The sequence below is a fragment of the Amphibalanus amphitrite genome, unplaced genomic scaffold (assembly GCF_019059575.1).
Source record: "Amphibalanus amphitrite isolate SeventyFive unplaced genomic scaffold, NRLGWU_Aamphi_draft 002104F_arrow, whole genome shotgun sequence".
NCBI lineage: Eukaryota > Metazoa > Arthropoda > Thecostraca > Balanomorpha > Balanidae > Amphibalanus > Amphibalanus amphitrite.
The window spans coordinates 1-65,560 of record NW_024883597.1 but is presented as its reverse complement, the minus strand read 5'-3'; the positions used below and the strand labels follow the sequence as shown (position 1 = coordinate 65,560).

Genomic DNA, 65,560 nt, shown 5'->3' with positions numbered 1-65,560 from the left:
GAGAGAGAGAGAGAGAGAGAGAGAGAGAGAGAGAGAGAGAGAGAGAGAGAGAGGGATGATTCTGATCCTCTCCACTTTCCTCACTCTATCTCTGGTGAATATCTCTCTTCTCTCATTCTCTCCTCTGTCTCTTAATTCTCTTCTCTGTTTCAGTTTCTCCTCCCTCTTGCTACCTTTGTCCATAAACAAGCTCTTGCTCTTTCTGTGTAGGTAGAGTGTAGACTCTTGCCATCAGCTTTCTCCATCCCTCTTGGTACCCATTCTCTATCCACTCTTGCCATCTCCATCCATATTCCATCCCTCTTGATATCATTCTCCATCCCCTCTTGGTCTTGCTCTTGCCCTCTTTCTCTCCATATCCTGACCCTCTCTGTTTCTCCCTTCAATCTCCTCCAGGCATTAATGCCTCATTTCTGACTTGCGGATCAGAATAAAGCCCAGATGACTCGTAACTGGGTTTCCCTAGTCTTCAGAGGGTAGAACTGTACCCACAAGCCAGATTGTAATGATATTCAGCTAATAGTACCGAAATGCTAATGGATATGAATTACCCATTTGCTCAAAAGACACACCTTGTCACCTATGTGATGCTTCAGCTAGTGCATGCAAGAGAAAGATTGACCATGTGTGACAAGCAATTGCAATGGCCTTGTCAGCTCAGTGAATGGTACATTGTTGAAAATCTTCCTTTCGCAACAAGGAAAATGTATGAAATGATAACAGACAAGGCCATCCTCTACTCTCTAGATCAGTAGTAGCCATTGATCTTAATGTTTTGTCCATCCATCCATGTTGAAGTAATACCAGTCCAATACTGCAACCAACTCAGTAGGCGGAACTATGGTCAAGCGTACCCATTTTCGGGAACGCATTTTCGTTCCCATGTTTGGGAACGATAAACCCAAATATGGGAACGCCATGTAGGCATTATTTAAAACAAGAAAAAGAACCGTTAAATGACGTCCAAAAAATATAAAACGATCGTGAACCGCCTGATATTTGTCTCAATATTGTTGGGAAAGAGTTTGATATTGTAAGGCCCATCGTAGTTTCAAATCGTTCCCCCATTTCTAAAGCAGTCCATCATCCGGGCCGCGAGCCCAAATTTGGGAACGCTCTCATACACTGGCGCTGCAAGCGTTCCTTATTATGGGAACGGCGTACCCAAAATTGGGAACGATTTCACCGACGCCTTTCAGGGGCTCTTTTCATTAACAAGCATCACGTCCAACGCCGCAAATTATTGTTAACGCAACAATCATCAGATGACCTTTCCGGCAAGACCGTTGCATGTTTCGCCCGGTCTTCTGCGCTTTTATTCCCGTCGATCTCGCAGCGGGCACGCCCCCCTCTGCAGGATTACGTAATTCACACGCTCAGCGATGTTCAACAAGGTCTTCCATACCTATATCCACCGTCCGCGCCGAGGGTGGAGACATGTCAAGCACCTGTCTGTTTATCACCGATAGTTGACGAGCACAAGGAAGTATCCAAAAATGGGAACGCTGAATATGTTCCACCCTCAAAACACCTAGTCCCAATGAAAATCTAGTTTTTTCCTTTCTTGATGAGTGTAAGTGGCAAAAGGCCTGGTAGGATGGGCACGAGGAATGATCGAAATCAGCATAAAAATTATAAATAAGCCACACAGAGCGACCTATATAAGAGAATAGGGAACTCGAAGTTCTGTGATAGTGCTGGTACTCATGTAATCTTAAAGCTAGACACAATGTCAAATGTGTTATGCTCAACGCACAGAGCATACGCTCGAAATTTGACGAATTTAAATGTTACTTAGCTGTAAACACGCCAGATATTGTTTGCGTTACAGAAACTTGGGTAAGTGAAAGCTTTAATGGCGACAGACTCACGGATTTTGAAGTGCAGGGATACAATATGTTTTCTTGCTGTAGGGAAGCCAAACAGGGGGGAGGGATCCTTATTTACGTTAATAGTCTGTATAGTGCTCTTAAAGTGGATGATGCATTGAAGGCAAAGCAGGTAGAGTCAATATGGAATGATGTGAGACTGGGGAAAGATATCCATGACGATGTAAGACTTGGGGTTTTCTATAGGCCCGGTAATATTATGGAAATCCCACAGCTGGAGGTAGATGGCATGATATGTGAGGAAATTCGTCGAAACTTCAAAACAAATTGTCTTATAATGGGAGATTTTAACCTTAAAGAATACGAAGAAAGAACAGGGGACACAAAGGCATGCAAAATGTATAGAAATCTCTTAGAGGAGGAACTCTTCATGAATCAATTTGTTAGCGAGCCAACTAGAAGGGGTTCTATTTTGGATTTGGTATTTTCTGACAACATGGAGATGGTAAAAGAACTTAAGGTTGGTGAAGGGTTGGGCAAGAGTGACCATAATATCGTTAACTTTCTTATTCCGTCAAAGGTCAAACCCAAGGATAACCTAGCCAATGTTCCAAACTTTAATAAGGCGAACTTTAGAATGATGCGAAATGAGCTATCGAAGGTTAATTGGCATCAGAGGCTTTTAGATTTAAGTGCTTCTCAAGCATGGAATGCCTTTAAAGCGGTATTGTTCGACATTCAGTCGAGATGTATACCAACGAAAACTAAACGATCTAGAAGGAAATTGAACCCTCCATGGCTTACTCCTGAGGTCAGAAATGCCATAAGATGTAAGAAGGCTGCTTTTAGGGCCATGAAGAAGGGTGCCTTTCTTGAATCAGATAGGATAAATTACAAGAAGTGTAGAAATTTGCTCAAAAAGAAGGTCAGAGCATCTAAACGAGCAAAGGAGTTAGATCTGGCAAGAAACTGTCAAGGAAACAGCAAACAATTCTTTAGCTTTTATAAATTAAATAATATCACACGAGGCGTTGGACCCCTGAAGTCGAACAACAATGTAGTATCTAGTGACAGAGAAATGACAGAATTACTAAGTACTCAGTTTCAATCGGTGTTTACCGTTGAGGACACGGATGGTATTGAGTCACTTCTACCACAGATGGTTACTGATGCAATGGTTGGAAACTTAGGCGAGATAGGTTGTGGCCTGGTTCAACAGTATATTGAGAGACTAAAGTCAAATAAATCTGAAGGGCCTGATGAAATATATGCAAAGGTATTAAAGGAATGTAAACAAGAGTTATCAATTCCATTATCTATAATATTTACGAGATCCCTTAACGATGCAGACATTCCTACTGATTGGAAAAAAGCAAATATAGTCCCAATATTTAAGAAAGGTGATAAAAGTTGTGCTGAAAACTACCGACCTGTCAGTCTTACCTCCTTGGTATGTAAACTACTTGAATCGATTATTAAGGATAACATAGTTTGTTTTCTGAAGGAGAATGATATTATAAAAGAATCTCAACACGGATTTATGAAAGGGCGCTCATGCCTCACTAACCTTTTGAAATTTCTTGATGAGGCGACAGAGACTTTTGATCAGGGTAAGCAGCTAGATGTCTCTTTCCTTGATTTCAGTAAAGCCTTCGATACGGTCCCCCATAAAAGGCTCTGCTTACAACTCAAATGTCATGGAATAGATGGTCAAATCTTAAGCTGGATTGAGAATTGGTTATCTGATCGACAACAGCGGGTAGTGCTAAATGGCACTAAATCAAAATGGAGAAATGTGCTAAGTGGGGTTCCACAGGGATCCGTCCTGGGACCATTGCTTTTCTTAATTTTTGTCAACTCTATCGAAACTGTTGTGAATAGTGATGCGCTGAAATTTGCTGACGATCTTAAAATATTTAGGGTTATAGGGGACGATAAGGATCATAATGAGCTCCAATCAGATCTTGATAGGCTCGTAAAATGGTCAGAGCAGTGGCAAATGAAGTTTAATTTTAAAAAGTGCAAGGTCATGCATATTGGTAGAGAACATTATGACACTTCATACACAATGGGGGGACAAACATTATGTAATATAGACAGTGAAAAGGACTTGGGCGTGATTATTAATAAGAAGCTTTCTTCAACTGAACAAGTACAAGCAGCCAGAAAAAAGGCCCTTCGGATGCTTGGAGCAATAAACAGGAATGTTTCGTACAAAAGTGCAGAGGTTTTGCTTACGCTTTATCGTGCATACGTTAGGCCTCATTTGGAATATTGCGTTCAGTCATGGTCTCCAATGCATGAAAAAGATAGCTTGCTTTTGGAAAGAGTGCAAAAAAGGGCGACAAAGATGGTAAATGGTATGAAAGATCTGCATTATGAGGATAGATTAAAATCGCTTAAGCTATTTTCTCTCAAATACAGAAGGCTTAGGGGAGACTTGATCGAGGTGTTTAAATTCGCAAATGGCCAAGCCACAGGATACCTTAAGGATATGTTTGATTTCAATTTGGAGGGCAGAAGCAGGGGCCATCAATATAAGCTTGCCATTAAACGTAGCAGGACAAAGTTAAGGCAGTCGTTTTTCAGTAGAAGAGTGGTAGGTCATTGGAACAGTTTACCAACTAGCGTAATAAGTGCAACCTCCCTCGAAACATTTAAACATAGCCTCGACAAATACTTTACAGAGCGGGATATAGTATACAGATATAGGTGGGACTAGCCAACTGATGTGTGCATGTGATCAATGTAAGATGTGCGTGAATTCATAGCAAAAATTATGCCTGGTATTAGGTTGCAATATGTCTGCAGAATGTTGTTGCGGGTGTTTGATGCTGTTCCGTTGAGCTTACATGCGAATTGTTTGGAGATGCCTTGCATGGCAGTGGACTTGTGAGACATTTGGCGATGATAGTGCGTGGCCGGGGGGGGGGGGGGGCAGGGAAGAGTTGTGACGAAATGATTGATGAAGTGATGAAGTGGCAAAATGTTGTGTAATGTGACGTAGGTATGCTTTATGCCTGCAATGTGTCGCTGTTTTGTGCCGACTTCACACACATACGTTAGGGAGAAAAGCGGAAAGGTGGCACGCATTTTGACAGACTGTGCAAATGTGCAACCAAGTATGGGCCCCAGTGGCTCTTTGTTGTACTGCAAATTTATGTCTTTATTTATGAGAAATTCCCCAAAAACGATCACGCTTAGAAACACGGAAGACAAAAACCACGCTCATGACGCTCCTTATAAAACAACTCTAAACAGCTATCATCCAAATTAAATATGTCTTTCTGGGATGATAAAATACAGCTGAATAATTTTAAACCACTGAAACTGAGTTTACAACAGTAGTTCGGTAAAATCACTGACGTTCCATGCGGTCGTGTGCCCCGACACCAAATGTCACCAATATTACCCCCGGACTGTCCGCGTGTTCGCTTGCATATGTCAGCATCTGGTGTCGCTAGTATGAAACTTCATAACCATGCGAAAATTATTATACTTGACCTCAAAATGTAAAAAACGCTTCATTTTCCTTAAAATTGCAAGTTAAATGTAGTATAACCCATGTTTTCACCATTCAGTCACTTCAAAAAATCATTAAAAATTTCATTCGACGGTCAATTTCCTTATGCAACGGTCAGATTAAAGATAATTTTATAGAGACTTAGTAGATACTTAAATTAGCGTGCACTTTTTTGAAACGTGATGCACTAATGAGTTTTAGTGGGCGGACGGCCAAAAAGTTACCTTCAGTTCCCATAAATGGGAACGCCCGTTCCCATATTTGGGAACTCCGTTCCCAAAAATGGGAACGTTCCTATATTTGGGTACTCATGACCATAGCGCTGTTCGGCAGCCGGCTATTTTGTGTGCAGGGTATGACGTATTCCGCGAGCTGACGTCACAGGCGATGACGTCGGCTCGCGCGCGAGCGAACGCGGCAATTATGTGCGTCGTTTTTGAAATGGTGGATTGTTAATGCGTTGTTTCGGTTTGTTGTTGGGTGTTGATATTGCTTGTGATATACGTGAATAATTCAAGGGTTTTTCCGTCATTGCTTGCCGTTTTTCTTCGCTGAGCAGGTGGGATTATTTATGAATTATAAGTTAAGGTACATATGTGCAAGATAGGTATCAGCAGCACCTAGGTACCTACGTACCTATATGTTTTATTTTAAAAGGAGCGACTTCAACTATAAATGGCTGAGAGATATTCAAAATTTCATTTTACTTTCAGCCAATGGCTAATGACATAAGCAGTTTTCCCAAAGCTTGCATGATTATTTTGTTAGTTTTAGGCTGGGCCTCGAGTGCAAAACAATTCAGTGCTCGAATGCTCGAGTGCTAAACAATTGAGTTGTTTTAAACAATTCAACGTTATTTGTGAAAATAACGTTGAGAAGCCTGTCCAACTGAATTACTGACGTCCTCTCTGTTTCCATGAACACTTGACAAGTCACTGGAACCGTGATGGAGGGTGGAGAAGAAGACCCTGCTCAACATGTCCGAGAAGCTGTTGCTGCCATCCGTTCCACCTACTGAACTGCAACCAAGAATGCAACAATGCTAACGCGATCTTTTAAAAGGGTGTCACCGGGCAAACTCACTAGTTATGTTGTGAAGCTGAATAAATTAAAATATTTGGAATATGCAATCTGCAACAGGCCTTTCTTGAAATAAACAATAACAAACAAGGCAAACAAGTCCACACTTCTTTTCGTTCAAGGAAATACTATAAGCTTATCCCTGTTTTCAAAACACGCCCGGGAGTATTATGACGTCACGAGTACCCGCGAACGATTCCAGGACAAAAAGTCAAAAGACAAAATGTCAAAAGACAAAAAGTCAAATGCAAAAAGTCAAAATGGATAAAAGTCAAATGGAAAAAAGTCAAATGGATAAAAGTCAAAACGGATAAAAGTCAAAAGACAAAAAGTCAAATGGCAAAAAGTCAAAACGTCCAAAAGTCAAAAATGCAAAAAGTCAAATGGCAAAAAGTCAAAATGGCGAAAAGTCAAAAACGCAAAAAGTCAAAAGCAAAAAGTCAAATGGCGAAAAGTCAAAATGGCAAAAAGTCAAAAACGCAAAAAGTCAAAAGCAAAAAGTCAAATGGCAAAAAGTCAAAATGGCGAAAAGTCAAAAACGAAAAAAGTCAAAAGCAAAAAAGTCAAATGGCAAAAAGTCAAAATGGCGAAAAGTCAAAAACGCAAAAAGTCAAAAGCAAAAAGTCAAATGGCAAAAAGTCAAAAAACGCGAAAAGTCAAAAGACAAAAAGTGAAAAAACGACAACTAATATTGATCCGCAACCTAATATCGGAAGCTCACGTCAGCCGGCGTCGGGGTCGGTTCGATTTTAGTGACTCCGACTCCGGCCAAAAGTACTGACTCCGACTCCGCAACCCTGCCCAGGGGTTAGCAGAATTTCGTAAATTCTCCGCGGGTATATGTATGTATATGTTTCGGGTGCAGTTCCTGCCGTCGTGAAACAAGTAGCTGCATCATCATAATGTATTGTCAGTAATCTCACCAACACCATGCGCATCGGACATTCCCGGCTGACAGCTGACACGCCGGCGGTGGCCACTACGTAATATCTGTAAGAATCTTGGCCACTACAGCGTGAAGTTATGCGCCACTGCTCGCAGGTAGTCGGCCATGGCCACCTCTCCGTTGCGTCGCCGCTCCGCCAGCGCCTGCAGGCGGTCACTGATCACCTGCCAGCGCGGCCGCCGATGGCGTGTAGCGGGTGCAACAGCGCTCCGTTGCTAGCGACGGCGCCGTAGCGTGTGCAACCCAGCGGCGGCGTCGCAAACTAGTAAATCCTTTTGATGCACGCAGATGTCAGTGATTGATTGACACATATGTCTTGTGATTGTTTTCTGCCTTATATGTTATCTCTTGTAACCGTAGCTGTTGTATTGTCACGCCTTAACCCGCGCACCGACGGGGGGGGGCGGATATCCGCCCCCCCCTGAGGTTTTTCGCGAATAGCGGGAAAACCGCGGCGCGTAGCGCCGCGAAATTTGGTATGACTATTCCCTTATCAATTTTACACATGGTGTGCAAGTTTGAACCTCCTACCTTTCAAGGTCAGGTCACCAGGTCACTTTGAATGACCCAACCTCAAGTCACTTTTTTGCAACTTTGTCACCGTGCCAGAGCTACAGTAGATGTCGGAGGCCTTTGAAAGTCGCAGGATGTTATTAGGTCATTAGTAGCTACAATTTGTATATCTCGGAATTTTGATATCGGTGACCTAAGGTCAGGTCAATTTCGCGACCTCCCCATTATAAGTCAATGGGGGAAAAATCAACTCCCTGTTTTTACCACTAAAACGGGTCGGAATGGCCCCATATACCATACATGACTTTATATACGATCAACCTTCACTACCTTGAGGTCTGTTTTGCTGTTGGGCAGCTGTGAGGTCATGTGACGTCATCAAAGGTCACCAAAGGTTTTTGGCCAATAACTCCGTACAGGAACAAGATACAGACGCGTGGATGGTCTCATTGTGTTCAGCTCGTCAAGACGCATCGAATGATATACATGATGACCTCGAGGTCACGTGACCTGAGGTCAACCTTTGACCTTGACCTTTCGAGGTCAACATATATATCATTCGATGCGGATTGACGAGAGGATCACGATGATGCCCTTAGTTTGTTCCTATCTTGACTAATTCGAAAGTTATTCGAGAAAAACTCTCTCCATATTCAGCGCCGCCATTTTGACTTTTTCGACCCCTGTGACGTCATCTTTGACCTGACCTGAAAATGACCTTAGTAAAAATTGTAGATCTTGACCGTGCGTATCCGATGCCGTTTACCGCTTGTCGCTATCTTGCTTCGTTCTCGAGATCTCAGGGGGGGGGCGGTCATCCGCCCCCCCCCCGTCGGTACTAAGTTGGCGCAGACCCCCGTCGGTGCGCGGGTTAAGAGGGTAATCTAGGAGCGCAGGTGTGGAGTAATTTTTCTTTGTCCAACTGTCACTGTAATTTGTAATATTACCATTTAGACGCTGAAACTACCTATACAAGGTAGCCTTGCTAGAAATATAGTGTGCCAATTTTTGTTCAATAAATCAGTACGATCCACGATCGGTAACTCGTTCATGCTAGTCAAGCTCAGAGCTACCGACACGGGCCCACATCGGGAGTCTCCTCCTCCCTTGGAGTTGTGTGGTGCCGACGGTGGCGGATGGTAGTCTCTGCCTTGACAATCCTTTCACTCCCTCTCACAACGAGAGGTGAACTACTAGCGGTATACACTGCTAGCGGTTCAAGTGGCGAACGGCTACTCTCAGCCGTGCCACAGGCGCTCGTCGCCTCGAATAAATTTCTATAAACCCAGCGCGTTGGATGCTGGACCAGTCAGCGATGACCGTACAGAGACCAGAGAGCGTGAGTGGACGGAGGGGACCGCGTCCAGTCTATCGGGCACGTTTAAACTTTCAGATAAAACTTTGCCATAGCACTGGAATTGCACGATGTCGATGGGGCAGTGGTGACCCGGGAACGTTTGAAAAGTTGATGGGGTAGGTTGAAAGTTGAGGGGACAAAAATTGCAACTCAAAATTTTGAAATTATCTCGTCTTTTGTATTTTTTACTTTAAGTTCATTGACGTCATTTAACCCGCGAGTTGCTGGGGGGGGGGGGGCGTTAAACGCCCCCACTTTTTTCGCTGGGCCATAGCATAAAAACGGCGCGCCGCAGGCGCGCCAAATTTTGGGTACCTGTAGGGAATTGATTGAAGTTTATTGTGACAAAGTTTCAAAAAAATCGGTCGAAAATTTTTTTGAGATATCGAGGTTTTAGTGACGTCATGATTTCTGAGTTTTCGACCAAAAACGGCATATGTTCAAAAAATCATATAAAATCACAGAATAAACATACAGACATGCCGTAAACGCCATTAGACTGCCAATACCATGATCAATCAAACGGCTATCTTCGATTATTGATTATCGTTCCGCATTTTCCATAATCTTGAACTGAATCTTGGCAATTTTTCGTGACTACTTCACGACCATGATACATGAATTTCTTAAATTGAACTTTTTGAGCCAAACACGTACACATATGATAAAATGAATGTCACCATCGTGTTCTACGCCCCAAATTACCTATAAAACATGTGTCACAGGCTGCGAATATCAGTTTTGATTTTCGGGGATATGTGCCTACTCGGTTGACCTGACCTTGACCCTGACCTATGCTTGACTGACCCCTACATGGAGCTGACACTCTTGTAGGCCTTATAAGATGGATTGTGCACCGTTGTGACAGAGTTTATGGCGAGAGGCGCCCATTGCGAAGTCCTGAAGTCCATGCTACTGAAAGCCCGATTTCAGGTGTTTGACCTGACCTTGACCCGACCTGTGACCTCAAAATTCAACTTTAAAGTACTCATCTGAAGCGTCTCGTCGCGCTCTTTCGTTTGCCGCCTCGTGCGTTTCGCTGCGCCTATTGGTTCTCGAGTTATCGGCTGGGGGCGTTTAACGCCCCCCCCCCCCCAGCAAACGGTGGGTGGCGAAATACCCCAGCAACTGCCGGGTTAAGCGTTAATCACATGGTATTTTTTTTATTTTGAGGTTTTGGCTTTTCACCAGGGCCTCCTCTCAGGGGCGACACTTTCCGAAAATTATTGGTAGGGCTCTAATGTAAATTTTTGCCAATTCAAAGCGATTCTTTCCACGCAACGCCATAGGCATAATATTAAATTTCCAAAATTATTGGTAGGGCTCGGGCCCTACCATGCCTATACAAAACGACACTCCTGCCTCCTCTAACATGTTAACTGCGGGAGCTGCAGCCCCCGCCCCAGCAAACATGCCCACATGGGTCCCATATGGGGTGAACATGGGCCAGATGGGCCCACGTGGGACATGGGCTACAGATGGGCTACCCATATGGGCCCCATATGGGATAAAAATGGGCCAGATGGGCCAAACGCATGTGGGCTGGAGATGGGCATCCCATGTGGGTCCCATATGGGGTGAACATGGACCAGATGGGCCGACGTGGGACATGGGCTACAGATGGGCTACCCATATGGGTCCCATGTGGGCGCCGCGTGGGTCCCATATGGGGCCTACGTGGGCTGGCCCATATGGGTCCCACGTGTCACCCACTGCCATTCCCATGTGGGACCCATATGGAAGAGGTGGGGGGCCCATGTGGGCCCCATATGGGAACCATGTGGGCATGTTTGCTGGGGCAGTCATCCTCCAAACTGGTCACTGAGGGGTACCTGAGTCATTTTTTAGTCTTAGACGTTTTTGGTAGGGGTTACCTTAGCCATTGCCCGTGATCGGGCCCCCCAGTCAAAACTGCTTAGAGGATGCACTGCTTTTCACCCTCTTCCATGGGGGAGGGGCTGCCGCCGCCCGGTGCTCCGCGCACCACGGACGCCACGCGAGCGTTGCTGGCGCGGCGGCGCGCACTGCTCGGCCCGCGCGCCGAGTATACATACGGTGGTGAACCGGCAGTGTCGAGCGGCCATCAGACGTGACCACGCGGCATACTATGCTGACCAGCTGCGTGAGGCAGGACCGGCGAGGATGTGGACAGTGCTGCGGCCGGTGATCGGGGCGGGGAAGAGTGCCACTGCTGCTGCGCCAGCGTGCACGCCGGAAGCGCTCAACGCGTATTATGTGAGCGTGGGCCCCACCACCGCAGCCAGCGTCCCTGCCCCGCTGCTGCGGACCCCGGTACCTGTCAGAATCCCTCGCGTACTCACATGTTCCTTACAACTTCAGTGGGTAGGGTACGTTGCGCTGTATAATATTTTTCAAAAGATGAAAAGATCGATGCTTCGACCTTTATCCTTTTGACTTTTTATTTCAGACTTTGACTTCGACTTTTCTATTTTATACTTTTTTCATTTTTTGACTTTTTGTCTTTTGACTTTTACCCGTTTTGACTTTTTGCTTTTGACTTTTTGTCTTTTGACTTTATTCCGTTTTGACTTTTTTGTCTTTTGACTTTTACTCGTTTTGACTTTTTGTCTTTTGACTTTTTTCCGTTTTGACTTTTATCCTTTTGACTTTTTGCATTTTTGACTTTTTGTCTTTTGACTTTTACACGTTTTGACTTTTTGCTTTTGACTTTTTGTCTTTTGACTTTTTTCCGTTTTGACTTTTTTCCGTTTTGACTTTTTCATTTTTGACTTTTTGCATTTTTGACTTTTTGTCATTTGACTTTTTGCGTTTTTGACTTTTGCACATTTTGACTTTTTGCTTTTGACTTTTTGTCTTTTGACTTTTATCCGTTTTGACTTTTATCTTTTTGACTTTTATCCCGTTTGACTTTTTGCATTTGACTTTTTGTCTTTTGACTATTTGTCTTTTGACTTTATTCCTTTTGACTTTTTGTCCGGTTACCCCCGCGAACAGACCACTGATGGACGCGGCAGGACAAAGCTTATATCATTATCAGCAAATTCTTCACATTATCATGTGGGTGCTGGGTTTACCCATAAACATTAGAGTACCAAGGACATAAAAGACGATTGCAACTAAAGAGATCAAATGTACCTCATATTACAGATAAAGTACCTAAGTAATAATGCTCTCAGCGCTTTTCTTCTGACCAGAAATGCTTTCAAGAGAGTGGCGCCAGTGTGCCTCATGCTTGGTTCTTAAGGAAACAGTTCACTTTTGACATGTTTTTTTTTTACACTAGAAAACATCATGGATCAGTGTAGACTTTGTTCCGCCCTTTATTTCTATCATTCTATGGTTCCGCCAATACTTCCTCACAAATGTTATTCACGATAAGCTTTCACACGTGTACCTTGAGTGCGCAATCGTTTTGCCTTTGGACATGGACTGCCAGCACATGAATTTGGTGACGATAGACGTTGGGATCGATGTATTTTCCGATTGGGCGATGACACACGATTCAACACGCACCTTCATGAACAGCGGCTACACTGAAATCCACATCTACAAAATATATTGAAGCATATTCACAAAAATAATGTCACAAAGCACAGCCTAGCGTCACCCGTCAGTATGACGCCACGTCCAGTGACGTCATTCGGACATTAGCAGTGACGTCATCTCTCCCCACTGCACGGCGGTTGCCGGCTACCCTGACACGACCACTGACACAAGGAAGGGAGGGTCAATAATGTACCACCCACGCGAACGGGCCTGGATTGAAAGCTCGGGACGCTTTCGCGCTAGCTGACTGCCAAGACTGGTCGATCGGGACAGTCTATCGCCTCCACGGCTGGTAAATATTCTATCACTGACGAACACATCAGGAATAAACATGGCACCAAACACGTCCACGACCTCACTGGGCGGCGATCTCAGTGGTGCCTGCGATAGTTACGTCTCCTGAAGTCGCTCCGCTTTAGCCTGCTGAAGTTGTCCTTGGTGTTGCCGTTGGTGAGCGGCGCCTCCCTGCGGCCGGCCGGTGACTGCGGGGACGGCGGCGAGCGGACCGGTGACTCCTCGCCCTCCGAGTCGCCGCCGCCCAGCGCGCTGAGCAGCTTCCCGAGCCGGCGGTGGTGCGGCGGACGCTCGTCGCTCGACTCGGACGAGCTCTCGGACGAGGCGGAGGACAGGGGCCGGCTGGGCCGCCGCGGACCGCCAGAGGACGACGCCGAGCTCTGCAGACCCGAGCCGGACGGCTGGCCGTCAGCAGCGGCGGCGGCGGCCAGTCGCGGCGGCCGGCGGAGCGGCGCGGGCTCGGCCTCCGCCGGCGGACCCTCCGAGCCCGGCTCTGACGGCTCCGAGGGCTCCGAGGGCTCGGAGTCGAGCACTGCGAGCGGCGGCGCGCGAGCTGTGTACCGGGTGGTGACCTGGCGACCGCCCATCGGCAGCCACACGTACCTGCGCGCAAACACACAGACATTAAATACTCATACAGATAACGAAGGGTGACAAGATACGTGGGACCGGACGCGTCAAGAAGGGTTACCCAGAGCTCTGACAAAGTGACCCCTGTCTGTAAGTTGTGTCAGAGCTACGATACGGAACAGCAGCTGCAGTTCACAGTGCCAATAATCGGGTACCACGACAAACAACACTATGGCTGAAAACAAGTTAACGGTCTAATGATTTGAAGCACAAACTCCAGCGTATATAGTGATTCACAACTTTCCACCGCACCCTGTCCCTGCCACCGTCGCTCACCTGGCCTTATGCAGCACGCGGCGGCGGCGCTCCTCGGGCTGCGGTGACGGGTCGCCGTCGGAGCCGGAGCTGTCTCCCGCGCCGCCCTGCGCCCGTCTGCGGCGCAGCCGCGCGGCGCGCATCAACTGAGCGCGCTTCAGCTCGATCATCCGGGAGAGGATGTTGTCACAGCCCCGGCTGGCCTCTGTGGTATGAGGAAAGAGGAATGTTAAAACGGCTCTACATTCACTTCAAGCTGGCAGAGACAATAGGTAACTTCCATTGCACAACACACAAAGTAATTGTCTAGTCTGTGATAAAAATTAATACGCATTGCACTTAGCCGTTCAGTAAACATCAGTGTTACAAGGACACTGCACATTTGCTGAAAATAAAGCGACACTATGCTTTAGTTAGGTAGATAATCCGTCGATGATATTCAAATGTGCCTATCATACTTACCCGAGTCAGAAGTAGCAGCGAAATAGCTATGGTGCTCATGAGTGGCCTCGTCTGAAAAGAAACGTCTCAGTAAAACGGTGACTTTCATAGCCTAGCCAATACCCACAATTATTCACAGTCATAGAATATGTATCTTGATCGCAACCGCAAACCAGTACGCATGCTTACAAACGCCAAGCCACTAGGATGAAACTATAACACGTCCACAGCTGCAGCGCCCTGTGCACATTATCACAAGTCAGCCGCCAGACGGGACACGGTATTGACGACTAGCTAAAGACCACCAGCACATGTGGCACTCCTTCCCTACTGCCCCGAGCCCATACTGACCGGAGCTGGGCTGGCGGCCGCCGCGGCCCACGCCGTCCTCCTCACTGCTCGTGCTCGTCTCCGTGGTCTGAGCCTCAATGTCGCGCTGTACCAGCGAGTCGAAAAAGGCCAGCATGCGCGGGTCCTCCTCCGATGTCTGCGCGTGCATGTCCGGCCCCAACGCCTGGTGGGGGGTGGGCGGAAGGTCAAACACACCTAATGGGAAAACAGAAGGCCAAACACAGCTGTGGCGAGGGCAGGTGGATGCTGCTTGGACACATGTCACACATGTTTTAGATCAACAGCACGAGAGAAAAATAATCGACATACAGTAAATCAAACATCAATGGACCAACTACCCGCCATTGGGATCATATCCAAGCAGTCCAAGGAACCCAATCGTGGTGCATAGAGCTCCCAGTTGTCACAACTGTCTGGCGAATGATCGCGAGACTCTCCCACACCCCGGTGGCAGGACGCTGACGATGCCGTAACTCACATCCTCTGCAGCGCTGAGCACCAGGTCGATGTACTCGCCCTGGCGCGGGGTGCGTCGCTGGCGGCCGTCACGCTCGGAGTCGAACGACAGGCCGCCCTGGCTGTCCGGCAGGCGCAGCGGGCTCCAGAGCTGACGGGAGGCGGGAGCATAGTGCCAGTGACAGGGGATGAAACAATACATAAGGAGATCCGTCAGTGACCGTTAGGACAGAACATTAAAGGAAATAGTTCACTTTCACGAAATTATATTTTTTGCAATGGATTTATGATTTTTTATGTTCAAAATGATCAGCAAAGAAAATAAAACCTTTTTATAACAAAATATTATTTTCTATATTTTTGATATAGGAAGAACTTTTCAGTTTCTGTAAGGCACACGCGATCCAGTATGAAAAGAGCATGGGTCCCGAAAATTCTTCAGAAGCTAGAGAAATTATCGCGGCCACCGGCATTTGGGCGATCTGCTCATGCTTTTGTTACTGGAGCGCCTCTGAAGAATTTTCTGAATAATTTTCTTTTGTTACTGGAGCGTTTCTGAAGAATTTTCGGGACCCATGCTCGTTTCATACTGGATGCAAATATATGCAAGGCACACAACCTCAACGCAAGGCACCTTTTTCGGGACGAGAAATAGAATATCTTTGCCTAGGGTGATCGTTGGGCTGTAAAAGCTCCTGATTTATGCTCGTCTCAGCCCAAGCTACGGAACTGCTATTCCAGTTAAAAACCCATGTTAAAATGTGAACTATCTATATTACCTATTATAAATCCTAAATAATCCGCCGTGTGCGACGTAGTCACTTTGTAGCGCTTATTGCGGCGGCGTCTGTTGACCTACGGCCGTGAAATTTTACAGCGATGTGGGCCACCTTTACACGTAGGTCGTATTAACTTTTGGACATGATGCGGCCGGGGGTGCGCCCGCGGCGCGTGCTCGCGCGCCCATAGGGTTAACATTAAAAACGGCAGAAACAGGCTATTGCTCGGGAACGGTAAGAGCTACGGGGGTGAAATTTTCACTGCAAGTCGGACGCGTGCACTCATTTGTCGTATTAAATTTTCGAGGGGGTGGGTTCAGCGGTGTGCACGAGGTGGGGCCGCGACCGGCGCCGAGCAGAGGGCACGTGCTTTAGGCTCAGTTGTTCGCTTAAAAAACTGAGTGGGCCGGCAGGTCATTGACCTTTGACAACGAAGGCCGACACAAGGCACCGCTCGCCAAGAGGATTCGCCAGTGAATACAATTAATTTGTTTTTGCAATATCTCAGCCGTTTCTGGGCCGATTTAGCTGAAACTTGGACTATCGGTGGTGGTGTAGTGTAGGGTAGGGCAGGGTAGGGTAGGGTAGGGTAGGGGTAGGGGTAGGGGTAGGGGTAGGGGTAGGGGTAGGGGTAGGGTAGGAGTAGGGGTAGTGTAGGAGTAGGGTAGAGTAGGAGTAGGGTAGAGTAGGGGTAGGGAAGAGTAGGAGTAGGGTAGAGTAGGAGTAGGGTAGAGTAGGGTAGGCGGGCGTGCGTGCGTTGCGGGCGTTTTTTTTTGCGGCGGTATTTGCGTTTTTTTTGCGGTGTTTGTTTGGCGGCGGGCGGGCGGGCGTTGCGGGTGTTTTTGCGGTGTCTGCGTTTGGCGGCGGACGGCCGTTTTTTTGCGGCGGTTTGCGGCGGGCGGCCGTTTTTTGCGGTTTGCCGCGGGCGGCCGTTTTTTTTTTGCGGCGTTTTGCGGTTGCCGGCGGCCGGCCGTTATTTGCGGTGCTGCGGTTTGCGGCGGGCGGCCGTTTTTTGCGGCGTTTCGCGGTTGGCGGCGGGCGATGCGGGCTTTTTTTGCGGCGGCGGTGTTTGCGTTTTTTGCGGTGTTTGCGTTTTGCGGCGGACGGGCGTTTTTTACGGCTTTTTTGCGTTTTTTTCTGCGGTTTTCGACGGGCGGGCGATTGTTTCTTTTTTGCGAAGTTTGCGTTGGCGTTTTGCGCGTTTTGCGGTGTTTGCGTTTTGCGGCGGGCGGGCGGTTTTTCACAATTTAAGTCCCAACCTTCGGATCCGCAGTGCTGTTCGACAAGCGCTGCCCGGGCCCGCCCAGTTGAATTAAAAACAGCTACCCAAATCTACCCAAATAATACAGCTAAAAATACAAGTCAATCACCCAAACTAATGCACCCGTAACATAACATAAATCAAAACATACAGTTATCGCGTAAATCTGTACCTCTAGTCTATATTATAAATCCTAAAAAGTACCCCGCCGCCGCCCACGCCGTGTGCGACGTAGTCACTTTGTAGCGCTTATTGCGGCGGCGTCTGTTGACCTACGGCCGTGAAATTTTACAGCGATGTGGGCCACCTTTACACGTAGGTTGTATTAAATTTTGGACATGGTGCGGCCGGGGGTGCGCCCTTGGCGCGTGCTCGCGTGCCCATAGGGTTAACATTAGAATTGGGAAAAACACGTTATTGCTCGGGAACGGTGAGGACTACGGGGCTGAAATTTTCGCTGTAAGTCGGATGCGTGCACCCATTTGTCGTGTCAACTTTTCGAGCGGGTGCGTTCAGCGGTGTGCACGTGGTGGGGCCGCGACCGGCGCCGAGCAGAGGGCACGTGCTTTAGGCTCAGTTGTTCGCTTGCAAAACTGAGTGAAAATAATCAGAGCCGGCAGATTATTGACCTTTGGCAATGAATACCGGCGCAAGGCACCGCTCTCCAAGGGGATTCAGCAGTAAATACAATTAATTTGTTTTTGCAATATCTAAGCCGTTTCTCGGCCGATTTAGCTGAAACTTGGACTATCGGTGGTGGTGTAGTGTAGGGTAGGGTAGGGCAGGGTAGGGTAGGGTAGGGTAGGGTAGGGTAGGGGTAGGGGTAGGGGTAGGGGTAGGGGTAGGGGTAGGGGTAGTGTAGGAGTAGGGGTAGTGTAGGAGTAGGGTAGAGTAGGAGTAGGGTAGAGTAGGGGTAGGGAAGAGTAGGAGTAGGGTAGAGTAGGAGTAGGGTAGAGTAGGGTAGGCGGGCGGGCGTGCGTTGCGGGCGTTTTTTTGCGGCGGTATTTGCGTTTTTTTTGCGGTGTTTGTTTGGCGGCGGGCGGGCGGGCGTTGCGGATGTTTTTGCGGTGTCTGCGTTTGGCGGCGGACGGCCGTTTTTTTGCGGCGGTTTGCGGCGGGCGGCCGTTTTTTTTGCGGCGTTTTGCGGCTGCCGGCGGCCGGCCGTTATTTGCGGTGTTGCGGTTTGCGGCGGGCGGCCGTTTTTTGCGGCGTTTCGCGGTTGGCGGCGGGCGATGCGGGCTCTTTTTGCGGCGGCGGTGTTTGCGTTTTTTGCGGTGTTTGCGTTTTGCGGCGGACGGGCGTTTTTTGCGGCTTTTTTGCGTTTTTTTCTGCGGTTTTCGACGGGCGGGCGATTGTTTCTTTTTTTGCGAAGTTTGCGTTGGCGTTTTGCGCGTTTTGCGGTGTTTGCGTTTTGCGGCGGGCGGGCGGTTTTTCACAATTCAAGTCCCAACCTTCGGATCCGCAGTGCTGTTCGACAAGCGCTGCCCGGGCCCGCCTTACAGTTTAATTAAAAACAGCTACCCAAATCTACCCAAATAATACAGCTAAAAATACAAGTCAATCACCCAAACTAATGCACCCGTAACATAACATAAATCAAAACATACAGTTATCGCGTAAAGCTGTACCTCTAGTCTATATTATAAATCCTAAAAAGTACCCCGCCGCCGTGTGCGACGTAGTCACTTTGTAGCGCTTATTGCGGCGGCGTCCGTTGACCTACGGCCGTGAAATTTTACAGCAATGTGGGCCACCTTTACACGTAGGTCGTATTAAATTTTGGGCATGATGCGGCCGGGGGTGCGACCTTGGCGCGTGCTCGCGTGCCCATAGGGTTAACATTAGAATCGGCAAAAACACGCTATTGCTCGGGAACGGTAAGGGCTACGGGGGTGAAATTTTCGCTGCAAGTCGGACGCGTGCACTCATTTGACGTATTAAATTTTCGAGAGGGTGGGTTCAGCGGTGTGCACGTGGTGGGGCCGCGACCGGCGCCGAGCAGAGGGCACGTGCTTTAGGCTCAGTTGTTCGCTTAGAAAACTGAGTGAAAAGCATCAGAGCCAACGAAGGCCGACACAAGGCACCGCTCGCCAAGGGGATTCGCCAGTAAATACATTAATTTGTTTTTGCAATATCTCAGCCGTTTCTGGGCCGATTTAGCTGAAACTTGGACTGTCGGTGGAAGTGTAGTGTAGGGTAGGGTAGGGTAGGGTAGGGTAGGGTAGGGTAGGGTAGGGTAGTGTAGTGTAGTGTAGTGTAGTGTAGTGTAGGAGTAGGGTAGGGGTAGGGGTAGGGGTAGGGGTAGGGGTAGGGGTAGGGTAGGGTAGGGGTAGGGTTGAGTTAAAAAAGGGCCTAACATACAAAAGACTTGGACACTCCGCAACTATCGCTATTATATTAAAAACAGCTACCCAAATCTACCCAAATGATACAGCTAAAATACAAGCTACTCACCCAAACTAATGCATCCGTCACATATAATTAATCAAAACATACAGTTATCGCGCAAACCTGTACCTCTAGTTTCCTTTAAAAGACAGTTGTCAGGGACGTAGGAGATGCGAAAACGAGCACCAGATTCGGAAAAGACGTTGTAGGTAGCTAATGATGAATATCAAGTGTATTGGTACAATGCATCGCAAAGAACCTCCAGATATAAAACTACGGTTATCTCTAGTAGTAGTCTCTTTTTAATACACACCGTAGAACGTGACGTTCACTATGAATTCACTGGCATATGGCCGGTCCGTTCTGCCCGTCCCTACCACTGACCTTGATGACCTTTTCGACGCCGGAGGAGGCGAGCAGGCCGTTGTGGGGACAGTAGCGGACCTGGTTCACGATGGACCGGTGGCCGCGCAGCACCGAGTGTGCCCGACTCACGTGTCGTACCTCTAGAACACGGAACACACGGTAAAGGGCAGGTGTTACAGTACTTACATACAGCGCCCGACTCATGTGTCGTACGGCCCTCCAGGTATGAAGTGGTTGGTTGCCAACATCACAATAATCGATCCGCATTGATGAATACGTCTAATGGCTGTTGAAAACCACTGCCGAAATGTTTGCACGGACCCTCTTCTCATTTCTATTGAGTCATTTTACAGGAGTGTCTCTGCCATTGAAAGTTATTACACCAAAAGCACATAGGCTAACCAACCACTCTTTTGCTGGAGGGCCGTACCTCTGGAACATGGAACGGACGATGAACGGCTGTTACGTTCAGCGTAAGCACGGAAGGGGCTGGTGAAGGGCCGGGGAGACCGTGGTAGGGGGTAACCGTGAAATGCAGCATGGGTTACGTGCACAGACAAGCAGCTTTTTCCGAGGAAGTCCAGATTGGCAGCAGAGGATTGTTCCTGATTTCACAGGGTAAATGCGTAAAAAAGTGACTGTAGATAAATACATGCGGTGATCCCAATGAAAAAGTACATTATTCACGACAGCTTGTCCCCCAAGGTCACTCGCAGCATCTGATACCCAAAAAGACAAAATGTACGCTGATATCTAACAACATATTCAGGCAGTCCAGCACGAATGACTGCTCACTGTTTTCTCATGACTTCGCGCTCGTTAGTTACCTGGATCGTCTGGGACCTTCCACATGTAGAGGCTGAAGTCATCACTGCCAGAGAGCACGTACTGGTCACGGGAGCCGGCGAAACAGCAGCTCTTCATTGTGCACGAGTTGTAGTAGAGCGGGTTGTCGAACTGTAACGACACACGGAACCGGTCATACGGCTGGACAGCGGGCTGCGGCGGGCAACAGTGGGTGCTTCATGTTGTGGTTACTGGAACCGGCCAATTTATCTATCGGTGACAGTCGTTGGAGCGGGAAAAGAAGACGATATGCGCAATACAAGTTATAGAGAATCATACATAAATAGGCTGATACCATCTCAAAGTACCTAAAATAATTAATCACTCGGCTAGTTCACCCGCAGCTGTAGAACAAAATATCGCAGATCACAAGAAGTGTACCTGTCTGGGGCGTACCACTAACCTGGCAGAGCGGAGCCGAGGACGTCCTGAGGTCGTACAGCACGGGCGGCAGCCTGCGACGGAGAACGAACAGGCGGCGTCCGTCCGAGCTGTACCGCGCCGACATGGCGCCGTACCGCGAGCCGCCGTACCGCTGCAGTACTCTGTAGGTGCGCACACAGGTACACAGCGTCACACACAGATACAGAGAGTACTGCGGGCCGCCGTACCGCTGCAGTACCCTGGGTACACATTGCAATTTTTATTACAGTACAGCATGCATAGTGCTGCAATCGAGTCCGATGCTGACTTTTCTACTCAGATGAATTACTCGACCTTTGTTTTCGATGATGATGATGAATTGGGGGTTTTGGGCGCCCGGACTACAGTGGTCATCGGCGCCCATGTCACGACACTAGAAGATTACGTTATGATTATAAAAACGCAGGGGAACTAAGTAGCTCCCAAAGACCTTTGTTTTCGAAAAACAATTAATTTCTTCCGACAATGTTACAGAAAAAGAGTATCGAAATTCACTTACTTTCCGGGCATGGCCACATCATATACGGCTGCTCCGCTCTTGGAGTTGGCGGTGGCCACCAGTCTGGGTTCCATGGGACTGAACATGGCGGAGTAGTAGGCCGCCAGAGACTGACCCTCCTCCACTAGTGAGAGAGGGTCTGGGGGCACAGAGGAGGACCAGAGGCGTCAGTGCGGTGACCGGGTGCGGAATCTTTACAATACTGACGTAAAATTACTACGGCGAATTTCTGTATTGCAATTTTTTGTATCTTACATATAGGCGATAGCATTTATAGATAGGATCGTTATCATATGAGAGTTAAAACCCTAGTGTGTCCCATCACAGCTGCAAGCTGTATCACTACCTCCCGCATTTACCATGTGGCGTTCCAATTTCCCCTGTGACTTGCTAGCGTCGGCTGAGCCAGGGTCGCTTCACTCACGGCAGTTAACGACCATCCACTGTTTCCCAGCAATGGGAAATGCCACTGATAATGGTATTCTAAGCACAATATGCTCATTTCTACAATAGCCCAAGTTTTCCTTAAGAACACCCATGCACAAGTACAGGGTGTCCCATAAGTTCGTTCTCACATTATATTTGCATGTGAAACAGAGCACATTGCGTTTTGATATATTTGTGACCCCTCAATGTGCTCCCCATTTAATACGCAAACACATGAACACATGCTACGGCATGCCAACCGGCATGTTTGGCTGCATAGCAGGCTTAAAGTTAACCCAGGCTGACTTGACATGCGCCGTGAGCTCCTCGAAGCTGGAACAGCGCTACGCTTCGACGAACCTAATATTCTACATAACCAACAAATTTTTATAAAATTTTGATCCAATGAGGTGCCTGGCATGTGGTCTTGCCACAAACGCCTGTCACAGTCTCCTTGCACCGCTTTTAAGCTTTGCTTGGCCTGTGCACTAATGCACTGTCTTGCCTGAAGATGGGCCTACAACCTCTCGGATGCCTTCGAGTTCAGCTTGAGGGTTGAAACTCCTCCTAGATGTTCTTGGAAAAGCATTATGCTTCACAAAGCTGTTTCTGGGACACCAATCGCAACCTGGTCTGGTCAGCGTCTGGACGCCTATAACCCCACAATACCGTGACCTTGGCCTTTCGCATAGGAACATAACGGGACGAAACGGAGGCCTCCTCCTTCGCCCTTATGGGGTTGTTTTCGGGTTTGGACGGGTGTTTCATTTCGAACGTGGACTAGTTAGTCCAGATGACCTGGTTGATGTCCTCAGCCCTTTGGTTTTTTAGCCTCAGGCGTAACGAAACTCATGTTTGGCCATTTTAAGACGTTTTTGACTGTTTTGAGCCCTCCGGTAAGCAAAGCTTAAGTCACCTTGAGTTATGTACCCCGAAAGAACACTCTTAGACAGCTGGTAATCCATCCTGAAAAGTCTGCTTACCAACTTTCTAACCCTTTGACCTTTTTGATGGCCACTTTGGCGCCACACAGTTTTGGCCACATGGCTCACTCCTGAGAGCTGACAAAAAAAGAGGATAAACTTACAATGATTGACTCCCGACAAATCATCGGTGTCACTTGCTGACTGTGCGTCCAGTTAGCGATGGACATTGTCTACAGATTGGTAGGCCTCAATCACCCTCAATTGTCGCGAATGGTCACGTGCTGACTAAATACCGAGACGTACCGGTATTGGAGACCTCTATGTTGCGGCGTTAGCCGTCTGTGTAGGAAACGGGCTCTCTAGCAAAAACTACTTTGTCTACAGAAATTAGTTACTGTGGAGCATATTTCTACCAGCCATGGCAACCACGTAAGCTCAGTAACGAACCAATTTCAGCGTGCCTTTAAGCAATAGAGCCTAAAAACGTAAAATTTAGGTGAGAACGAACTTATGGGACACCCTGTACATTACAGAACAGCATTCCTTAATTTCCAGCAAGTGTTCTGATTATAATCAGCGGGATCACAGACCCCATAGCACTACCCGGCCCCTCAGCCCCCCCCCCCCCCCCACATCATTCCATTACCTGCGAGACTCATCCTGAGGTCGAACAGCAAGACGCGGCCGTTCTCACAGGACGCGACGAACACCTGTTCCTGCGAGGGGTTCACGTGCAGACCGTAGACGGCCTGCTGTTCGGTGAACACATCCACTGCGGCGCCCCTGTCCGTGGATAGAGAACAGCGGGTGAGCACGGACCACGTCACCAAACCTGTCCTCTGTCAGTCATCTGTGACATTTCTGGCCATCCAAGGCATTCCCTTCCTGTCACCTGAGTCGGCTCTATCAGCCACAAACAATAAAGAGCCAGGACGAACACAGAACATCAAGAGCTAATACCATGGGACTGGGAGCATATCCTAAGAAGGAAATCGGACACCCGCGACTGGGGATGTATCACACGATTCTTTAATCAGAAAACGAAACATAAAGACAACGGCATACAATACAACAGCCACAAGCATTTTGTGAAAAACGGTCACATTAAACCTGGCCACTTTCTTTGGCGATCATTGAAAAATATCGACCAAAAACCGTAGTAGGATTCGCAAGTCACCACTAAACCAAAACAGCGTGTCCCCCCCCCCCCCCACACACACACACACAGCCCGGTGACTCTAGGCCACTGCTGGCCGCTAGTCAGGCTGGCATCCGACTCACGTCGTTAGGTCGTGCACGATGATCTGTTTATCGTTCCCAGCTGAGAAGACGCGCCTCTCAGAGCCGTCAAACGCCAGGCAGAATATATTGGAGAGGTGCTGTGAGACGAGCGGCACGCAGGCCAGCGGTCCGCCGGACACGGTGCGGGATACGTCCCAGACCAGCACCCGGCGGTCGTCACCGCCTGGCCGGCACGGTGACAGGGCGGAGGTCAGAGGGGTCGGCGGACAGCGGGCGGTGGGAGCGGGTAGGGAGGGTGGGGGAATGGGTCAGCTGCGGGTAGCACAATGGTCAGCCAGGAAACACGGCGGGGAAGAGGTGTTCAGCCAGTGATCGAGATCGGGGTCGAGGCAGAGGCTAGAAGTTAGCGAGAAGTCTGGCAGTGAAAGAGCGGAAGTCAGAAGTTGATGTCAAGTTCTGAGGTCAAGGAGCGGAGACTGAGGCTCAGAGAACAGATGGCGTGAGGATTTGGTCAGCGTTAGCGAACGGCACAGAGGGTCGGAAATCTCATGGGATCAGGGCCAGAAATCAGCCGACAGAAATCGGTGCTCGGCAGTCAGCACCGCAGCACCAGCAGTCGGCATTATATGACGCGTCGAAATAAAAAGTTCAAGTCTCAGGATGAACAGGTAAGGTTCCAACACTAAAAGGCTACCATTATCCCGGCAGTTGCTGGGGTATTTCGCCACCCACCGTTTGCTGGGGGGGGGGCGTTAAACGCCCCCAGCCCATAACTCGAGAACCAATAGGCGCAGCGAAACGCACGAGGCGGCAAACGAAAGAGCGCGACGAGACGCTTCAGATGAGTACTTAAAAGTTGAATTTTGAGGTCACAGGTCGGGTCAAGGTCAGGCCAAACACCTGAAATCGGGCTTTCAGTAGCATGGACTTCAGGACTTCCCAATGGGCACCTCTCGTCATAAACTCTGTCAAAACGGTGCACAATCCATCATATAAGGCCTACAAGAGTGTCAGCTCCATGTAGGGGTCAGTCAAGCATAGGTCAGGGTCAAGGTCAGGTCAACCGGGCAGGCACATATACCCGAAAATAAAAACTGATATTCGCAGCCTGTGACACATGTTTTATAGGTAATTTGGGGCGTAGAACACGATGGTGACATTCATTTTATCATATGTGTACGTGTTTGGCTCAAAAAGTTCAATTTAAGAAATGCATGTATTATGGTCGTGGAGAAGTCACGAAAAATTGCCAAGATTCAGTTCAAGATTATGGAAAATGCGGAACGATAATCAATAATCGAAGATAGCCATTTGATTGATCATGGTATTGGCAGTCTAATAGCGTTTACGGCATGTCTGTATGTCTATTCTGTGATTTTATATGATTTTTGAACATATGCTGTTTTTGGCCGAAAACTCAGAAATCATGACGTCACTAAAACCTCGATATCTCAAAAATTTTCCGACCGATTTTTTGAAACTTTGTCACAATAAACGTCAATCAATTCCCTACAGGTACCCAAAATTTGGCGCGCCTGCGGCGCGCCGTTTTTATACTATGGCCCGGCGAAAAAAGTGGGGGCGTTTAACGCCCCCCCCCCCCCCAGCAACTCGCGGGTTATGAAAATACGGATAACAGAACACCAGAAGAGAATTCAAGCAGACAATATAGCTATGCCGACGGCGCAGTACCTAATATAAGTTTGGGCTCGATAACCGCAGGCCCAGAATAACATTCCGCTAACTATAATTCGTCAAACTCTGCAAATTTGCGAACAAATATGCTACGAGATATTCTGCCGGACAATGCAGAGAGAAACAACAAACTCAGATCTAATAACGCGCGGCGTTATGCACGACGGCATCGACCAGCCCAGTTGGCGTCGGTGGCACTGGAATTTCTCGGTAGAAGAGAAAGTAATCGGCATTGATGTTCAGATGATATGCAATACATCGGAAAGGTCACGAATTGATCGTTACACCGATTCTATATCATCACTTATAAGCTATATTTCCCAGCATACCCGAACCGCGATAACAAACAACTATTGACATCAAGTTTGTTTTCTCTCAGCACAATCCGCGCACCATCAGCAGCTTTTCACCACTCACCGGACACCAGCAGTGACCCCGATCCAGAGAACTCGATGGCATTGATGCAGCCGAAGTGTCCGCGCAGGTCACGGTTATACAGGTAGGAGGCCGACTCCAGACGCTGGTCCATCAGCCCTGTCAGGTGACTCCCGCCCAGGCCGAGAGCACGACGCTCCAGCATTGCCACTGGATTACCGGCCACCTGCATGGTGGACGCTGCAGGGGAAAAGGAGAGCTGTCAGACGACAAAATATACCCTCGAAGCAGAGTCAGAAATAACTATTTACCACCTATGAGCAACAGTACCTGTGATTAACAAGCCAGCGATTTTCTGTTTATCTGTGGTTCAATGGTAAAAACTCTGTAGTCTGTACTCGTATGAGTGGCCCAGCCCAAGCCCGTGACATATTTGACAACTTAATATCTTGGCTTGGCAACTGCTTGACTGCTTGCCAACTTTGAATGAATATTAATGATCAGTGTGGTACAGCCACACTTCAAATAAGTGGAGTCATTTCATTGTTTCCCACTGTTACAAAGTTACCTTACCTTACCTTACCTTACCAATACAGAATTTTGAGGCCTATAAGGCCTGTAGGGATCTGATCTCATCGAGTTCCTTACTAGAGACAGTCATGAATCTTGGACTGGGATGTCAAAGGATGCATCCCCCCAGTGAGAGTCGAGACGGGCTTTGAAGATATTGACAGACGTAGAGAGGACCACAGAGGCAGGAAGCGCATTCCAGTCGTTGATGGCGCGGACCGATAGAGTGTGTCTCCTGGGTCTTGAAGCAGCTTGAGGCTTCAGCAGCTTCAGAGCATGTCCTCTGGTGACAGATGAGACTGCCTGCTCGAAAAACTGGTCCGGCCGAATGTTGACTCCACCTGTCAAAATCTGGAAGATGGCGATTACGTCTCCTCTCCGTCTTCGGTGATACAGTGATGGGAGCTTGAGTCGCCGGAGGCGTTCCTGCTAGGGCAAGTGTCTTAGCTCACGGACCAGTTTGGTTGCTCTCCGCTGCACTCGTTCAATCAGCCTCTGATCAGCTCGGTTGAAGGGCCCCCAGATGAGGTTCCCATATTCTAGATGGGGTCGCACCAGCGTTTCGAAGAGAATCGGCAGGGTAGTCGCATCAATGCAAATGAACAATCTTTTTATCAGTGCGAGCATTTGGTTGCCCTTTGCAGCTGCAGACGCGGCCTGCTTACGAAACTTCAGGTCAGAATCCAGCTGAACCCCCAGGTCCTTCTCTACTTCAACCGTATTCAGCTGGAGACCATTCATGGTGTATGAGTGCCCAGGATTCCTAGGGCCGAGATGAAGGACCTTGCACTTTGATTCATTAAACGGCAGTTGCCACTTCTCCGACCACTTGGCCACTTCTTCAATGTCTCGCTGGATTGAGCTTGTTCCAGTGGACGATGGTGTTCCGAAGATTTTGGTATCATCTGCAAAGACCTTGATGGAGCTCTGCACGGATTCGGGTAAGTCATTGATAAATATGATGAACAGCATTGGCCCGAGGACTGACCCTTGAGGAACCCCACTGGTCACAGGCACCCAAGGCGAGCAGTGTCCTCTGATCACCACCTGTTGACGCCGGTCCGATAGGAAGGAGGCAATCCAGCCCTTTAACCTTCCTGTGATACCGTATCCCTCGAGTTTATTCAGGAGTCTCAGGTGTGGCACAGAGTCAAAAGCCTTTCTGAAGTCGAGATACACCGCATCAACTGGTTCGCCATTTTCTATGCACTTGGTCCACTCATCCAGGACTTCAAGAAGCTGGGTCATGCAGGATCGCTGTGGTCTGAAGCCGTGCTGGTGGTTCGATAGGAGGTTGGCTTCTTCCAGGTGAGTCATGAGATGATCTCGGATCAGGGATTCAAGTACCTACCTTGCAAGGAATTGCAGTCAAGCTCACTGGGCGATAATTGCCTGGGTCCAGCCTGTCCCCCTTCTTCAGAATAGGTACTGCGGTGCCAAGCTTCCAGTCGTCTGGAAGACAGCCAGACTGAATGGACTTGTTGTAGATGATGGAAAGTGGGACCGCCAGCTGAGCAGCCACCTCGATCAAGACCCTAGGGTGGATTCTGTCTGGCCCTGGGGAGCTAGAGCTCTTGAGTCGCCCTTTGAAAAGTTGTTCCCTTTTCAAAAGTTTTAAAGAGGCTTATACCTTGGCAGGTGCTAGTCTACACCAATTACCGAGTAACTAGTAATTTTTTGTGGGATAGCCTCATTGCTTTTATTGAGCATCAGACTACGCTTATCATATGGGGTGATCATAACTATGCATTTGCAAAATAAAGGTGTAATCAGGGGGTGTCACTACTTTGTTTCACCATAGGTCCAGTACTGATGTCATTGGTTTCGATCCTGGTGACATCAGTGCTGTGTACATCTGGGAACTTCCTGCATTTGTTTCTCATTAGAGGTGGCCATATTGCTTTGTCCTGTGACCAGGCATCAGTAAAATCCTTTTTGAAAGGATTGCATTCCCAATCCACATTCCTAGTGCCGAAGTGGATTGCATTCCTACCCGCAATCCCCTTTTTTCACTTGGATTGTGATCAAATCCGCAATCCTTTTTTGCAATCCTGTTGTATTATTATGTGCACTAGTGGATCTGGGGGAGGGAGGGGGGCATAGGGCCGCGGTGCCTCCATCCCCAAATCACCCATTTCTAGTACCTAGTCTTGCGAGTAATTCCTATCTAAGGCACAGGTATTTTATGGGAAATATTTTTTGCCTCAAACACCCCCACATTTAAACCTCTACCCAACCAGTGTTTTATATTTTTAAAACTCGCCCTCAAATACGTAATTTTGCCCTTCCTATGTAGTTCATCAGCGTATATTATTTTGATTATTTCATGTTTCAATGTAAAGCCCTTGATAGCAAAGTACATTAAGCCTATGAAGCCGATCTCATAATTTTCAATCGCAACAAACCATTTCAAAGCACTAACCAAACACAAACGGATTGGATTGCAAAAATTGGAAGCATGATGCAATCCAATCCGCAATCAAATCCTGTTTTTTGGAATGGATTTCAAATCCAGGTGCAATCCACCAAAAAGGAATGCAATCAGGATTTGCAATCCTGCAATCACAATCCTACCGATGCCTGCCTGTGACGACACATTTGTGTCATCGGGATCAAAATTCAAAACTAGCTGTAAACAAACTGCTCACTGCTCAGTGTCGCTACCTCCTATATATGGCCTTGGGTGTAATGTTTGAGCCCATCACATTAAAGGGACTATCCCACCTTTACATTAGGTTTGAGTTGAGATAGCCAAGTTTTCGGCGAGGTTCAGAAACCACTATCTATCTAGGTTGCAACCCCCGCGGCCTCGTGGTGTTGAAGAAATTCGTTCCCTTCATTTGAAAATGGGCCTTGTACAAGGCCCAATCTCTTAACCATTAACGGCATTCTGATGACGTCATTTGCCCTTTGAACGCCTCTTACGCATTCGAGTAGAGTATCACTTGATTTACGAATAAGCTGGCGTTGGCTGACTCGGCGCCCCGGCGGCACCCAGCGGCGGCCTCTGCGATAATAATTGGGTTTGGACTTGGGTTTGGATAAATTTACCGTTTGTTTTATTTTTTCAATTTGTTTCCATTTCCGGAAATGGAAACAAGTTGAAGATTTGCTTGTCTAAGGCAGCAAGATTTATAAACATCGCCAAATTTATCATATGCAATTGGAGCTTGTTTCAGTTTTTATAGCAGGGTCAAGAATATGATACAATTTTCTTTCAATGGTAGATTCGTCATGGTACAGTACAATTTCAATGGTTATTTCGAATAATTTATGTCATTGAATTGAAACTGCAAGTACATCCCACAAAAGAGCTTATCCTCTTCAAGTTTCAGTCTTGATCCGACTGATTTGTCAAGAGTGCGAAAAGTGAGGCGACAAAAGAGAGCTACAGGTTTTTCAAGATCAAGATTTAAGTGTTCTTGAATAGCAGGTTATACAACATTGTGCTGTGACATAACCACTGGGCCTTGTGCCCCCTGTGACAGAGCCCCTGCATCAGCTGGTCTGACACGGCTGGGCTCGCAAGTCGCAAAGAACGTCTTGGTGCTCTTAATTATGATTGATGCTTGTGCTGTAAAAGAAGGGTACCTACATGGCAAAATACATTTGTATGTAATTTCTTGCCACAGCACCCACCTACATGTACATTTTTGTTGTCTTTGTGTGAAAAATGAATATATTTTAAGGAAATTAAGGCATTTCTGTTTAAAGCATGCAGAAATTCATGTGTGATGCTGTCCCGGTAACTCATGTGGAACAGAACAGGCTGCAGACTCAGATCGTGCTTGAACAGAGACAATCATCAGTTATCTACATATGCACATGCTTTGTAAGTTCCCTGCCTTTTCCCAGATTCTACTTGCTAGTTGTGAAAAGGATCGGACAAGGCAAGGTACTCATGCTCATGGTGCCACCATATGCAATTACTGACAGGTGAATTCGGTGACTAAAATCCTTAACGCTCAATGGATAATTATTCTGCTCTTATGTTCAGTATGTTGATATCAGAAACTCACCGAGGTAACCTGCCCTGTGGCATTTCTTAGTTCAAAAATGTAAGCATTACACTCATCAGTCATGTAACTTGTATTTACATCCATGAACAAACAATGTGCAAAGGAGCTACCCAACCAGGTACAAGCAGTAGTGTCTACAGCGTAGCGCGTACCGCCTCCGCAAGGGGCGCGCCCCTCTACAATGGGCATGCGCGAACCCCTTCTCTGCAATGGGCGCGCCGGCGAACGTACGCGAGCGATCACGGGTCGCCACCACCAGCTGGCGAGTGACGGCGCAAGGCCATAAAACTACGACGGCGGGCCCGGCAGCAGCCGGCGCTCGGCAGGCGCTACAGCGCGCGTTGTGGGGGGGGGGGGGGGAGGCGTTGGGCGCGGGATGGGCGCACAGTCGCGCACCAGGACCGACGGCGACATCACCTGCTGCGTCTGGCTCGGCAAGCGCAGCTGGGAGCCGGCTGGAACAGACAGAGCGGCGTCACCCGGCGGAGAGACACGCGGGGGACGAGATAGACAGACACACGGGCCGACAAACTGGGAGAGATTCGAACGCCCGCACGGCAGCAGGGCAGGGAGCAAACATGCCCGCTATATTCACGTGTCGATTTTCATGACGTCAGTCTTGAGCACAAGCTGACTTCATCCCTACATCCCGTTTTACTTAAAATCATAATTGAGGTCCTGGATCGGTACACCGGCTCAGTCACCTGTTGACGGCGGCGCACAGCGTGACCTACCCGCCCTTCAGCCGGCCCCAGCAGGGTGAGTAGTGAGTACTAATACCCGCCCCCATGCCAATGCCAAAATCACTAGCACTGAGAGTTTTATGGAAAAGCCCTCCTCAGCGGCCGGTATGAGCTGGCCGTGCGGCGGCCGCGACTGACCTGCGGCCGCTGAAGATCTGGTGAGTCGGACGGGCACCTCCGGCACTGTCGGCAGGGCGGCCGATTTGAGCGCAGCGCTGTCCAGTCGGACTGACGGCAGCACAGAGACCAGCTGTCCGTGCAGGCAGTACCGGTGGCCCGAGTCGCTACTGCTGCGGACCCGGCCCGGTACCGGCGCCGGGTGGTGGCCGGCCGCGGCGGGGAGCGGGTCCGCCGTCCGCTCCGCGTCCCCGGCCGCCCCGCCGCCGCTCTCTGGACCGGCCGGAACGGTGACGGTGACCGCGCTGATCTGAAGGCACACCTCCAGACGCTCCAGGGCCGGCAGCCAGGCCAAAGTCGGAGCGGCGGGCGGCGCCGGCGGAGTGGGGGAGACGGCCGCCGCAGCGGGGGTGTTGGGTGACACTGCAGGTAGGACGCCGCCGCCCGGTCCTCCGCTGGCGGCGGCGGCGGCGGCGGCGGCGGCGGCTGGGGCAGTGGCGGCGGCGCCGGGCCACTCAGCTGCTGGCCAGCTGAGTGGCCAGGGACAGCCAGAGCGGTCGCGGCCGAGACCAGCACCGCCTGGTCAGCCGTCACCTGTAGGGCGCACGGGGAAAAGGGATACAGTCAGGAGCCGCGGCCGTAGTTATTCATTTCCAATCGACAATAGGGCATTGGAGCAGTGTTCCCGCCACTTCTAATGAGTAGTTATGTCGAGCCTACCACAGTGTACTTCACAACTAGAAAACGCACTCAACAATAATCACACAACAACGGCACACTCTCAGGGCCATTCTAACAAAACACCCGCGGTTATAATTAGCATTACTCGGTATAATGACTGACCGTGCATCGTGTGTGGACGTGGCAGTTGTAGAGCAGCGCAGCGGTCGGCCGGCGCCGCTCAAGCTGGGAGACACACCGGCACAGCCGGGACGGGTACATGGGCTGCTGCTCGTTCCACTGGATCGTCTGACAGCGCAGCTGGAGACGCACCTCACCGGCCTGAGGACGGGGGAACCGGGACAGATAAACAATACACCAGCAATGCTGGGAGACGCACCTCACCGGCCTGGGGACGGGGGAAGACTGGGTGATACAACCGGGACAGACAAATAACACAGCTGCTGTAGACGTATATACCTCCCCGGCCTGGTGACCGCGCGCGGGTGATGCGACCTCATAGATCAACAGCGATCAGCCGGATCATCGGAGCAAAAAAGCACGCATCTCAGGAGCCCATCTCCTTGCAAGTCTGCGATCATATCTCAACGCCTAACTGCAGCAGCTCTTCAAACAATGCAGCTGATGCTGCCTTTTCGAACATCCCCGCTATGCACGGACCCACGCCGCCCAGCTCCCCGTTGGCGGCCACCACTGTCAGCCGCCGCCCCTTCCTCCGCTGCGCGGAGACCCACCTTTTCCAAGTCTCCATGGCCAGCCACCACGGTGACTCGCGGCTCCAGCACCGTCAGCTACAGGCCGCGAGCCGGGGTGTTGGCCTCCAGCGCCGCCGCCTCTCCGTGCGGCACTGGGCCCGGGCGGGCCTCTCCGTCCGCTGCGGGAGAGGGCAGAGGGTAGAGGAGAAGGTCAGAGCGGGCCTCCCCGCCTGCAGCAAAACAGGGGGAAGGAGCGGTCAGGTGGGTCTCCCCGTCCGCTGCAGGAGAGGGCAGAGGGGCGTTAGTGATAGTGGGCAGATGAAACGGAATGTTTATTTCAAAGATATACGCTTTTTCACTAGTACGGCAACTACACTTCTCAGAGGTGAAAATCGCTGATATAATTGGGACGCACTGCCGAAAAAGAAGGAACTTGCAAGTCACAAGCAGCGATGGGGACGACTCATGAAGAACAGTGCATCATGTTAAACAACTTCAAGCTAACTCTGAGCGCTACTCAGTACACACTACTCACCCTGCTGGGGCCGGCTGCAGGGCGGGTATTGGTACTCACTTCTCACCCTGCTGGGCCGGCTGTAGGGCGGGTAGGTGACGCTGTGCGCCGCCGTCAACAGGTGACTGAGCTGTCAGAAAGTCACACGTCAATAAACGAGTCCTTTCTACACGCTGCGTCTAAATCACTCTATTGGACGTTACAAAAACACGCCAGGATTCTACGATCCTTGTCCAGTTTCTGCAGCAGCAGCGCGAGTCACTGGCAGCGCTGTTGCTGCCAGACGACGGCCGTCGGCGCCCGGCGCACGCGCGCCGCGCACCGGTCGGCGTGTCAGCTGGTAGCGGCTGTGCGCTGCCAACGCCGGCGCAGCAGCTGGCAGAACACGACAACCTGGCGGGACGCATGGCCGGGTCAGAGGGGGAGTGGGAGCCGACAGGGTCAGCCACATCACAGTGGATGCCTACCTCACCCCACACTGACAAAGTGCCACCATGCCAGGAAAATGTTTCACCTCAGAACAGCATGAACCTAGAAAGAAAACAGGATTGCATAGCTCCTGTATAGAATAGTCATAGACATAAAGCATAGACTCAAATTATTGAGCCATAGCCAAGATTTTACTGAGGGAGGGGCCACAGATCGCGGCCTAGTGTCGTACCCCCTCCAAAAAGGAAAACTCGGATTTGGCCCACTATTTTTGGGGGTATGGTACAGCTGTTTTTATTTATCTTCATTTTATTTTATTTAATTTCTCGCCTTTGGGGTAGACCATGACAGCCGTGGCCACTCCCTTGGCTACATCCCTAGATTGAACGAAGAAGCAAATTGAAGAAGCAGCTTTGACCATAGGCGCAAACATAATATGGAACAGACTACATTTTTATGCAGTATGTTATGAAGTCAACATTGCATGCTTTATATAGGCAATCTAATCTTCACCAATCCATTTTGTTAAGCACTTATCTACTTTTCTAGTTTCAATTGATTGGTCAATGCTCGTATACATAATTATCAGCATTCAAATATATGATGCTGAGACATGTTCAATCTCTGACCAACTCCCTGTATACAAAAGAAATAATTGTAGCATTATGCATAGGGTCATAACTTACTGATCACTTTCTGTCAACAGCCTGCAAGCAGCATTGCGATCTTCCCTCCGCAGTGACGGAGACCTCTGTCATGTGCGCATGGTGTGTTGTGTTGTGTTGGCATTCAAGAAATTTCAACAGCTAAGAAGGAAAAACAAAACATTTCTTTAAATACCTGCATGTTTGCTATAATAGCAAGCTAGGATGCAATGAGTATAAAAGTATACAAAAATCCCAATCAATAGGTTCAGAATGGAATAGGTTGTGAGGTGTTAGGTACTGTAGTAGGCTGGTTGAAAGGTTTGTATGTTGTAGACATCTGGCATGGGGGTTTTAGGTTGGTATTAAGGGTATTACAAACTTTTTAGGTAAGGTTAGGTCAGGAATGTTGGTTATTTTCATTCAAATTTCACACTTGTTCACTTTAATTGTATTCCAAATTGACACAAATTTTTAAAAGTTATGGTGAAAATATGTTCCTTTCCTATGTGAATTGTGATGTTAGTATTTGAATTTTATATGCAGGAAGTCAAACATACTTACATTGACTATCATACCACCAACTACAAAATGCCCAATCAGAGACACTTTTGTTATTGTATGAGCCGCGTCATATTTGAAAGCAAATATATTTGCTGCCAAATTTCCCCCTTCATTGGCATGAAGTAAATCCTTCATTACGTCACAGATCCGATCTAAATGACGTCACGATGAAATATAAAAGTCGCAATATTTCAAAAAGTATACAATGAAAACGCGTAAAAACTTGCAGAATTCGTCACAGTGCCCTAAGTAACATTTCCGAATCCTAAACGGGATTTTTTCGAAGGTGGGATAGTCCCTTTAACACGGCACTTGCTGGGCCGACTCGCCTGAAACAATGCAAGAACAGCAAGGTAACTTGTGCAATTATTTGCTTGTAGTTTTAAGATTTCATGCTTGTAATTATTTTTCAGAAGTAAGTAAGCATATGAGCATTTTTCGTAACCGGACAAATCTTCGTATGGCATTTCTTCGTCGCGCAATATTTCGTCCGCATTTCTTCGTCCGCAAATCTTCGTCGGCGCATTTATTCGTGTCGCATTACTTCGTCTCGCATTTCTTCGTAGGTGCAAAAATTCGTAGCGCATTTCTTCGTATCCGCATTTCTTCGTCGGCGCATTTCTTCGTCAAGCATTTTTTCGTCCACGCATTTCTTCGTCTACGCAAATCTTCGTCCGCATTTCTTCGTCCACGCAAATCTTCGTCTGCGCAAATCTTCGTCCGCAAATCTTCGTCCCCGCAAATCTTCGTCCGCAAATCTTCGTCCGCATTTTTTCGTCCACGCATTTCTTCGTCTACGCAAATCTTCGTCCGCATTTCTTCGTCCCCGCAAATCTTCGTCCGCAAATCTTCGTCCGCAAATCTTCGTCCGCAAATTTTCGTCCGCAAATTTTCGTCCGCATTTTTCGTCCACGCATTTCTTCGTCCAATCAAATCTTCGTCCGCAAATCTTTGCGCTATCTTCGTCTCCGCAAACACTCGTCCACAAATGTGGTTCAATTAAACCATGAAGAAATATCAGACAGTCAAGTGAATGACGAATTTGATGCATGGAATGGATGATCGAAACTTTTGAAGTCAGGTAGATGAGGTCAGTCAGGTGAAGCTATTGTATTTGGAGCCGACAATTGTAACATTCCATATCATTTGTGTCCCGGACATTCTTTTTTCGCGGTCATTGAATGACAATATAATCTCTTGTACCCTCGCCGGCATAGGTGGCGGAACGGGGAGGGCACGGGGGCACCGTTCCCCTCTTTAATTTTGGCCCTATGGGCGCTGCATGGAAAGCATATTGGACCAAAAGTCGGCAGTGCCGTGCCCCCCCCCCCCCCTTAATTGAAGATGTTCCGCCGCTACTGCCCGCCGGACCTATTTGTATTCTACGGTACACGCCGGCCGAGGGGGCGGGTACGACCCCCCCCCCCCCCCCCATCGCCGTTTCGCCACTGGTGGAGCTAGCGCGTCGCGGAAAAAGCGAGCGTGTGCGCCGTTACGAGCCGCAGAGATTAATACCCGATTTTAAGGCCTTCTAGGTCAGGGGTCGGCATACGGCCCGCGGGCCGGATCCGGCCAGGTGGGTGTTGGATCCGGCCCGCGACCATCTGACGTCCGGCCCGCGGCTGCATATCAGCGACTTACATCGTGTTCCGGCCCGCCCCCCCCCCCCCCACACACACACACGCCGCCTGGAAGATTAAGCGAGTAGATCACGTGAAGCCGCCAAGTGCACGCAGCTGCAGCAGTCGTTGATGCTGCGCGCAAAAGCTGCTGACCAAATCTTACCGTTGCAAGTTTTGTCTAGAAGTAGAATTAGACAAAAACACCCGCAAATGGTGTTTATAAACTCATGAAGTGTGCGAAGGAAGAACTGTTGTGCCAAAGCACATTTGAGTCACTTTTATATCGGAGTCGATTTATGAAGGAACCGCGGGCCGGAACACGATGTAAGTCGCTGATACCAGCCGCGGGCCGGACGTCAGCTGGTCGCGGGCCGGATCCAACCGTCACCCTGACCCACCTGGCCGGATCCGGCCCGCGGGCCGTATGCCGACCCCTGACCTAGAAGGCCTTAAAATCGGGTATTAACACGCGCACTGCAGGGGGGGGGGTTGTTTTCAACCCCCCCCCCCTGTGGTTTTTCGCAAATTGCGAGAAAACGGCGGCGCGTAGCGCCGCCAAATTTTGCATACCTGTTCTCACAACTTTTGCACACCTTGAGTAAAAATTTTGACCCCAGGTGACCTATGGTCAGGTCACCAGGTCAGGTCAAGTGACCCTACCTCGAAACGTAAATTTCGAAGTTTGCAATCCCACCAAGCCCACAGTTGTTGAGATATGATCTTGAAACCCACAGGAAATAGTAAAGTCATCACGAGCTACAACTTGCATATCTCGGAATTTTTATATCGATGACCTAAGGTCAGGTCATTTTTGCGACCGGCCCATTATAAGTCAATGGGAGAAATTTCAACTTACTCTGAATGCCATCCTATGACTTCAATACGCTCAGGATCATAGTATTACAGGTCCCTGTTGGTGATTTCACCGAAACATATCACTTATGACCTTTGGAAGGTGATCTCCAGGTCATCTTAGGTCACCTGAGGTCACCAGCGGTTTTTCTTCAATAACTTGAGATTGAGTAGAGATAGAGACTCCGTTCGACGTTTATCGTGTTTTTCTCGTCAATGCGGATCGAATGATATGCAACATGACCTATTTCGGTCAGGTCATGACCTTGACCTGAGGTCAAATTTTCAACTTGACCTTTCGAGGTCATATTATATATCATTCGATGCGCCTTGACGAGCTAAGAACGATGGCGTTCGAATCGATCCTCTGTCTTGTGTGCAAGACAAGTTATTCAAGAAAAACTACCGCGAAATTCCTGTTGTGAAAATCGTAACATTTTGTCTTCGGTGACCTCTGGTGACCTCGTTTTTGACCTGACCCAAAAATGATCTTAGTATTTCTTGTCGATCTCATCTTAACCTATCCAACGCCGTTTACCGCTTGTCGCTACGTTTCGCCGTTTTCGAGATCTCAGGGGGGGTTGTTTTCAACCCCCCCCCCCCCTGCAGTTCGTGTTCGGCTCAGACCCGCTGCAGTGCGCGTGTTAATCTCTGCGGCTCGTAACGGCGCACACGCTCACTTTTTTCCGCGACGCGCTAGCTCCACCAGTGGCGAAACGGCGATAGGGGGGGGGGGGGGGTCGTACCCGCCCCCTCGGCCGGCGTGTACCGTAGAATACAAATAGGTCCGGCGGGCAGTAGCGGCGGAACATCTTCAATTAAGGGGGGGGGGGGGCACGGCACTGCCGACTGTTGGTCCAATATGCTTTCCATGCAGCGCCCATAGGGCCAAAATTAAATAGGGGAACGGTGCCCCCGTGCCCTCCCCGTTCCGCCGCCTATGCCGGCGAGGGTACAAGAGATTATATTGTCATTCAACGACCGCAAAAAAAGAATGTCCGGGACACAACACAAATGAGGAATGTTACGATTGTCGGCTCCCAAATACAATAGCTTCACCTGACTGACCTCATCTACCTGTCTTCAAAAGTTTCGATCATCCATTCCTTGCATTAAATTCGTCATTCACTTGACTGTCTGATATTTCTTCATGGTTTTATTGAACCAAATTTGTGGACGAATGTTTGCGGAGACGAAGAAAGCGCAGACAAAGGTTTGCGGACGAAGATATGCGGACGAAGATTTGGTTGGACGAAGAAATGCGTGGACGAAAAATGCGGACGAAAATTTGCGGACGAAGATTTGCGGACGAAGATTTGCGGACGAAGATTTGCGGACGAAGATTTGCGGGGACGAAGATTTGCGTGGACGAAGAAATGCGGACGAAGATTTGCGTAGACGAAGAAATGCGTGGACGAAAAAATGCGGACGAAGATTTGCGGACGAAGATTTGCGGGGACGAAGATTTGCGGACGAAGATTTGCGCAGACGAAGATTTGCGTGGACGAAGAAATGCGGACGAAGATTTGCGTAGACGAAGAAATGCGTGGACGAAAAAATGCTTGACGAAGAAATGCGCCGACGAAGAAATGCGGATACGAAGAAATGCGCTACGAATTTTTGCACCTACGAAGAAATGCGAGACGAAGTAATGCGACACGAATAAATGCGCCGACGAAGATTTGCGGACGAAGAAATGCGGACGAAGAATTGCGCGACGAAGAAATGCCATACGAAGATTTGTCCTAGAATCGCATTTTTCTATGTTGTGGTACCTTTTTTGACAATATGGTGTGGTTCTCATTCATTTTGAAGCCCAGGGTGCAAGAGGCGATTTTCACAAAAATAAGGAGCATCAAGCCGATCAAGTCATTTCGGCCAATCGACTCAACATTTTCACATTAAAAATGTATAGAGTCCCACCTTATTGCACACACTTGGAAAGAGATTTGAGGTTGAAATATCTAGGAAACACTTTCAAATATTTACAGTGCAACCTTTGTGCAACCCGTGCAACCCTTGGTGCAACCCAGCTGATCAATGTTGATCCTTGTACTTCCGTTTACTTCCTGCTCAAAAACCCTGCGAATGTCCCGGTCTAGGACACCTATTGGTGCTTTTTGGCTTGCGCACACAGAATATCGAAAAATGTTGCCTTGCGAACAGAAAGCTTACGATGTTTCCGTACATTTAGGAGTCAGAAACGTCTGAGAAATATGTAATTTTGATGACGTCTTCGGCTTTGTGATTCAGATTCAAACTAGTTAGCGTTCCTAGCTATTTTTGTAAGTTTAAATCAATTTCTCAACAAATTTGAAAGAAATCTTTTTTGTGTCTAATTCGGTCAATATTTGAAATTCATACACCAACAATTTTATTTTCAAAGTTCTGAGCAAGAAGTATATTTTGCTATTACTAGTGACGCAATTTAAAATGTTGTTTAGGAACTAATCATGAGATGATAATTCCCACATAATTCCAAGGATTCCTAAGTTCGCGGATTCCTAGCAAGATTCCTAGATGACCATTGAGATGATCGATAGATGGACTGTGTTCCGCGATCTTTCAATTATTCGATTTTTATCAAATAAGAGATTTGCATGCTGAAAGGGGTTTTGGTTTAGTGTCTGATAACACAAATTTGCTGGATTCATGGTATTTTATTTCATGCCTGGAACATTGCCTCAAGCAAATCCGTGCCTTTCAAGACGGATTTCGCATTTCAGCTTTGAAGGTGGGTTACTCATCAGCTTGCACACTGACAAGGCTGAGGCTGGGAAAAATTAGGAAAATTGAGCTTGTACCCACTGCTCATTGCATTGCAATTGCAAGACAAGGTTGCAGGACAAATTTTTGTTGGCACAACTCGGTGTTCGTAATACTTTTTCCACATTAGGTCAAAATAATGTCTTAAGAGTACAGAATGTAAGGTAAGGTCAGGTACTGCTAATGCAAGGTTGCAATTGCTTGGAGAAGTCTGACAGCCAATCCCATATGGTGTAGTGAAAGCACACATCTTGTGGCTGCATCCAGCTAGGGGCTGAAGCAGGACAGGTGGTTAATGTTGATATGGCTCTTGACTAGTATGGTTACAGTTGGTGCTTGGTGGCAGGCTTTAGCTGGACAAAGTTGGGAACTGGCTGTATGTGGCTGTCAGAGGGTTGTCATTTCATCCTCAACTCAACCCTCAGTCCCCAGTTGACAAATCTCACGTGTCAGAGCCCAGAGAAAGAGGTTTGTTTGACATCCAGTTGGCCGGATTTCAGGGCAAGTCTAGTCATAACTCGCCAGTTCTAGGGCATGTCAGCATGCCAATCTGCCTCATATCTCAGCCTGCAATTAATTCCTTCATCCCAGCCAATCCCAGCCCACCAGTTCCTTGTCCATCCATCTCTCACCCCATCCTGTTAGTCCCTCATCCACCTGTCCCTTGTCCTTGCCTGACAAATACCTGGGCTGACAGCTCTGCATTCTGTAAATGTTGTTCTGGGGGCAACACATATACATCAGTAAGACATTTCTGATGACATTTCTGACATCACAAATGACTGTCTTACATCAGTAAGACAGTCATTTGTTATGTGGGCAGTGGGACTCCGATGTACAAATGCAGATCAGTATCTAATAGGTGTATTTGCAACAATCAACATACAATATCATGGTTGCTTTTTTACAATATCACCAATAGCATGTCATGTAGGTACACTGTCAAATAAATAAAACTTAGTTACAAGCATCAGTCATTTCACTTTCTAGCAGCATTTTGATTTTCACCCTTTGGTTCCTAATTTTCCAACACCAAGTGAGGCAACTGAGCAGCCTCTTTTGAAACTTCAGTGTCTTTATACCCTTGGTGGAGGCAGGGTGTTGGGTGGTGCTGACTTTTGGCTGCTGCTGCGCACTGGTGCGGCCACACTCGTTCGTCACAATGTATACATTCAGTATCCAGTCATAGCAACATTTACACTACCGCTCTTTATGCCTCAGTTTAGGAAATTCGTCGTTTTTCCGAACATTTCCCGCATTTTCAGGTGGCACTACCACTGCGTTGTCCGCAAATGTCTGGGACGAGCGTTTTCCAGCCACTTCACCTCCCGGCGACTGTGGCGACGGTGTACGTTCTCTGTGTCCTGCACGGGTTCTGTCGGAAGTACAGCTTGAATCCGCGCCCGACGGTCGACTCGTTGGTGACGAACTTGACCGTGAACTGACCTCCAGTGGCGTCTGTGGGAGCGAGAGGGGTTGGTCAGACGGGAGCAGCTGCAGGGACTGAGGACTCTGTGGTAGCTCTCACGTTTGCGTATTGTGACACGTCAGTTTGCATTCCAATTAGTTTGTTGTGACCGTTGGAATAGTAAGTGGCATCTGGTCATTAGGCGCTAGTTGTCTGAGGTAGATGATCTTGATATCAAGCAAATGATTCGTGATTTATCATGGAGGTTTCCTGACTTCTTGTAATTGAACATGGACTTCCATACTCGGAAACGGAATGCATTGAAACATCTCGATGACCGGCGAAAAAAGCAATTTGTTTAGGTACTGGTGCCGAAAACCCCAACTGAGGTCATCAGGCCGACAATAGTTGTGGGCGCTGGAACACTAATGGGGCTCGCCGGCTCATCATAATTCATCTGCAGTTTTCCACCTGCCTTGTCCGCCCGCCCGGTGTGTGAGTGTGACGTCACAGTGTTCTGGGGCTCACCGGTGACGTCAGCGTTCTGCGTCAGCTGGCTGTTGACGGTGCCGTCGTTGAGTCTGTCTCCACACAGCCGGTCAGCGCTGAGCAGCAGGTAGTCGTCGGGACACTGGACCGGCCCCACGCCCGCCTGGCCGGGAGGCACGGTCGATCGCACCACAGTCACACCTGCGCGCAGAAAAATCACCGACTGGTAATGACATATCAGACGTGGCTTGGGGATATCACGCTAGGAGGCGAGCTTTCCCATTCTGTGGCTGCCCTTTGAATCCATGCCTTTGCGTTTTTGCATCCCTGCCCGTGCCTCTGAGGCTTATTCACACACTCTTGGATCCATTTACTCTATTTGTCCACAACGTATGGTTCTGCGGCTCGAGAGAAGAGTGGGTGAAATACTTACCGTTTATCACAGAGATTCTGACGTTGAAGATTTCGAACCGTTCTGCGTTGCTGAACTGATCGAACCGATCGACGCCATAGGTGATGCTGCAGAATCCAGACTCTTTCCGTATGCAGATCATGTAGTTGAGCTGATTCTGCAAAAGAGAAATGACACATTCTTGTGTCAGGCTTTTCTCTTCTTATTACGTAGGAGGCACAAGTGAAACACGATGCAATCGTGCTCTGCGCCATGTGCATTATGCGAAAAAGTGAAGTAAAAATGAAGTTATTACTTTGTCATCGAATCTTGTCTCTGCATCTTCACAGCGAGACGGGCTGTTTAAGAACCGCGGTCACTGTCCCGCAGACCAGCCGGCCGTCTCCCCACTCCGCTGCGGCTGTGGCCGTGCTCACCAGATACCCGCTGTCGTCGCCCACGGCCGGGTAGTTGAAGCTCTCGATGCTCCCCAGCTGGCCGGTGTGGTACTGCAGACAGTTGGGTGGCGCGGCGCCCTCCGAGCGACGGGTCAGCTGCGTGACACGGATACGCCACCGGCGCTCCGAGCCGCCCGCTCCGGTCACCACGCGCAGCTGCAGCGGGCCGCTCTGCTCACCCACCTCCACAAACACTGCGGGCAAAGGAGAAATACGAGTACAGTGATCGGTGGGACTCTACACAGGAACTCTGGACTAGACAGGACTAATACTTGCCACTCAGCGACTGTTTGCATAATTAGACGGACGTTCAACTATGTACCTACTGTGAAATTGGCACTTGATTTTCCATAATGTGGCAGTCGTAGGAATGCATGTTTACAATGACATTCGGTGCAGTTTCTTTTGAGAGGCAACACTGTCTCGTCTCGGCGTATCATGAACTGAACTCAATCGCTGGTGATTCGTAATTGAGCTTGAGTGTTTTTACCGACTGACATAGTTTCCCTCTGAGGCTAACGGTTTCCCAGCAGGGCGGTGATTGAGTTCCGCTGTTAGGGGACAGGAGCCGTATTGGCTCTGTGGTGGGACGTAGCGACTGGCGAGGGACCCGGGGGGAGGGGAAGTGCCGGGGGGCTGAGTGCCGTGGTGACGACCGACACCGCCCGGCACTGACCGTGCTGTCCGGTGTTCTGGCCGCACAGGGTCGGCACCGGCGCGTTGGTGTTCTGTCCGCTGACACTGAACGTGTCCGTGTTACAGGAGCCCTCCGTCGGACCCGCCAGCTGTCGGGAGAAGGCACACCGGTGATCAGATCAGAATCAGAGCAATAGCGCTGCACTGGTGAGCAGAATCCAGAATCAACCACATTGGCGGACAGGTGACGGCTGGAACGGCTGTAACTGAGGTAAGTCGGACATTTACCTCGTAGCTGAGTGAGTAGCGAACACTTTGAAATGCGTGAAAGAGTCGCAATGTTAACATGATTACCTGCGTAAGATTGCCAACTGCTGATGGGTTTAAGTCAGGATTTGTTACCTGCAATGGAGATTGCGCTGCTATTATGATAGCAAATATGAGACATATCGTCATTTTTGGTACCGATCATCTTTTTTTACGAACGCTTCACGAACTCACAACACACGAACACACTGAACGCAACAACGTCTTAATCATTCAATTTTTACGATAGCAGTAGGTAGTTGTTTCCGCTGTGCTGTTCCTGCTATCCAAGTCTGAACGTCCCACCCTCCCCTTTCCGTGTTATGCCACTGAGGGTTCCCAAGCTGAGTGGGTCACAGTCGCGAGCACTCACCACATGTCGCCCGGCCAACCGCTCCCCCGCGGTCTCCCGCTCACTCAGTCACCCACTGAGCCTCCCCTGTCGGTCGGACGTTGTTACTCGATAAACGGGCAGCTTCCCACGGTGCAGTGGCCCAGTCAGCAATCGCGATTTTTGCGGGGCTTGACGTCTCAATGTATTGAGGATAGCCACTTTAGGTGTCTGTGTGTGTTGCATGTTTCTGGCGTTTCCTCCAAGTTCGTTTCGTTACTGGTTGCGTTTAGTAAAGGGTTCAAACCTGTGAATGGGCGCTCCTTACGGCCGATTTGGGGATGAGCGGATCGCCGAACAAGTGCACACATCTGGCGCGGTGCGGGGGTCGGCCGGGGATCGGGTTTCGCCAGACGGCGGCGGAGGGGAGGGCGGCGAGTCGTCTGGTGCAGTCAGTGGTGGTCAGAGACGGACGGAGACGAGATAGAGCCGGGTCGGAGATAGTAGTCAGCGCCGCCGCGGACGGGTCGCAGTGTGGGGGAGACGATCAGGAACCAAACCTCGGGAGCGCTCTGTGTTCACGGTGCTGCTGAACTGCTTCGAGTGAAGCGTGCGGTCTGCAATCGTCGATTCGGAACAGCAGTGATTTTACGGCCTGATGACAGTGATTCCAGTGAAGTAGAAACTGCCCGTGGGGTGGTCAGAGTGTGTTGGACTCACAACTATTGCTACAGGCTTATTGAACTGGCGTTGAAAGACGGTGGCTGCAGTATCGAGTGCGGTGCCGGCCGGCGCTCACAGGACAACGGTCTGGTGTCGGCTCTCAGTGATGGAGCGCTTTTGGCGGCTCCCGGCGGCCGCACTGCTGCTGGCTGGCCTGTTGGGCTGCACAGTGACCGGTCAGGTCACACTGCCAGCCGACAGTTACTCCTCGGCGGCATGGAGCGGCTCATCGTCCGGTCAGCTAACAAACCAAACTCAGCGGGCGCCTCAGCACCAAACATCGGCAGCGCTGGACCGTTTTACACGGCTCCAGAATTCATCCTCCGCCGGGACGCTGCACCACGGCGGTCGTGTGTTCCGTCTGCCGGGAGGTGGGAACTGGAGCTCACTGCTGCTGGACCCAGCCCACTCCCAGCTGCTTGCCGGCGGGCGGGACGCGCTGGTCCGTCTCTCAGCCGCCGAGCTGGCGCCGCTGGAGCTGACGCGCTGGCCGGCCGACCCGCTGGACCGCCGCCACTGCCGGCTCAAAGGACAGTCCGAGTCGCTCTGCGCCAATTTCATCACGGCACTGCACGTGAACGGTCAACGCGTGCTCGCCTGCGCCACCAACGCCTTCGCTCCAGTGTGCGCCTGGCGCCGGGTCGGAGCGCTCAGTCGGACCCAGCGCCCGTTCTCTGGGCTGGGTGCTGTGCCATACTCGCCTCTCCATCCATCTGCGTCACTGCTGACTGCGGCTGGAGACCTGATAGCGGCCACGCCGGCGGACTTTGGCGGCGCGGATGTGGCCGTCTGGGGCACGCTGACGGGGGCGGGTACAGCTACCGTGCGCAGCGCTCCGCACGATGCCGAGTGGATGGCGGCTCCCCGACCGGTCGCTGTACTGGCTAATGGCGAAGAAGTGTATGTTGTGATGAACGAGGCGGGCCGCGGCTGCAATGAAGGCCGCTCTGTAGTCTCCGTGGTCCGGGTGTGTGCCGCCGACGTGCACCAGCCCGCCCGCGGCCGACTCTGGAGAGCTTTTCGTTCCGTGACGCTCGAGTGTCGTCTCGAAGGAGAGACCGGAAGCCCGGCGCTGCGTACCGCGACCGCTGCTGAGCTGAGGGATGGAGCGCTGTATGTAGCGATGTCGGCAGCGCAGTTGGCTGGATCTGCCGTCTGTTGGTATAATCTAACCGACGTGGACGCTGCGCTGGATGGAAGATTTCTCACTCCGGCGGGCCTCGACGAACAAGAAGCCGCAGGAAGTCAGTGCTCAAACCCAACATCACCAGTCGAGCCGCTCCACCGTATGACGGGGTCGGTTCGGCCGTCCCGGCCGCCGCTGGCACTGACTACCAAGTACCGCTGGAAACTGGCGGCCGTGCGCACTGTTCGGGTCGGCACAGAGACTGCTACTCTGCTCTTCACCGTGTCGGAGGAGGGACACTTGCGCAAAACGCGGCTGGTGGCCGACGGCGGCTGCACACTGGACGAGTATGATATTTTCGAGGTGCTGGAGATTAACCGTAGCACCGTTCGCAGTCTGGCGGTTGATGACGCCGCTCGAGCAGTCTTCATCGGTACCGACTCCGAGGTGGTTCGTCTGCCGGCCGCCAGGTGTCACCGCTGGCTCTCGGAGGAGGCCTGCCTGGCCGGCGGTGACCCGCACTGCGGCTGGGACGGCCGGCTGTGCGTACCTCCTCCTGCCGGTGACGGCGGCGGCAGGGGAGACACCGGCGTGTGGGGCCAGTCGGTGAGCTCTGGCTGCGGTCGGGCGGCGCCGCCCCTGTCCGGCTGGAGCTCCTGGTCGCCGTGGGAGGTGTGTGGGCGACACGACGCCGTGCCGCTGGCCTGTCGCTGCCGGCGCCGGGTGTGCCGCGGCGGCTCGTGTCCCGGGGACGCCGCCCAGGTGGCCGGGTGCGCGGTGGCCGGCGGCTGGTCCCAGTGGACGCCCTGGTCCGCCTGCTCGTCCTCCTGCGGCCTGGCGGTGCGCTCCCGACGCCGGGTGTGTGCCGATCCGGCGCCGTCGGGCGGCGGGCCCGACTGCCGCGGCCCGGCCACCCAGCAGCAGCTCTGCTCGCTGCAGGAGTGTGTGCCGCGCCCGGCCGGGCCCGTGGACGGCGGTTGGTCGGCGTGGAGTGAGTGGAGCGAGTGTTCAGCCAGCTGCGGGGTGCCCAGCCTGCGCAGCCGTCAGAGGCGCTGCGACTCACCCTTACCGGCACGCGGCGGCGCACCCTGCCCTGGCTGTGACCGTGAGGTGGAGCCGTGTCCGGACGCACCTTGTCCTGAGCTGCAGTTGGACTCGACCTGGACAGAGTGGGTCAGTCTGCCGGTGTCGGAGGCCGTCTCTGAGCCCGCCGTCCGGGTTCTCAGCGGCCGCGGCGTGGAGATGGTCCTGCGCCGGTTCCGCTACAGCTGCTGGGCGGCCGTGGCCCGCAGAGGACTGATGACCCACGAGGTAAACACGAGGGGGCGGGTGTGCGCGTCGAACGGCACCTGCCGCCTGCTGGACGGCCGTCCCGGCGCCGGCTGGGACGTCTGGGGCCCGTGGTCGCCCTGCTCGCTGCCCTGTTCTGGCGGCGTGACGCACCGCTCACGGGGATGTTTCGGGAGCGGTCGTGATTGCGCCGGCGCCAGTCGAGAGGAGAAGGAGTGTAACGTTCACCGGTGCTCGGCCGGCTGGAGCTGCTGGACCGACTGGGGCGACTGTTCTCTCCGGTGCGGCCGCGGGGAGCGCCGCCGCCGCCGCCGCTGTGCCGACAGTCTGGGCCGGCCGGCCGTCGACTGCGGGGACGGCGCCGAGGTGCAGGTGGGCAGCTGTGGGGACGCCTCCTGCGCCGGCTGGCAGCAGTGGAGCTCCTGGACGCCTTGTGAGGACGGGCTGCAGTGGCGGCGCCGGGAGTGTCCCGCCTCCAACTGCACCGGCCCGGCGGCCCAGCGGCGGCTCTGCTGGCCGCCGCCGCCCCCGCCGCCGCCGGCCAGCTGGGCGAGCGCCGGCCTGCCGTTCGTGGCCGCCGCCGTGGGCTCGTTCTGCGCCGGCGCCGTGATGGCGATCGTCCTCACCTGCCGCCTAGTGGGCCGCTCCGGCTCCGGACTGAGCTCCGGGCGCAGCTCCGGAACCGGATCGGTGCCCTCCAGTCCGCACTACATCTCCGGGACGGCCCCCGAGTTCTTCCCGTCAGTTCCGGGGCCGGCCCCGGTCCCGGCGCCGGCCGCCTGTCCTGTACTCTCCTCCGTCGAGCAGGCTGACCGGCTGAGCGGTGCCTGGAGTCTGGCGATCGCTATAGGGCGCCGGCCGCGCAGAGCGCGCGCAGCGCGGGCCAGGGCGAGAAAGGTGGCCAGGGAGGCGCGCGGGGTGGCTACCCTGGCCAAGGGTCTGTCCACTATCACGGAGGAGAGACCGGAACTGGTCGTCGAGTGATGGGAACGAACCGGGCAGAGGATGGGACCGGACGGAGGCGGGAATTTAGAACTGAGCCGTGGTGAATAGACAGCATCGCGTAGCATTGAGATGAAACAGTCACCACTTTTTATGATGTGTTTAGAAAATGATCTGTTCATGACTGGTAGACGATAGTGATGTGATTCTGAGATCAGTGATTTGGTGTCCATTGTCCATGTAAATTGTAAATATCATGATCATTCTTTGTGATATGCAAACTATGCTAGTGCTACATAACTTTAAATTTAAGAGATGTTTTGCAGAATATGCGTGACTGTTCCACATTTCAATGCCTTTTGGCGAATTCCTACTTTCATTTACGAAAAAATAATAATAATAACGCGTCAACATTAAGCTCACCTACCATAACAACTGACATTGAATTGAGCTGACCGGTGAGCGAATGTGTGTCATTGTCGAACTGGAACGAACGCGAACCCTGTATGTATATTGTATGTTGACTCACTTGCACTTTATGACTTTGAATGAATTTGGAAAATGATAAACATCACGTCGTTTGGATTTATGCTAGACGGTAACACCCGGCCTGCACCGCACTTTTTCTGTTACCCTTACAAGTTCTCCTCAAAAGCCATCACTCCCCAGCGGCTCTCACTTATCATACTTGTTCATAGATGGCAGCACTAGTAAACGCCTGAATGTATGCTGTTCCGCACTACCGGTTATTGGCTTACGTCTGACCACGCGCTTCATAGGTTGTGCTTGAGTTTTTTACTCGACTTTCTCGTCAAATCTGAATACAATGGAGATGTCTATGCCGAGGAATTATCTGGGTCAAATTATGCTTTCGGGTAGATGCACCAAATAAGAATCATTACCTGCCGCTATCGTCATCTTTTACGCAGCTTTTGCACTCACCGTGAATTCCTCGAAATCCAGCCGAATCTGGGAGACGTCGGGTGAGATTTTATTCACGCTGAAGGAGCACGTCCGTGCCGTAGTGCCGGTGCTCGGGTACTCTGGGTTGACGAAGAACGTGCCATTCTTATCGGTCGTTCCTCCGCAGGAGAGCGTAACTGAGAAGTGAGAGAGACGGCCGGGGCATTGTCACGGACAGGTGTTTATCGCCTTTCAGTGTTCAGCACCAGTTAATGCTATCTTCCTCACAGAGAGAGAATCTTCGTTTTCGTTTCAGTGGTTGCCAGCAAATTGTGTTGAGTGCACTAGGGTGTGGTGCTAGGTCACGCACGCTACCCTGTCTGCCAGCCGTGAACAACTGGGTGACGCGTTTACCGGTGCAGGGTTGAAATTCACGCAAGCATGAAAAACACGTGCCTGATTCAACAATAGACTGGGAATACCATGCATCTTTTGGAGTAAAACATTTGGGACTCTTCGAAGTTTTCCAAAGTCATTGATGAAGTCAAACGAATTCTGCACGGCTTCCGGCTGGAACCGTTGGTGTTAGGTCGTGCTCATAGGCGTCGCCAGAGATTGTCGGTTGGGGGGGCAAAATCAACTTTTGTGTCAAAACTTGCCTTTCCCCAGTCTTTACTCACTCGTTTTACATATCATTCGACGCGCAATGGTGCGAGGAATCCGATGGTGACAAAGGTTTCCTTCTAGCTATGACATGTAATTTTTTACAGAAAAATTCGAAATTTTGAAATTTCATAACAAAACGACTGGTAGAATTATAGTGGCTGCGATTGCCGACGCACTGCAGAGGGCCCCTGTGCAGACGCTCGACGCTCATGATCATTACCCATTAAGAGGTGAAAAACGCTCCATTTAATCGGATCACCCTGCTAGAACCTCCATTCACGCATGCATGCAGAGGTTTTACGTGAAATGCATAGGACTTATCCCAGCCGCCGATCGTAGCTAAGTTGGGCATTCGGCGGAGAGTGAATGTCGGAAGTGTGAATCGGAATTCGGAAGTAATTCATCTTTGCTTCAGTGAGATGAAGTGTTTTGTTCACTCGAGTGTGAACAAAAGTTTCTCGTTTTTCGTGTGAAGGGAAGCGCTGCAAACGCGAACAAAAACTGTTAAACGGAACCAAAAGTTACGCACGGCATAGCGGCAAGGGATCCCGTAGAGATAGGTTTGTGACTTCCAGGCCATTTCAGGCCACTCAGGGTCAGTGCTGACTCTCAGAAGCCTGCTTAGGATCCCGGAGATCGACGTGGGTCACCTCAAATATTTACGTGTACGTGGTGCTTTAGGGCTTTCCGAGCCCAAGGTGGGGCCCTCAGAAGCAGTGTGGGCGGCGGGCGCTAAGAGACTAGGCCCTGGAGCCCTCGGATAGCAGTGTGAACCCTCGGGGTCTGTGTCGAATCCCTAAGGACCCTACGTAGGGACATAATAAACATGTGTTGCGGACCTCAGAGGGACACGTGGGCTGTGACCCCTCAGATGCCGGCTTGGGGTTGGCAAAGTCTGTCGCCTCAAAAATTTGGCTGAACTATCAGAGGCCAGTTAAGGTTCTCAGAAATGCTCGAAGGCTCAAAGATCCCTGTATGGGCCCTCAGAGAACATGAACACCAGTGGGACTTTCAGAGGCCGGTTTGGGCCCTCTGAAAGCTTCTTTAGGGCTCACTGGAGCTCCTTAGGAGCCTTTGTTTAAAGCAAGCTCATGAGCCCTGCGACACTTGTACGGTAGGTACTTGAGCCTGTCGCAGACATTTGACGAGTTGAGAAAGGCCCCGAAAATTTCGTTTCACGCTTTGAACGAAAATTGTGTCAGCACTCCAAAACTTATGAAAATCAGCTGTAAAATGTAATAAAGAACGAACTAGGAACATGTAATGAATCACAGCATTGACATTTCCGAGTCTGGACTCGGAGTCTTGAAGATTTTGGCGACTGCGAGTCAGACTCTGGTTTGAACTGCACGCTCAAACCGAGTCTGACCTCACAGGCATTCTCAGAAAGGTACCCCCATTTTTTCCCGACTCCAAAATCTCATCGGATCTGTATCGATCTCAGGGGGTGCCCGGTCCGAGGTTGGGGGGGCAAGCTGCCCCGCTTGCCCCCCCCCCGTGGCGACGCTAATGGTCGTGCTACAGGTCAGGTCAGGTGCTACCCCGCAACCGCGCCCCAGTGGATTGACGACTGGTGAGTCAGAACGCTCTGCACTGGCCCCAGTGTCGGTATAGCTTTACTCACATACGCAGCACACGCCGAAGCCGAGGGCGCAGGAGCCGCGCGCCAGGCCGCCGTTGCCGGCACACTCGTTTGGCAGGAAGCAGGTGCCCGAGGCCGTGAAACCGTCCTGCTGGTCGCTCGAGCACGGCTCGTTCGGGAACCGAATTATCGTGAAGAGAGGGAAAACTGGCGGTAACGGGCGGGATGGGGTGGGGCGAGTCAATGGCGATGAGATTGGTATTGGGCCGCATCTTATCTGACTACATCTCAGACAATCACTAGCAGTAGCAGTAGCCCAGAGTAGACCATTATGAAAGAGCGCGTTACGTGGCGAAGGACAGCAATGTATGAAAGCTATCACTCATTAAATTGGTCATTCTCTTTTCTCAATGGGACATGGTACATTACAGGCACTCACAAAATTTTGGCTCCTTTTCCTTTTGCGAGCTGAAATCGCCGATTTCATTGCTTATCACTCCACCATCACTAAAGTCATCTCGTCTAAATAATGCCGTTCCATTGTTGGACCACAGCCGCCCGCCTTTCTCACTGAGTTCCGCGGTGTCGCCGCCGCCGATTCGCCACAGTTTTACATGCTCAGCTCCGACCACCACACCGTCTCTGACACTAAAATTCCGACTACTCTGGCCGATTTCCACCGAGATCTCGCCATTGAGCAGACGGCTGTGCTGAGCTCCAGCGCTCTCCGCGGCGCTATGCGGTCTCTGAAGGTACTGTCGTGCAGGCTCGCTGTCCTGGGACGGGGCAGTGTCCTCCAGCCACACGGGTTCCGCGTCTGCCCGGCGATTGCTGGAGGAAGTGTCATCCAGCCACACGGGCTGTGTGTCAGCCCGACGACTGCTGGAGGCCTGCTGGTCTCGTATGTAGTGAGCAGGACTCCGCTCGTGGTAATGCCGCTGGTGGGATGGGTGCGGTCGCTGCCGCCGCCACCTGGCCCTGCTCTCGTGTGGCTTCCATCGCTTTGATCCCTGTGGAGCGCTGTAGCGGTGATTCTGTCCGACGCTCGTCTCCGACGGGCCGCTACTGAGGTGCGGTGGTGTGATGCTGCGCTGCGGCAGGTCATACCTGGAGATCCCACGGAATCCGTCCGTGTCCGACCACGGTGCGGTTGTGGTCCGCTGGTGGTACCGGGCGCGGTACATGTCCACATGACGCTGGTAGTGCCACTCAGGGAGGCCGCTGACGGTCGCCGCGGTCAGCAGGAGGGTCAGCTGGAAGGACAGCAGGAGCGGGACTCTGCACCGCCCTGCTATCGCCATCGCCGGCCGGCGGAGCTGGGGACCATGGCTCTCCCTGACCCGGCGCGAGCTGCTCTGCCGGTCGGAGTGGAGATGTAGTGGACCGACGGCTGCGACAGGTCGCTGCTCTGAGCGTGGACGCGTTCTGAAGGTTAGAAACCGCGGCTTGGCGAAGTAGCAATCGGGCGCACCACTCGCCGTTTTCGGTGTTGGATTCGTCAGGCTCGCGTCTCACCGATTTCCTATAGAATTCAACGATTCCGTTGTCCGTCGAGCACGTCAGCACACGTCTGCTAAGCTTAGCACAGCCCAGTCGCCCCGTAGCCTCTCGCTACGTCCGCTAGCTCACACTCACACCGGCGCACGTCTCCGCCTCCACTCCGCTCTGGCGTTACTGCTCCGAGCTCATCCACGACACTGCTGCCTGCCTGCCTCTGCCATCGCCCGTGCCGCAGGCGCCGGTCACGGGCCGTGCACGGGCCGCCTCGTCACGAGCGCTGACCACCCCTGCGACCCGACCGAGGAGTGAAAACCGACCGCCAGCCACCGTGGAACTTTCTTCGCGGCAGATAATCTTATCCCGGGCGCCGAGCGGCATAAGCAGATGTGCCAGCTCGGGTGTTTTCTATGTCATTGTTGGGACGGGTTATGGTTTCGAGGTAGTGAATGAAAGGAGATTGGCCACTTTGTTCAGCTGGATAAGTGAAGAGATTGCGTATTAATTATGATAATATATTTGTGAAAACTACGGAGTGAGAATCTATAAATATTGTCTTAAAATGCTTGTGCTGTCTGCATCTTATGTCTTTTTCACCACATTAGTCAACTTGTCCAATGTCCATTCTCAGAGGGCCCGAAAATGGATCGAGATGTCTTCGTTCAAATCAGCATCTCCAGACTCCAGCTCCATGCCGATCCTCGATATAATATATATTAACACATGGTTTCCCGTGTGTGAATGGTTTTAACGCACGACGTGGATGGATTGGAGCACGAGTGTGTTAATGCACGAGTGAAACGAGTGCATTAACGCACAAGTGCTCCATTCCATCCACGAGTGCGTTGAAACCATTTATGCACGGAAACCATGTGTTAAACTAATTAATACATGCTTAACGGTGCGAATTTAAATTAAAATTAAACCTAGTCCATGCCACTAAAAAGGGCCCTTTATGGGAAATCTTAGAATAAAGTCAATGACCCTTCCGGTAAAAACTTCAGTCGAGAAAGTCATCACTGCACGCGCGTGCACCAATTTAAATTGGTGCACGGCTACCTTCGAATTAACGCACGGTTAATCTCCAGTGAACGCACCGTAAAGTATGTATTAATTCGATGTAACGATATAGGGAAACTCCTCCCTTTCGTCATAATGAGCTGCGTGGGCCATTGAGGGTTAACGCATCACGTGAGCTATTCATTTCCGTCTTGTGTGTGCCCCTCTATACATAATATAGAGCCTTTATTGCGTCATACTCAACCAAACGCGTCTAATTATCCTTTTCGAATTTCTCCAATATCCTTGTTTATTCAGTCATGTCGCTCGCGTGACGATGGGCATGAATCGTGAGTTTCCCTATCCTTCCTGCGGCCGGTTGTCAACGGGAAGTTCATCCGCTGTTGTTAGGCGAATATCCTAGAACCGCAGAGCGTGTAATGCCATGACGTCTGATTGTAAATTAGCTTAGGACGTCACTATTACGACTCCGCTCCTCTATTCACGAGCGCACTTCCGAGTCGGTTATTGTGCCGATGCCATCTCTGGTAGAGAATGGTTGTCGGGTCCGCTTTCCACTGTTAGCTGTCTACTGTCCGCTGTCGAATGTGTTCTGTCCACTGTGGGCTGTTCGGGCCAACCAGACCGTAACACCGGCCCCAGAGTTGTCCAGTTGAGTGAAGACTTTATCCATGGGGAGCTCATTACGGGTTGTGCGGGATGCGAAGCGTGCGCTGTAGTAGACTCAGGATGTAAGTCTGTCAGCAAGTTTCTGTTTAATCTCATCATCGTTGCATCATATAATAGAAAAGACCAGAACAAAGAACCCCATGCTGCACTATTTTTAGCATCACCCCCCCCCCCCGTCCTATTCTCATGCAGCTTTCGTTGGACTGGTCAAAAGTCTCTCCTCTCGGACACAGAGACACTTGTCGCCCATCCCAGCTTCCGACTCCGCCCCATAGCGGTGCCCCCACCCGCCCCGGCCTCGGGGCGCTGTTTAGGCGCGGGTTAGACACGCGTGGCTGCCGACCCGTGCAGATTATGGAGCCTTCGTGACCGATGAAGATGGGGTCGAGTCGCGGCCGCCTCGGAAGGGGTTATCGTGCCCGGGAGAAACCATGACGCCGCGCACTCGGCGGGTTCCGGTCACAGCGAATGCTCCTGGATGGGCCAGATCCCGGGCTCGGTGACACCGGCAGGCTCGGGGGTCGGTGTTTCCTGGCCCCAGGCGTGCGGACGGTTCTGGAGAATCTTTCAGATTCGTCGATTGACAGTGTCAGCATTCTATGAGATTAGATTGTACACCAGTCCGAAAGACGGCCTACTTTTGACTGTGTATGCTGTTTACGCTTTACCGAATATTTTACAGCTCTTCCAAACTCTTTCCGGCGTTTTCTGTCCGCCTCACACGACCCTACTCGCTCTCCGACTCTCTCTAAGCCCCGTCCTCCCTGTGTCGACAGGCGGCCGGTGGCAGTCTACCATGGGCTCCGAGCAGAGCACGGCAGGAGGGTCGGCGGGCGGCGGCCGGGCAGACCGGGTGCGAGCCGCCGAGACGCCCCTCTCGCCACAGAACAGCGTCTGTTCGGATGGCGAGGTGCCCTACGTCTCCTACACGCATAATCTGCCCATCGGAGAAGGTGTGTGTGGAGAATGGGTGGCTTATAATGGTAGATGTGTGAATTATTTGTGTTTGCTAACAAGCAACAAACAATGGCACATGAACCCTATGTGTGCGAATACTGAATAGCAGACATTGTTGATGTTAGCTTGATTATATCTGCTGCGATCGTGTCTTGAATGTATTTTGTACCTACTACATAAATTTTATGCCATCATATTAGACAGTCAATTGAACATTGTCACTCCTAACACTTGTCTTGTCATTTATCTTCTTCATAGTTATCATAATCACCTTACCTCTTCTTGCTCACCTCAGTGTGCTTTAAAGTGCCTCCGTGATAGTTCTTCACATTTACTCTCACCCTCAATGACCTGCTGAATAATGACCACGCTGCCCCGTCCCCGCCGCCAGCCGAGTCGCCTCGTCATGCCGGACGCCGACTGCGCCCGGGCAGATCACGAGCCCGTCAGCCGGCTCTTCCTAAGGAGATTGTGGTGGTGAAACAGGCGGCGTCACCGGCGCACGGTGCCCAGGAGGAGGACCCCGACCTGCGCCGGCTACGGGTGAGGAGACTGTCTCAGGCGGCTGGCGAGGGCGAGGGGTTGGGGTGCTATCAGTTCGGGTATTGAATATTGATGCAATGTGTTATTATGCCGATGGTTTTGGCGTTCTTTGAATAGTTTTAGGATATATGCCAGCTCATTCCTTTGCTGGGTCCACTCTCGCTATTCATTCTGTGTACTTGCACCGAGCATTGCCAAAACATTTTACAAGCGAAAACGATGCTGCACCGACTCCGACATTTCCAAATCACGTCGGAAAATGTAAACACTAAACATATCTGACATTCATCATCATGGATCCGTCGCTGTCTGCTATGATCAGATGTGTCAGTCTATGCCGGTGCCTGCTCTCACCTCACTCTCATAACCTTTTTTCAACAGCTGATCCCCACGTTCCTGCCGGTGATGCGGGGTGCCCTCACCTACCCGGGCTCCCGGGACCCGGACGTGCTGGACCGACTGGACTCGGTCGCCGTGCGACACCTGGCGGCGCGACTGCAGCGACACCTAGCCGCCAACGCGGACCGCACCGCAGCTAAACAGGCCGAAATCACCGCCGCCATCGGCAAGGTAAGCGGCGCAGTGCGCACTGTGGGTGGTAGCGGGCGGAGATGGTCATGGCCCGGTAGAAAGCAGAGTGATTTTTTATTATAAAACCTTTCCACTGATTCCTGGCTGAAGAGCTCATCACATAAGCTTATTACACACGTTGGTCATGTTCTGATTTTGAATGATTTTGAATATTTGGAGCCGATAGTACTGTAAGCGTATATTTTATTTCGGCCATAATTTGTGCCAGTCCAGCACTGATCGTTCCTGAAATTATACGTCAAACCTTGTTTTGTTCCGGTGTCTGCCTTCGCCTTGCCACAACAGCTCGTCTATTTTCGTTCTGTGGCAGCGTGGGCGTGCACTAACTTTGTTTGTGGCTACCGCACACGTCATAACTCATATCGATCCTGTCCGACTTGATAACTGTTTTCTACGTCGTGATTCGAGTGTCCTGTCGACAAAGCTTGCAATTCCTTAGGGCGCTGCGCGGCAGTGTGGAAAACATGGCGTGGTGGTTAATATTCTTAAGAATGTTTATCCTTATACACTGAAAGCTCGGCTAGTGAATGTTGTATGTATAGCTCCCTATCCGCGATTGCATTTGCCTCCTGCCTATATTGCCTCCGAAAACTAGCTAATTATTTACTTAATGCTACGATGGTTTATTATGTGGCCTGAAGAAAAAAGGTAAACGAAATATAATTTTAAGACTTATTTTAGCGATTTTAAGTTTTTATCAGTTTTATGTTGTATTATTTGAAGTCTATAGTATTTGTGTTACAGTAGTTGAATCAGCAACCGGTATTTCTATGTTTGAAGTCTTTCTGAAAGTATTGAGTCGCTTCGCTGGTGTATGTGTCCCGGCAGCTGAACCAACAGTCGGTATTGTCTGTGCTCTGTGTGTCAAAAGTCTCTCCACAGTCGCGGCTATTCTGTCAGCTGTGTGTCTGAATCTCCAAAAGTTCGTGTTGTGTGTCTGTCTGTACAGTCGCCGGTGTGTGTCCCTCACAGCTGGACCAGCAGTCGCTGTGTTGTGTGTCCGAGTCTCTGGAGTTTGCGGTGTGTGTCCCGCAGCTGGATCAGCAGTCGGCGGCGCTGCTGGCCACGGTCACTGACCGACAGAAGGCGTTCGCGCGGCACGCCGAGCGACTCCAGAAGGTGGGCGAGGTGGCCCACTCTGTGCAGCGCTGCCACCGGCTCCTGGAGGACACCACCCGGCAGCTGGCCGAGCTGAACCGACAGCTGCCAGAGTCGCACCGGCTGCCGCCCTTCACATGGACCACCGGCTGAGCGGAACGGGGGTCCTGGGCGGACTGAGACCGCCCCGGCCCGCCCGCCGACACAGGGCGACCACGGCTGATCTGCTGGTGGCTGCTGGTGACCACTGCTGGTGACAACTGCTGGTATGTTCTGGGGATGCTGGAGACAGCTTGCTAATGATCTTGGTGCTACTGGTGGCTACCGATAGCCGACTGAACGTTTTAAACTGCCCGTCAGTGCCCACGATGGACACCCCACCTTTACGCCAAACGAGAGACGGTGCGCGTATCTCGGAGACGCAGTGAGTACAGACCCTGGATACGCGGCTACCCCCGGGGAAGGTGTGTACTACTGTGCCATATCAGTGCAGGTATGACCCCGAAGTGGGATAAAACACTGGGAACATGTAAGGGCACCATATCCGTGGTGATACCGAGTGCTGGACGAATGAACTGACGGCTAAAATCGGTTGATTGAGGCTCCAATTCCATTGTGAACTATTATTCATCCAGTGCAATTATGTATTTAGCGTGATTAAGTCTATTGTGTATTATTGTTCGCTTCATGGTGCATGTGTTTCCTTGAACGTCAAACATCCTGGGCATGTTATTTACGCTGAAGATGAACTCTGGCCTCAAACAACTCACAAAATGACCTATCCTGAGATATTAATTTGATTTCTGAAGCTACCGCCTGCATTAGGAATGGACAGCCATTGCATTGGGAACAGTCAGTCAAATTAGAATTGAAATGACACAACGGTCGCAACTGAGGTCGCATTATTAGAATTATCCAGTCTTTCATGAATGTTGAGTTAATGACGGCGTCACAATTGTAGGGCACGTGGTGCACGATGTCTCGTTAAGTCATTTTAAGCGTCTGCCTCTGCTTATGTATTTATTGCCTCTCTGTAGAGGGTCGCTATTCTACTTATAAACTGGGTGCTATCTGATTGCATGCAGGTTTCACGAGCAATACAATATCTTGCTGAACTATTTATTGCTGACTTTATCTGAGTAGCCATGGACTGTATCGATGTATCCCATGTATCACGTCACATTGATGAATTACTTCCTAGATATCCGAGCTATTATTTCATAGATATCTGAATTGTTCACTGCAGGTAAATTTCGCACTGTAAATTTCGCAATGTACTTATGGAACGCCAATGCTCAATAATTAGCACAAACTAAAAGCACTAGCTGTTATTTTCCACTTATTTTCCTTTCAATGGATGCCTGCGCGTGCCACCGGTAATTTTGGCAGTTTCTCGCGTGCGTCATATCACCCCTGGCATAACGAACACGGTTGCCGAATGGCTGGCGTCAGTGTGCAGTAATTTTGGGCTGCCTTTTAGGTGGCAATTACAATGGCAAGACAAATGACCCAAGTTTGGCTATTGATCTGCCTTCTTAGCACTGAAGGAGCTGCGTGCAATCAAACAGTTGATAAATTATGCCCCCGGGTCACAGCCAGTTTCAAAAAGACCCAATGCTCGTCACTCACCAGTCGCCATAAAGTCATTTCGACTGAGCTAGCTCGTAGTGCAAGACTGCACTTCTATTGATCCAAGTGACCAACTGCGCCAACGGGCAATCTGATGTAGTGTGTACGCAGTTGTTGCAAGAGCTCCGTAGAGTCGACTGAGCCCACCAAAGGGTCCCGACGGCCCAACAGCAGTACATTGGCTAGACTTATACAACATTGTTGGCTAACATATTATTGTCGGCCACATAACGCTAATACCACTGTGCTAAATACCGGACTTTCGTCCGACCGTGTGGTGAATATTTTACCGGCCCTCCGACATCAGGGACAAACACCTTGCCTTGGCGTTCTGTGAACACCTGGTTACTGGGGTCGTTACCAGATTGCGAGCATCGATAGTGGTTATAGATGCGCCAGGTGTTGGAAATCCGGGGCATGGTAGGCGGGAAACGTCATACATGACCATTGTCGTGGAATTCGTGGAATTATATCGACCTTAGAAGAGCTTGACCTTAGCACTCAAATGTCCTTGACACTCGTTGAAGACAACTCTGGGTAGTAAGTAGTAACATCAAAACTCATTTTGACTGCTTTTCTTTGTCTTGAGTGGCCTGTTCAACCACGCTGGCCCATTTAGGAAAGTCAGCAATCGACAATGAAGTTAGGTCTTCAGCTTGCCCAGTAAACATGCCGACGTCGGCCCGACGTCGGGCCGAGGCTCGGCCCGACGTCGGCCCAACGTCGGTTCAACCTCGGCCCGACATCGGCTGGACGTCGGATATGCCCGCATGTTCCGACGTCCAGCCGAAGTCCAGCCGACGTCGAGCCGACGTCGGGCCGAGGTCGTTTGCCGAGGTTGACGAGATCGTTTGTTGTTGGACCGACGGGGCCGACGTCGGCATGTTTATTGGGACAACGCGCCAAAAATATCAACCGGCGGCGGGATTCGAGCCCCCCCAGTCGCCGACGTCGGCATGTTTACTGGGACAACACTCCAAAAGCATCATCCGGCGATGGGATTCGAACCCAGTGTCATTTGAACAGGACAGTGCGCTAACTACTACACCACGCAGCCAGATAGCAATTTTAGTTTGTTTTGTTGGGTTATGCCCTTTCGGTCTGATAAGACCATTTCAGAGCCGGAAGGATGATAGGATGGAGACATTGGTCTTCTTGGCGAGCACCCTTGGTCCAGTTCATATAGAGTCCCTGGTCCCATTGCTGTTACGTGACACTTATTGGAAAGGGCGACCCCACAATGGATTCATATAGCCACTCTTACACACCTGCACCAACGTTTCCCAAAGTGTCCCTTTGATAAGTGGCACTTTGGCAAAGTGACACTTGCCGACTGGCCTTTCTATACGAACTGGGCCCGGCCCTGGTGAGTTGCCGGGGCTGAGCCTGACCAAAGCATAGGCCGAGCAGCCCCCAAGCACTCACCGCACCCGGCTACGGGCGAGCTGGGCTTACGGGCAATCCCAAATGGGATAAAGTTTCCCGTCCAGTCCGGATCAGGGGGTTGCGGCGTGGAGGAAGATTTGAGTTTCCTGAGGATATTTTGAATATAGAAGCTCTTTAAGAGACATGAAACATGTATTTTACAGTATTTTAACGGTCGAAACCTCGGCCGATGTCGGTCCGACGTCGCCCCGACGTCGGCCCGACGTCGGCTGGACCTCAGCAATTGATCTCGGTCCGACGTCGGCCCGACGTCGGCTGGACCTCGGCTGGACGTCGGTACATGCGGGCATATCCGACATCCAACCGACGTCGTGCCGAGGTTGGACCGACGTCGGGCCGACGTCGGCATGCCGATGCCGAGTTGCCGACGTCACCCCGACGTCGGCCGACGTCGGGCCGACATCGGCATGTTTACTGGGTGCTCATTCACACCACACTATGCATATTTCACAAACTATCACAAGTACAAACTACGAGCATCACGAGCTCACGAGCTGCCACCGGCGTCGAGTGTTTGATGATGGCCCTGATTAAAGGTCGGTAGGACTACGGTTTGATGATGGCCCTCAGACAGTGCCAGTAGGTGCCGGACGTATCGTCTTCCACGGCAGCCGCCAGGCTCTTGCCGTAGCGCTGGTGGTAGGCGTCCTTGATATTCTGCAGATCATTCTCCGCCCGGGAGACCAGGATCCGGATGAGTGCCGTGTCGTCAGTGCCGAGCCCGCGCATGGCGCGATACAGGCGCTCGGCAAAGTAGCCCGGCTGGTCAGCCACACACTGGGCCACGGCCAGCAGGCCGGTGCGGATATCGCCGCCAAAGCTGGCCCGGATCACAGTCTGTATGTCCGCATGGCTAGGGTTGACCTCCGGGAGGAGCTCGAAGGCGCGCCGCAGCAGCGGGTAGCCGGCCGTGCTGAAGACGCTGATGAACATCTCGACATCTCGGCCCTGTCCGGCCGCCGCCAGCCGACCGGCCAGCTCTCTGGCGGCGTTGTCTCCCGGCGACGCTGACTGGTCTCGGTTCAGCGCGGTCAGAGCCAGTGCCAGCTGCCGCAGCTCTCCGTTGAGCTGCGCGCGCAGCTCTGCCTGCAGAGGCCGGCTGTGAAGCCGGTCGTAGGTGCGCACCATGTCTCGCAGCTCGTCCTGTGACTGGCCACAGAACAGCTCGATCAGAGTAGCCTTGTCGGTGGGTCTCGCGACGAGAGCACGACGCGCGGCGGCCGCCAGGAACTGGTTTTGCCACTGCAGCAGCGCTAGCAGCGTCGCCTGAGCGTTGTATGAGAAGGCGGCTCGCAGCGCATGCTGTAGTTTTGGCTCATGCTGCACGTTATACACGTCCTCCACATATTTCCGCTCGTGTAGCGTGTACTTGGTGAGCACGCTGATAACCGCTGCCGTGTCGACGGGTCTCTGCAGGGCTCGGTACAGGGTGCGCACCTGGGCCAGCGCGGCTTCCTCGTCAAAGCCCGGGTGTGGTCGGATGGTGCCGCGTGGCGCTCTGATCCGACGACCGGAGCTGTCACTGCCCCGCGGCATTGCGAGGGCTGGGGAAGGTCACGGGCTCCTCCAGCTGCCGAAGGTGGATACTTCTTTGGTGAAGTTCAGACGTTCCCAGGATAAGCTTAAGCTCCGAGCGCCCTTGTTGGTGGAGCTGTTGCTGGACGTCTGAGCGAAGCGAAGCACTGCAAACCAGAAGTCACCACTTAGACGCTATTGTCGGCCGTTTTCTCACCTCACTTCTTGCACACTTCACAGCCATATATCTAGTCACTTCACAGTCTTATATCTAGTCACATCGACCTATCTTGTGACATCCTCCTATTCTCTTCAGTTCGCTCTCGTCCCGTTCACAGCTCTGCAGCTCTACCCACAGCTCTGCACTGACTCCCCACCAATACCGTACGACCCGGGTGTCGAGGGGGCTCGCCCGTCGGACTGCGGCACGGCCGGCCGACTCCCGCCGCCGACGCCGACGTCGGGGCCACTCGTAGAAGCGGCACTGACGACTGGCGGCATGGCGACCGGTGGACACAGACAGTGGTCGGGCCCCTCCTCAATACTTACGGCGACCGGACCGGCCGCGGCGGGAAGATGGGATCGGTGGACTTTCAAGGGTCATTAGAGTAGAGCTCAAGGAAAAAAAAAATCATACACAAAAATAGCTGTAGGTATGTCATAATTATGTCTGACTTCTTACAGGTTGAATGTTTTAAACGGTCTGTATATTTTATTACTCGTCTAAGCGGTTCTGATGAACGTGCAAAGCTTTTAATTGGAATGCAAGATATTGTGCGCTGTAATCTGTAGCCATACAATTTGCGCTCGTTTGATAAAGCACAAAAATTGACTTAATTGGTCAAAAATTTTCACACGTGTCTTCACAGGCCATGATAACGTATCGTTAGAATCAGAACGATGAGGCAATCACACCGAAAAATCTGGTGCGATCTGCCGTGGAATGTTCAGGCGTGAAGCGCGTGCACAGCGTGAACTGTTCCAAAACACCACCTCATTGGACGGTTACCAGCCAAATTACCGAGCAGTCTCTGCAGTTGTCGGGGTGTGTCTGCGCCACTGTTTTGACACTCCAGATATCGACTGGGAGCGCCTTGCTCGTCCCTGGTCGATGGTCAAAGCAAGGCGCCGCTGGCAATTGAAAGTCAATAGGCGGTGCCGCTGCATGATCGCGCTGAGGGTAGAGCTTGGTATTTTGTGTTGTGCATGTAGCTACCGTTACTAATGGAAGTCGCGAAACAAACGTCGAGCCAGATTACGGGTGCCAATTTAATTTCAAAAGTTTAAATTTGCACCTCCGTCTGGCAACAATAATTCTATGGAAACGTGTGACATTTGTGGAACGGACCGGTTTTGGAATTCCAGTGAATTACTTTAAACTTGAATGGATATTAACATCCACTTATGACTTTGTTATATTGGAAGCATCTGGAGTTGGAGCTGAACTTCAAAGCCGTAAACTCGTCACTGGACGGTGAAGGGATCAGACTATCGCCATTTCCAGTGGGCACTCTATTCCACCACAGACCTGCCGTCGGCAGCTGGTCGAGCGGGGCGGGGTGGGACGCGCTCCCGTCTGGCCCGGCCGGCTGACCTTGACCCGCGGCGGGTCGAGGTCAGCTGGGTCACGCTCAGCTGGCTTCAGTCGCCAGCCGACGGCGGTGGGCGGCGGGCGTGTTTTGGGAGCGGGACGCGCGTGCCGGGTCTCCAGGTATCTACCGAGTATAGCCCATTGGTGACTCTGGACAGTGGACCGTGTGCGACTGTCTCGGATAGCTCGGGATATAAGAGTTCAAGCTTATCTGGCCTGCGCTTGTTGGGAGTCTGAAGGGCGCAAAAAGAGACTGAGTTCGGCAGCGTCGACTCGTCGCCTCGTGTCAGGTGAGGACTGGCTCTGCAACAACGCATTTGCAGTCGCGTGTAGGGATCATTGGCGCGTTGAGTACCGACAACGGGAAAGTACCGTGTGTGCCTACAGCGTGGCACGCGAGGCATTGAACAGATTGCTACAGTTTGGACACTACTGCGACGTAATATGTACCGATTACTTTGTGGAGTCAGGTCGTAAAAGCTAAAATGGGTGCACCTCAGGTGACATTTAATTTGCAATGTTGTTTAGACAACATACAAATTATTTAGCTTCAACTCAAACAAAAAACTGCTTCACTTCAGGCAGCCCGTTCTGTGTGAGTAGACAATAGTCGATAAGTCAAGATCTTGCGAACTGTTAAATTGCATGAGTAAGAAAGCGTTTTTTCCCGCCACAGCCGACAGGGATTATGTGACAATCAATCCTACTACCCCAGTCTGTCTTACCATTCTGCGTTTCCCCAGCCACCATGCTGGCCGCTCGGTTCCTGCTACCGCTGCTGATCACCGCCGCGGTGGCCGCTGGGACCAGCACCGTACCACCAGCGGCACAGGCCGGTCTGCTGGCCCGCACCCTCGGCCTGCTGGGCTGGGGCGCGCCGACCGCCCAGCCCGGTCCGCAGCCTGCTGAGAATACCACCGGTAAGTGGGGCGGGTAGGACATGCCTAAGAGCTGGACTTTTTGCACGCGTTCCCCGCAAGGGGGCGCCACTGAGGAAGCACCCTCTGACGTCACGATAAAACTGCGCGCACTGTGCGCACGGTTCTGTAAGCAAGTAACATAGTGGTGGTTTCATGGTGGAAATTGGAATAAGTATTTTGACGTTGTA

General features: G+C 50.9%; 6 protein-coding genes and 1 long non-coding RNA gene across 9 annotated transcripts; 2 read left to right on the top strand and 5 right to left on the bottom strand.

Moving 5' to 3' along the window:
- Nucleotides 1–12,687: 12,687 nt before the first annotated feature.
- Nucleotides 12,688–29,631, bottom strand: LOC122376339 (DDB1- and CUL4-associated factor 5-like). Its single transcript, XM_043356158.1, has 13 exons — nucleotides 29,574–29,631; nucleotides 26,472–26,669; nucleotides 24,399–24,582; nucleotides 23,764–23,900; nucleotides 21,766–21,904; nucleotides 21,247–21,388; nucleotides 20,825–20,954; nucleotides 20,016–20,137; nucleotides 15,226–15,354; nucleotides 14,748–14,910; nucleotides 14,418–14,468; nucleotides 13,977–14,160; nucleotides 12,688–13,673 (listed from the first exon to the last, which is right to left on the bottom strand). The coding sequence occupies exons 2-13, from the start codon at nucleotides 26,659–26,661 to the stop codon at nucleotides 13,148–13,150; spliced, it is 2,097 nt and encodes a 698-aa protein (XP_043212093.1). The 5' UTR covers nucleotides 26,662–26,669; nucleotides 29,574–29,631; the 3' UTR covers nucleotides 12,688–13,147.
- A 1,439-nt stretch (nucleotides 29,632–31,070) lies between these two features.
- On the bottom strand, nucleotides 31,071–32,728 carry LOC122376335 (transcription initiation factor TFIID subunit 4-like). Its single transcript, XM_043356151.1, has 3 exons — nucleotides 32,722–32,728; nucleotides 31,900–32,457; nucleotides 31,071–31,473 (listed from the first exon to the last, which is right to left on the bottom strand). The coding sequence occupies exons 1-3, from the start codon at nucleotides 32,726–32,728 to the stop codon at nucleotides 31,307–31,309; spliced, it is 732 nt and encodes a 243-aa protein (XP_043212086.1). The 3' UTR covers nucleotides 31,071–31,306.
- Nucleotides 32,729–32,927: 199 nt separating this feature from the next.
- On the bottom strand, nucleotides 32,928–35,425 carry LOC122376340. The gene is made up of 3 exons (XR_006255609.1): nucleotides 33,836–35,425; nucleotides 33,294–33,433; nucleotides 32,928–32,947 (listed from the first exon to the last, which is right to left on the bottom strand). It is a non-coding gene; the product is annotated as an uncharacterized LOC122376340 (long non-coding RNA).
- A 4,829-nt stretch (nucleotides 35,426–40,254) lies between these two features.
- Nucleotides 40,255–59,393, top strand: LOC122376338 (BLOC-1-related complex subunit 5-like). Of its 2 annotated transcripts, none has more exons than XM_043356155.1 (6): nucleotides 40,255–40,613; nucleotides 44,154–44,298; nucleotides 55,859–56,035; nucleotides 56,431–56,582; nucleotides 56,964–57,152; nucleotides 58,209–59,393. In XM_043356155.1, exons 3-6 carry the CDS (start codon nucleotides 55,879–55,881, stop codon nucleotides 58,422–58,424), a joined length of 714 nt encoding a protein of 237 aa, XP_043212090.1. In that variant the 5' UTR covers nucleotides 40,255–40,613; nucleotides 44,154–44,298; nucleotides 55,859–55,878; the 3' UTR covers nucleotides 58,425–59,393. The 2 variants fall into 2 exon arrangements, with proteins under 2 accessions (XP_043212090.1, XP_043212091.1); XM_043356156.1 differs by lacking the exon at nucleotides 40,255–40,613 and adding an exon at nucleotides 43,588–43,608.
- Nucleotides 41,494–54,379, bottom strand: LOC122376337. Of its 2 annotated transcripts, none has more exons than XM_043356153.1 (9): nucleotides 54,320–54,379; nucleotides 52,336–54,093; nucleotides 51,939–52,103; nucleotides 49,688–49,845; nucleotides 44,068–44,176; nucleotides 43,371–43,585; nucleotides 42,976–43,111; nucleotides 42,582–42,743; nucleotides 41,494–42,103 (listed from the first exon to the last, which is right to left on the bottom strand). In XM_043356153.1, the coding sequence occupies exons 2-9, from the start codon at nucleotides 53,195–53,197 to the stop codon at nucleotides 41,967–41,969; spliced, it is 1,944 nt and encodes a 647-aa protein (XP_043212088.1). In that variant the 5' UTR covers nucleotides 53,198–54,093; nucleotides 54,320–54,379; the 3' UTR covers nucleotides 41,494–41,966. The 2 variants fall into 2 exon arrangements, with proteins under 2 accessions (XP_043212088.1, XP_043212089.1); XM_043356154.1 differs by having other exon boundaries at nucleotides 54,331–54,370.
- Nucleotides 45,158–49,555, top strand: LOC122376336 (semaphorin-5B-like). The gene has a single exon (XM_043356152.1). The coding sequence runs from the start codon at nucleotides 45,494–45,496 to the stop codon at nucleotides 48,785–48,787; it is 3,294 nt and encodes a 1,097-aa protein (XP_043212087.1). The 5' UTR covers nucleotides 45,158–45,493; the 3' UTR covers nucleotides 48,788–49,555.
- A 2,066-nt stretch (nucleotides 59,394–61,459) lies between the features above and the next one.
- On the bottom strand, nucleotides 61,460–65,374 carry LOC122376341 (annexin A13-like). Its single transcript, XM_043356159.1, has 2 exons — nucleotides 65,178–65,374; nucleotides 61,460–63,028 (listed from the first exon to the last, which is right to left on the bottom strand). Exon 2 carries the CDS (start codon nucleotides 62,880–62,882, stop codon nucleotides 61,893–61,895), a length of 990 nt encoding a protein of 329 aa, XP_043212094.1. The 5' UTR covers nucleotides 62,883–63,028; nucleotides 65,178–65,374; the 3' UTR covers nucleotides 61,460–61,892.
- Between the last annotated feature and the right edge of the window lie 186 nt (nucleotides 65,375–65,560).

What these genes read in the sequence shown, in the direction of transcription:
- LOC122376341 (XM_043356159.1), bottom strand. Translation starts at nt 62,882, where the DNA reads ATGCCGCGGGGCAGTGACAGCTCCGGTCGTCGGATCAGAGCGCCACGC.
- LOC122376338 (XM_043356155.1), top strand. Translation starts at nt 55,879, where the DNA reads ATGGGCTCCGAGCAGAGCACGGCAGGAGGGTCGGCGGGCGGCGGCCGG. An exon ending in TAATCTGCCCATCGGAGAAG is followed by an intron (nt 56,036 to 56,430) that starts GTGTGTGTGGAG and finishes CCCCGCCGCCAG; the next exon opens with CCGAGTCGCCTCGTCATGCC. An exon ending in CCGACCTGCGCCGGCTACGG is followed by an intron (nt 56,583 to 56,963) that starts GTGAGGAGACTG and finishes TTTTTTCAACAG; the next exon opens with CTGATCCCCACGTTCCTGCC.
- LOC122376337 (XM_043356153.1), bottom strand. Translation starts at nt 53,197, where the DNA reads ATGGCGATAGCAGGGCGGTGCAGAGTCCCGCTCCTGCTGTCCTTCCAG. An exon ending in GGAAAAGGAGCCAAAATTTT is followed by an intron (nt 52,104 to 52,335) that starts GTGAGTGCCTGT and finishes CGTTACCGCCAG; the next exon opens with TTTTCCCTCTCTTCACGATA. An exon ending in TGGATTTCGAGGAATTCACG is followed by an intron (nt 44,177 to 49,687) that starts GTGAGTGCAAAA and finishes TTCTCCCGACAG; the next exon opens with CTGGCGGGTCCGACGGAGGG.
- LOC122376336 (XM_043356152.1), top strand. Translation starts at nt 45,494, where the DNA reads ATGGAGCGCTTTTGGCGGCTCCCGGCGGCCGCACTGCTGCTGGCTGGC.
- LOC122376339 (XM_043356158.1), bottom strand. Translation starts at nt 26,661, where the DNA reads ATGCAGGTGGCCGGTAATCCAGTGGCAATGCTGGAGCGTCGTGCTCTC. An exon ending in GCGTCGAAAAGGTCATCAAG is followed by an intron (nt 15,355 to 20,015) that starts GTCAGTGGTAGG and finishes GCCTCCCGTCAG; the next exon opens with CTCTGGAGCCCGCTGCGCCT. An exon ending in CGGCCGCCAGCCCAGCTCCG is followed by an intron (nt 14,469 to 14,747) that starts GTCAGTATGGGC and finishes GTTTCTTTTCAG; the next exon opens with ACGAGGCCACTCATGAGCAC.
- LOC122376335 (XM_043356151.1), bottom strand. An exon ending in CAGATCTTCAGCGGCCGCAG is followed by an intron (nt 31,474 to 31,899) that starts GTCAGTCGCGGC and finishes TGTCTGTTCCAG; the next exon opens with CCGGCTCCCAGCTGCGCTTG.